The sequence below is a fragment of the Arvicola amphibius genome, chromosome 1 (assembly GCF_903992535.2).
Source record: "Arvicola amphibius chromosome 1, mArvAmp1.2, whole genome shotgun sequence".
Taxonomy (NCBI): Eukaryota; Metazoa; Chordata; class Mammalia; order Rodentia; family Cricetidae; genus Arvicola; species Arvicola amphibius.
This window is the reverse complement of record NC_052047.1, coordinates 100,409,686-100,480,435: the sequence shown is the minus strand read 5'-3', so window position 1 is coordinate 100,480,435 and position 70,750 is coordinate 100,409,686. Positions and strand designations below refer to the sequence as shown.

General features: G+C 50.8%; 3 protein-coding genes across 7 annotated transcripts; all 3 read right to left on the bottom strand.

The window, feature by feature from the left end:
• Positions 1–15,885: 15,885 nt before the first annotated feature.
• Positions 15,886–23,785, bottom strand: Plpp2 (phospholipid phosphatase 2). The gene is given in 7 exon segments (XM_038337231.1): positions 15,886–18,128; positions 18,130–18,236; positions 18,426–18,602; positions 18,786–18,843; positions 20,688–20,962; positions 21,092–21,243; positions 23,649–23,785. Coding segments are annotated over 7 exon segments (915 nt in total). The 5' UTR covers positions 23,701–23,785; the 3' UTR covers positions 15,886–18,034.
• A 5,244-nt stretch (positions 23,786–29,029) lies between these two features.
• On the bottom strand, positions 29,030–44,820 carry Mier2 (MIER family member 2). Of its 4 annotated transcripts, none has more exons than XM_038309506.1 (14): positions 44,783–44,820; positions 40,201–40,291; positions 39,463–39,605; positions 39,068–39,193; positions 38,580–38,697; positions 38,291–38,379; positions 37,967–38,036; positions 36,192–36,343; positions 35,757–35,838; positions 35,590–35,684; positions 31,924–32,048; positions 31,729–31,817; positions 30,853–31,291; positions 29,030–30,578 (listed from the first exon to the last, which is right to left on the bottom strand). In XM_038309506.1, exons 1-14 carry the CDS (start codon positions 44,789–44,791, stop codon positions 30,557–30,559), a joined length of 1,650 nt encoding a protein of 549 aa, XP_038165434.1. In that variant the 5' UTR covers positions 44,792–44,820; the 3' UTR covers positions 29,030–30,556. The 4 variants fall into 4 exon arrangements, with proteins under 4 accessions (XP_038165434.1, XP_038165442.1, XP_038165462.1 ...); XM_038309514.1 differs by having other exon boundaries at positions 38,580–38,691; XM_038309534.1 differs by lacking the exon at positions 44,783–44,820 and adding an exon at positions 44,626–44,749.
• Positions 44,821–56,582: 11,762 nt separating this feature from the next.
• On the bottom strand, positions 56,583–65,461 carry Theg (theg spermatid protein). Of its 2 annotated transcripts, XM_038316174.1 has the most exons (8): positions 65,121–65,461; positions 64,223–64,345; positions 63,891–63,962; positions 63,379–63,440; positions 62,703–62,772; positions 61,746–61,863; positions 59,328–59,487; positions 56,583–56,821 (listed from the first exon to the last, which is right to left on the bottom strand). In XM_038316174.1, the coding sequence occupies exons 1-8, from the start codon at positions 65,459–65,461 to the stop codon at positions 56,583–56,585; spliced, it is 1,185 nt and encodes a 394-aa protein (XP_038172102.1). The 2 variants fall into 2 exon arrangements, with proteins under 2 accessions (XP_038172102.1, XP_038172113.1); XM_038316185.1 differs by lacking the exon at positions 63,891–63,962.
• Positions 65,462–70,750: the final 5,289 nt, after the last annotated feature.

Genomic DNA, 70,750 nt, shown 5'->3' with positions numbered 1-70,750 from the left:
TGCCTGATTACTGGCCAATTAGCATTTATTTGAAGCATAATTGACAGAATTGTACTGCACCAAAATGGTGTTGGTATGATGTGGGATTCTCCTCTGTATGCTGTGACTACATTTTATTGTCATTGGGTAATAAAGAAGCTGCTTACAGCCAATGGATTAACAGAGAAAAGCCAGGAGGAAAATCTGAACAGAGATGTAGAGAGAGAGTCGGGGAGATACCATGTACTTGCTGAAAGAGACAGAGGCCCCAGAACCTTACCAGTAAACCACAAGCCTATATAAAAATAATAGAGATGGGTTAATTTAAGATATTAAATTGTTATATTAAATATTATTAATATTTATAAATAATATTGATTCTTTGGGGTGAGTGAGGAGTGAGTGCCTGAACCGCGGCAGCGGCCCGGAGAGGGACCACAGACACTCCACAACTCCCCCTGCCACCAGCACACTTCCTGCTCTTCCTGCAGGGGTTATTCTCCTGGGATACCGCCTCTCTCTCCCTGTCACTTCCCAGCTTGCACCCAGAATCCTCCCCCCCTCCCCCTGCCTCATCCTCCGGTCTTTGGGGCCACAAAATCCCACAGCTCAGCCTGTTTGGGCTCTGGGGACCTGGAATTGAGTGCACCCAGGCCGGTGGGAGGTCCCCTCCTTCATTTGACTGCCCGGGGCAAGGTAGGCCTTTGTCTGAGAGCTGCTTGGCCTGCAAGGGGACCTGACAGTCTCCCAGAGGATCCATCATTCTTTGGGGTGAGTGAGGAGTGAGTGCCCGAACCACGGCAGCTGCCCGGAGAGGGACCACAGACACTCCACAACTCCCCCTGCCACCAGCACACTTCCTGCTCTTCCTGCAGGGGTTATTCTCCCCGGATACTGCCTCTCTCTTCCTGTCCCTTCCCAGCTTGCACCCAGAATCCTCCCCCCTTCCCCCTGCCTCATCCTCCCGTCTTTGGGGCCACAAAATCCCACAGCTCAGCCTGTTTGGGCTCTGGGGACCTGGAATTAAGTGCACCCAGGCTGGTGGGAGGTCCCCTCCTTCATTTGACTGCCCGGGGCAAGGTAGGCCTTTGTCTGAGAGCTGCTTGGCCTGCAAGGGGACCTGACAGTCTGCCAGAAGATCCATCATTCTTTGGGACACTGCAGTCCTGATGACGACTTCTGGAGATGCACTTTCATACCTCGCTGACCTCTCAACACAGTAGCACCAGTGATATTTTCTTAGTTGTTCGCAGGTGTCCTGCTCTAGTTCTAAGGCCATCCACCCAAAGGGGTCAGACTCTGGCCTCCAGGCAGGTCTGAGGATTCCTGCGGAGGGGTGCGGGCTCCTTCAGATTGTGCTGCCAGGTTCGCTGTGTGGTATTCCATCCCGCCCTGCCCCCACCTTGGCCCTTTTTTCTGGGCTGCGACCCTGGGCTGCCTGGAATCCCTGATCCTGTGCACTGACATTCCATCTGAACTGGTGAGTGAATGCGGACCCTGGGGCAACCTACCCTGGAAGAGAGCACAGACCCCCTACCCCCACTTCCCTCTGCAGGCTTGTGTCTGTTTTTCCCGTCCCTGTGTCTCCCAAGCATTCCCTAGTGTTCACAGGTGTCCTGCTCCTGTTCTAAGGCCATCCACCCAAAGGGGTCAGACTCTGGCCTCCAGGCAGGTCTGAGGATTCCTGCGGAGGGGTGCGGGCTCCTTCAGATTGTGCTGCCAGGTTCACTGTGTGGTATTCCACCAGTTCAGTTCCACCTGAACTGGTGTCCTGCTCCTGTTCTAAGGCCATCCACCCAGAGGAATCAGACTCTGGCCTCCAGGCAGGTCTGGGGATTCCTGCAAGGGAGTGCGGGCTTCTTCAGATTGTGACGCAAGGAATAGGTCCTCCTCTGACACAGGGGAGATCCAACCAGTTTCAGTCACAGCAAAGATTGGTCTAGGACACCAAACGCCTCCGGGCTCCTTTTGAAGGAAGAGATGGGCAGGCGCCAATGCAGGAGCTCCTCCAACAACATGAAAGGCAACATGACATCACCACAATCCAGACATCCCGAAACAACAAGAATTGAACACCCTACCCCAGAAGATATAGAAGAATCCGACCTTAAACAGTACTTTATGAAAATAATAGAGGACCTTAAACAGGAGGTAAAAAACTGCCATAAAGAAATGGAGATGAATCAACAAGATTGACAAACCCTTAGCCAAACTAATCAAACAGCAGAGGGAGAACACGCAAATTAATAAGATCAGAAATGAAAAGGGGGACATAACCACAGACACAGAGGAAATTCAGAGAATCATTAGATCTTACTACAAAAGCCTGTATGCCACAAAATTGGAAAATGTAAAAGAAATGGACAGTTTTTTAGATAAATACCATATACCAAAGTTAAACCAGGACCAGGTAAATGCTCTAAATCGTCCTGTAAGTCGCGAAGAATTAGAAACTGTTATCAGAAACCTCCCTACCAAAAAGAGCCCAGGACCAGATGGTTTCAATGCGGAATTCTACCAGAACTTCCAAGAAGACCTAATACCTATACTCCTTAAGGTATTTCATAATATAGAAACGCAAGAGTCACTGCCAAATTCCTTCTATGAAGCTACAGTTACCCTGATACCTAAACCACACAAAGACTCAACCAAGAAAGAGAATTACAGGCCAATCTCACTCATGAACATTGATGCAAAAATTCTCAATAAAATACTGGCAAACCGAATCCAAGAACACATTGGAAAAATTATCCATTACGATCAAGTAGGCTTCATCCTAGAGATGCAGGGCTGGTTCAACATACGAAAATCTATCAATGTAATCCATCATATAAATAATCTGAAGGAAAAAAACCATATGGTCATCTCATTAGATGCTGAAAAAGCATTTGACAAAATTCAGCACCCTTTTATGATAAAGGTCTTGGAAAGATTAGGGATACAAGGGTCATTCCTAAATATAATAAAAGCTATTTACAGCAAGCCGACAGCTAACATCAAATTAAATGGAGAGAAACTCAAGGCTATCCCACTAAATTCAGGAACACGACAAGGCTGTCCACTCTCTCCTTATCTCTTCAATATAGTGCTTGAAGTTCTAGCAATAGCAATAAGACAACATAAGGGAATCAAGGGGATTCAATTTGGAAAGGAAGAAGTTAAACTTTCATTATTTGCAGATGATATGATAGTATACATAAGCGACCCCAAAAACTCCACCAAAGAACTCCTACAGCTGATAAACTCCTTCAGTAACGTGGCAGGTTACAAGATCAACTCCAAAAAATCAGTCGCCCTTTTATACACAAAGGATAAGGAAGCAGAGAGGGAAATCAGAGAAGTATCACCTTTCACAATAGCCACAAATAGCATAAGATATCTGGGAGTATCTCTAACCAAGGAAGTGAAGGATTTATTTGACAAGAGCTTTAAGTCTTTGAAGAAAGAAATTGAAGAGGATACCAGAAAATGGAAGGATCTCCCCTGCTCGTGGATTGGGAGGATCAACATAGTAAAAATGGCAATTCTTCCAAAAGCAATCTATAGATTCAATGCAATCCCAATCAAGGTCCCATTAAAATTCTTCACAGAGATTGAGAGGACAATAATCAACTTTATATGGAAAAACAAGAAACCCAGGATAGCCAAAAAAATCTTATACAATAAAGGTTCTTCTGGAGGCATTACCATCCCTGACTTCAAACTCTATTACAAAGCTACAGTATTGAAAACAGCTTGGTATTGGCATAAAAACAGAGAAGTTGACCAATGGAATCGTATAGAAGACCCGGATCTTAAACCACAAACCTATGAACACCTGATTTTTGATAAAGGAGCCAAAAGTACACAATGGAAGAAAGAGGGCTTCTTCAACAAATGGTGCTGGCATAACTGGATGTCAACCTGTAGAAGAATGAAAGTAGATCCATATCTATCACCATGCACAAAACTCAAGTCCAAATGGATTAAAGACCTCAATATTAATTTGAACACATTGAGCTTGATAGAGGAGAAAGTGGGAAGTACTCTACAACAAATGGGCACAGGGAACCGTTTCCTACGCATAACCCCAGCTGCACAGACTTTAAGGGCAACATTGAATAAAGGGGACCTCCTGAAGTTGAGCAGCTTCTGTAAAGCAAAGGACATTGTCACTAAGACACAAAGGCAGCCTACTGACTGGGAAAAGATCTTCACCAACCCTGCAACTGACAAAGGTCTGATCTCTAAAATATATAAGGAACTCAAGAGTCTAGACGGCAAAATGCCAATTAACCCAATTAAAAAATGGGGTGCTGAATTGAACAGAGAATTCTCAACAGAAGAAGTTCGAATGGCCAAAAGACACTTAAGGTCATGCTCAACCTCCCTAGCTATCAGGGAAATGCAAATCAAAACAACTTTGAGATATCATCTTACACCTGTCAGATTGGCTAAAATCCAAAACACCAATAATAACCTTTGCTGGAGAGGTTGTGGGGTAAGGGGTACACTCATCCATTGCTGGTGGGAATGCACACTTGTGCAACCACTTTGGAAAGCAGTGTGGCAGTTTCTCAGGAAATTCGGGATCAACCTACCCCAGGACCCAGCAATTCCATTATTGGGAATCTACCCAAGAGATGCCCAATCATACAACAAAAGCATATGCTCATCTATCTTCATAGCAGCATTATTTGTAATAGCCAGATCCTGGAAACAACCTAGATGCCCTTCAGTGGAAGAATGGATGAAGAAACTGTGGAATATATACATGCTAGAATACTACTCAGCGGTAAAAAACAACGACATCTTGAATTTTGCAGGCAAATGGATGGAAATAGAAAACACTATTCTGAGTGAGGTAACCCAGACCCAAAAAGATGAACATGGGATGTACTCACTCATAATCGGTTTCTAGCCATAATTAAAGGACATTGAGCCTATAAATTTGGGATCCTTGAGAAGATAATAAGAAGGTGAACTCCCAAAAAAAGATATAGTAATCCTCCTGGTATTGGAAGTAGACACGATCGCCAGGCAAAATTGGGAACTTGAGGGTTGGGCGAGACTGGGCCAAGGGAAGATGGGGAGAGAAAAATGTGAAGGGGAGAATGGGGGGAGGTCGGAGGAATGGGATGCTCGGGATATAGGAAGGGTGGATATGGGAGCAGGGAAGCATATATCTTAATTTAAGGAGCTACCTGAGGGTTGTCAAGAGACTTGACCCTAGAGGGGTTCCCAGGTTTCCAGGGAGACGCCCCCAGTTAGTTCCTTGGGCAGCTGAGGAGAGGGAGCCTGAAAAGACCAGTTCCTATAACCATACTGATGAATTTCTTGCATATCACCATAGAACCTCCACCTGACGATAGATGAAGAAAATGACAGAGCCCCACATTGGAGCACTGGACTGAGCTCCTAAGGTCCTGATGAGGAGCAGAAGGAGCGAGAACATGAGGGAGAAAGTCAGGAACGTGAGGGGTGCGTTCACTCATGGAGACGGTGGGACAGAACTAAAGGGAGATCACCAACTCCAGTTGGAATGGGACTGATGGATCATGTGACCAAACCCGTCTCTCTGAATGTGGCCAACAGCGGGGGCTGACTGAGAAGCAAAGGACATTGGCGCTGGGCTCTGATTCTTCTGCATGGACGGGCTCTGTGGGAGCCTTCTCAGCTTGGTGGATCACCTTCCTGGACCTGGGGGGAGTTGGGAGGACCTTGGACTTAGCATAGAGTGGGGAACCCTGATGGCTCCTTGGCCTTGAGAAGGAGGGAGGGGAGGTATGGGTGGAGGGAAGGGGAGGGAAGGGGGAGAAGGAGGGGCAGGAAAGGGGAGGAGGAGCGGAAGGAGGGGGAGGAGGAGGGAAGAGATGGAAATTTTTAAATATAAAAAAAAATAAACCATGAAAAAAAAATAATAATAATATTAAATATTAAGAGTTAGCCAGGAATATGCTTTTGGAGTGCCAATGTGGGCTTACTGCATCCACAGAAAACCTGAGATAACTTAAACAAGAAATTCTAGAAACCTGGGAATCAACCTACCTTAGGATCCAGCAATTCCACTCTTGGAAATATGTCCAAAAGATGCTCAATCATACTGCAAGAGCATTTGTTCAACTATGTTCATAGCAACATTATTTGTAATAGCCAGAACCTGGAAACAACCTATATGCCCCTCAATGAGAGAAGGGATAAAGAAAGTGTGGCACATATACACTTTAGAGTTCTACTCAGCAATAAAAAGTAGTGACATCTTGAATTTTGCATGCAAATGGACAGAATTAGAAAACATCATCCTGAGTGAGGTAACCCAGTCCCAAATAAAATGAATATGGTATGTACTCACTCATAAGTGGATACTAGTTATAAACAAAGGGCAATGAGCCTATAGTTCAGGATCCTAGAGAAACTAAGTAATGAGGTGAACCCAAAGAAAAACATATATAGACCCACCTGGAAATTGGAATCAGACAAAAATTTGGGATCAGGGGGGTAGGGAGTAGAGGAGGGAGAAGGCGGTTGAAGAGAACTTGAGGGAATGGGATGGTCAGGATGGATGAAGGACAGATATGAGAGCAAGGAAAGAGAGATCTTGACTGAGGGAGCCATTATGGAGTTAACGAGAAACCTGGCTCTAGAAAAATGCCCAAGAATCCACAGGGACGAACCCAGCTGAGACCCTAAGCAATAGAAGAGAGGGTGTCTGACCTGACCTTACCCTGTAGTCAGACTGATGATTATCTGAAATATCACCATAGAACCTTCATCCAACAACAGATGGGAACAGAGGCAATGACCCACATTGGAGTACTGGACTGAGTTCCCAAGATCCAGTTGAAGCATGGAGGGAATGAGAGTATGAGCAAGGTATTCAAGACCATGAGGGGATCATCATCCACTGACGCAGTTTGCTTGAGGTAATGGTAGCTCACCAACTCTATCTGGACTGGGAGTGAATGAGAATGGGAACAACCAAGCCCCTCTGAAGGGGGTTGACAGCTGAGGCAGACTGAGGGGCCACTGATAATGACACTGGGATTTGTCTCTATAGCATATACCAGCTTCATGGGATCCTATTCTCTTTGGATGTAAACCTTGCTCAACCTAGATATAGCAGGGAGGGCCTTGGACTTTCCACAGGGCGGGGTTCATGGCACTCCCTTAGGGTTCAGGAGTAAGGGGGAGGGTCTGTGGAGAGAGTCTTAGTGTGGTGGGAGGAGGGGAGGTGGTGGATATTTGGATTGGTATTTTTAAGTAATAAAAAAGGAAAAAATAAAAAAGAAATTCTAGACATAAAACGGAGTTTAGTGCAGCTTCTTGGTAGCTGCAATTTTTATGGGCTCTGTTTGCTGGCAGTGAGCAGAGGCACCATGGTTCCTTTAAGAGAGGTCTTCTTGCCGGGCAGCGGTGGCGCACGCCTTTAATCCCAGCACTCGGGAGGCAGAGGCAGGCAGATCTCTGTGAGTTCGAGACCAGCCTGGTCTACAAGAGCTAGTTCCAGGACAGGCTCCAAAGCTACAGAGAAACCCTGTCTCGAAAAACCAAAAAAAAAAAAAGAGAGAGAGGTCTTCTTGACTCATCTTTGGCAGCGAAGACTCTGTGGCTACTGGCTACTTTAGGGGAGGGCTTCCTGGTTCAGGCTATTTGTGGGAACAGCTCTAGCTCTTTCAGGAGGCTGAGCACTAAAATGGGGTCTATGAGCAGCATATTACAAATTGCCTAATGGTGACACTGTGACACTGGAGTTGGCAATGTGCATGGTTCTCAGAGGCAATGAACATGCCTCTGCCATGTTGGACTGAACAGAGTTGGTCCTAGACATGTCTGCTTAGCATGTAAAAGAGTGCTCCTGGTCAAAAAATAATTACAGATATGCACACAATAAAGACAAATCCAGAGAGAGGTGAGTGTCTGCCTGCCAGGCATGCCTGAAGGTCCCCGCAAGGGAGTGTGGGCTCCTTCAGCTTGTGCTGCAGGGTCTTCTGTGTTCTACTCGACCCCGCCCTGCCCCTATGTTCGCCCTTTTGTCAATGGTGTCCTTGGGCTACCAGGCATCCCTGTTTCAGTGCTGAGGAGTTCGATCCAGATGGGTCCTTGGCTCAGGAACAGCGTCCTGCTCCTGCACTCAGGCTATCCATGCAAAGGGGGCTACCAGGCATCCCTGTTTCAGTGCTGAGGAGTTCCATCCAGACAGGAACAGTTCCTGCTCCTGCACTGAGGAGATCCACCCAGAGAGTCAGTCACAGCAAAGACTGGACCAAGACACCAAGATTCTCCTGGATCCATTTGAAGGAAGAGATGGGCAGGCACCCATGCAAGAATTCCTCCAACAACCTGAAAGGCAACATGACATCACCAGAATCCAGGGATCCCAAAACAAGAAGAATTGAATACCCTACTCCAGAAGAAATAGAAGACATCAACTTTAAACAAAACTTTATGAAAATAATAGAGGACCTTAAACAGGAGGTAAAAAACTGCCATAAAGAAATGGAGATGACAAACAAAAAGGTAGAGGAAATGAATAAATCTCTCAAAGATACCCAAAAACGAGAAAAACAAGAAAAGCAATCAAACAGGTAAGAGAAACAATTCAAGATTTGAAAAATAAAATGTAGGTAATGAAGAAACCACAAACTGAAGGAAGGCTGGAGATGGAAATTCTGGGTAAACAAACAGGAACTACAAAGACAAGTATTACCAACAAAATACAAGATATAGAAGAAAGAATCTCAGACACCGAAGATACTATAGATGAAATAAACTCACTGATTAAAGAACAAATCAAATCGAACAAATTCTTAACACAAAACATCCAGGAAATCTGGGACACCATGAAAAGACCAAACCTAAGAATAATTGGGGTAGAAGAAGGAGAAGAATTGCAACTCAAAGGCCCAGAAAATAAATTCAACAAAATTATAGAAGAAAATTCCCCAACCTAAAGAAGGATATTCCTATGAAGGTACAAGAAGCCTACAGAACACCGAATAGACTGGATCAAAAGAGAGCATCCCCACGCCATATAATAATCAAAACACAAAACATACAGAATAAAGAACAGATATTAAGAGCTGCAAAGGAAAAAGGTCAAGTAACATATAAAGGGAAACCTATCAGAATTACACCTGACTTCTCAGTGTAAATCATGAAAGCCAGAAGGTCTTGGATAGATGTGCTACAGACACTAAGAGACCATGGATGCAAGCCCAGACTACTATACCCAGCAAAGCCTGCATTCACCATTGATAGAGAAAACAAGATATTCCAGAACAAAAACAGATTTAAACAATATGTAGCCACAAATCCAGCCTTGCAGAAAGTAATAGAAGGAAAATCACAAACCAAGGAGTCCAACAATGCCCACAATAACTCAGACATCTAGCAACCCTTCACCAGCGCAACTCAAAGAAGGGTAACACACAAACTCTACCACCAAAAAAATAACTGGAGTTAAGAACCACTGGTCATTAATATCACTTAATATCAATGGACTCAATTCACCTATAAAAAGACACAGGTTAAGAGAATGGATATGAAAATAGGATCCAACATTCTACTGTTTACAAGAAACACACCTCAAACTCCAAGACAGACACTACCTCAGAGTAAAGGGATAGGAAAAGGTTTGCCAATCAAATGGACCAAAAAAACAAGCAGGTGTGGCTATACTAATATCTAACAAAATTGATTTCAAACTAAAATCAATCAGAAGAGATGGAGATGGACACTTTATACTCATAACAGAAACAATTCATCAGGAGGAAGTCTCTATCCTGAATATCTATGTCCCTAATATAAAAGCACTTTTTACATATGTAAAAGAAACATTACTAGAACTCTAAGCATACATCAAACCTCACACACTAATAGTAGGAGATTTCAACACTCCTCTCTCACCAATGGACAGGTCAAACAGACAGAAACTTAACAGAGATCTGAGAGAAATAACAGATATAATGAACCAAATGGACTTAACAGACATCTATAGAACATTCCACCCAAACAGAAAAGAGTATACCTTCTTCTCAGCATCACATGGAACCTACTCAAAAATTGATCACATAATTGGTAACAAAACAAACATCCATAGATACAAAGAAATTGTAGTAACCACCTGTGTACTATTGAATCACCATGGAATAAAGTTAGAATTCAACAACAATTCTAACCCCAGAAAGCCTACAAACTCATGGAAACTGAACAGTCAGCTACTGAACCACACCTGGGTCAAGGAAGAAAGAAAGAAAGAAATTAAAATCTTCCTTGAATTCAATGAAAATAAAGACACAACATACTCAAACCTATGGGACACTATGAAGGCAGTGCTAAGAGGAAAATTCATAGCACTAAGTGCCCACTTAAAGAAAATGGAGAAAGCACACATTGGAGACTGAACAGCACACCTGAAAGCTCTAGAAAAAAAAGAAGCGGGTTCACCCAGGAGGAATAGAAGACTGGAAATAATCAAACTGAGGGCAGAAATCAACAAAATGGAAACACAGAAAACAATCCAAAGAATCAATGAAACAAAAAGCTGGTTCTTGGAGAAAATCAGCAAGATTGACAAACCCTTAGCCAAACTAATCAAACGGCAGAGAGAGAACACGCAAATTAATAAGATCAGAAATGAAAAGGGGAACATAACCACAGACCCAGAGGAAATTCAGAGAATCATTAGATCTTACTACAAAAACCTGTATGCCACAAAATTGGAAAATGTAAAAGAAATGGACAGTTTTTAGATAAATACCATATACCAAAGTTAAAACAGGACCAGGCAAACGCTCTAAATAGTCCTGTTAGTCGTGAAGAATTAGTAACTGTGATCAAAAACCTCCCTACCAAAAAGAGCCCAGGACCAGATGGTTTCAGTGCGGAATTCTACCAGAACTTCCAAGAAGACCTAATACCTATACTCCTTAAGGTATTTCATAATATAGAAACAGAAGAGTCATTGGCAAATTCCTTTTATGAAGCTACAGTTACCCTGATACCTAAACCACGCAAAGACTCAACCAAGAAAGAGAATTACAGGCCAATCTCACTCATGAACATTGACGCAAAAATTCTCAATAAAATACTGGCAAACCGAATCCAAGAACACATTAGAAAAATTATCCACTACGATCAAGTAGGCTTCATCCCAGAGATGCAGGGCTGGTTCAACATACGAAAATCTATCAATGTAATCCATCATATAAATAAACTGAAGGAAAAAAAATATGATCATTTCATTAGATGCTGAAAAAGCATTTGGCAAAATTCAACACCCCTTTATGATAAAGGTCTTGGAGAAATTAGGGATACAAGGTTCATTCCTAAATATAATAAAAGCAATAAACAGCAAACCGACAGCTAACATTAAATTAAATAAAGAGAAACTCAAAGCCATCCCACTAAAATCAGGAACAAGACAAGGCTGTCCACTCTCTCCATACCTCTTCAGTATAGTGCTTGAAGTTCTTGAGGTAACTCTAACCAAGGAAGTGAAAGATCTATTTGATAAGAACTTTAAGTCTTTGAAGAAAGAAATTGAAGAGGATACCAGAAAATGGAAGGATCTCCCTTACTCTTGGATTGGGAGGATCAACATAGTAAAAATGGCAATTCTAACAAAAGCAATCTATAGATTCAATGCAGTCCCCATTAAGGTCCCAACAAAATTCTTCACAGACCTTAATAGAACAATAATCAACTTTATATGGAAAAACAAAAAACCCAGGATAGCCAAAACAATCTTAAATAATAAAGGAACTTCTGGAGGCATTACCATCCCTGACTTCAAACTCTATTACAGAGCTACAGTAATGAAAACAGCTTGCTATTGGCACAAAAACAAAGATGTTGAGCAATGGAATCCAATAGAAAACCTGGATTTTAACCCACCCACTGAGACAGTGGGGCTGATCTAATGGGAGCTCACCAAGGCCAGCTGGACTGGGACTGATGAAGCATGTGATCAAACTGGACTCTCTGAACATGGCAGACAAGGAGGACTGACTGACAAGCCAAGGACAATGGCACTGGGTTTTGATCCTACAGCATGTACTGGCTTTGTGGCAGCCTAGTCTCTTTGGATACTCACCTTCCTAGACCAGGATGGAGGAGGGAGGATCTTGGACATCCCACAGGGCAGGGAATCCTGACTTCTTTTTGGACTGGAGAGGGAGGAGGAGGGGGAGGGAAATGGGAGGAGGGGAGGAGGTAGAAATTTTTTATTATAAATAAATAAATAAATAAATAAATAAATAAATAAGAAAAATCCAGATAGAAAAAAACCTCTAAATGGGTCACAGTGTTGGATAAATGTACGCTGGTTTGAAGAGAGAGGAAAGAGAATATAGACAGTTATAATATAAAAGAGTACAGACATAGCTCAAAGGAGTAAAGATAATAAAATAAATATTCAACTTGTAGAAAAAGTAATAGAAGCCGGGCGGTGGTGGCGCATACCTTTAATCCCAGCACTCGGGAGGCAGAGGCAGGCGGATCTCTGAGTTCGAGGCCAACCTGGGCTACAAGAGCTAGTTCCAGGACAGGCTCTAGAAACTACAGGGAAACCCTGTCTCGAAAAACCAAAAAAAAAAAAAAAAAGAAAAGAAAAAGTAATAGAGTAAGAAGAATAAGCCTCATATTCTGACAGTGGAGGCTGACTGAGAAGCCAAGGACAATGGCACTGGGCTTTGATTCTACTGCATGGACGGGCTCTGGGGGAGCCTTGTAAGTTTGGATGCTCACCTTCCCGGACCTGGGGGGAGTTGGGAGGACATTGGACTTCCCATAGTGGAGGGATCCCTGATTGCTCTTTGGCCTGGAGAGGGAGGGAGTGGGGGTGTGGGTGGAGAGGAGGGGAGGGAAGTGGGAGGAGGGGAGGAGATGGAAATTTTTAATAAAAAAATAAAAAATAAATATTGAAAAAGGAATAAGCCACATAAAGATGAAATATACACAGAGTCTGAATCATGTATTTTATTCTATTTTCTTCTAATTTTTTGACTGTGAATGAGCTAAGTACAGAGAGACATTTCATTGTATGGGTTGCTAAGCTAAACCAACGTATATATCTTAAAGGTATCTTAACTTCAAAATTTGGGTCTAAGGATATGTTGCTTTGAAAAGGAGGTTCTACTTTTGTTTCCACAGAGGATGAAAATCTGTGGATTACTTTCAGACTAATATGGTCTGATGGACCAAAACCTCCTAAAAGGTTTCTTTAACCATCTCTCAAAAAATTACTTCGCCCAATAAACAGCAGAAAGAAGTTTGGACAAAACTACACCCATATTCCAAGATATTTTTTATAATTGTTTGTTTATATTTAAAGGTGGATATGCTATAGAGATTTGCATGGGCATGGATCTTGGTTTATTGAGACAAACTTAAGGCCAATTTTGTTATTTGTATATTTCTCCTCTTGATTAAGGTATTGTGTTTGTACAGCTCATTTAAAAATGTAATGTATAATTAAGAAATACAGGTTAATACATAGTCATCTATAATAGTCAAGCTTATAGTCATGTTAGGTAGGTTTTCTTGATGTACAGAGATATATTTCTAATGATAGGTATTCTTCAAACCTTTCAAAGATTACCGAATATGGCATTTAAAATGTTTTAAGAATTTAGGACTTTTCATAACAATGAGATATATCTGCTCCTGGCAACACCAATCTACTTCAAGAGAAAGATGGGCATCAAAGAGGCTCCTTATGAAGTTGATTAGACATTTGGACAAGAAACTGCTCTTGCCTGGACTGCTTGATAAACTGGACATGCAGGACCCACAGAGAAATGACTGCTAAATTTGCCTAAAGGTGAGACAATCCTTCGGGGTTCCTGCTTCATGAAAGAGTCTGCTAGACATTCTGCAGGACACAGAAAAATGTGACGGACAAACTGCCAGTATAGGCAGAACTGTCTCTGAAATTTCCTGCTCCGTGGAAAGTCTGCTGGATACTATGGACCTCTAGGCTGAAGATGGATGCCCCAACATTACAGAAGAACTTTGGGTGACTGTCCAGGCAGTGAGACATCTCTGTCAATTCTAGAGTTTTGGAATTTGCTTACAATGCACTTCTTGTTTACCTAGGTAATAGTATATCCTTCTGGATACCTTCATGGAGTTGAAGAATTTATAGTTATAGTTTTCCTTAGTTATGATAAAAGATAAAATAGATATCACTGTAATTCTTGATAACTGTTTTATGTAATTCTACTATGTTAAGTTTAAAAACCTTCCTTTTTTATTTAAACAGAAAAGTAGAGGTAATGTGGGATTTCTCTCTGTACGCTGTAATTACCATTAATGAATAAAGAACTGCTTTAGCCTTTGACAGGGAAGAACGGAACTAGGCAGGGAAAGCTAGGCTGCATGATGGGAGAAAGAAGGGCCGAGTTAGAGAGATGCCAAGGAGCCGTCACCAGAGTCAGACATGCCGAAACTTTGCCGGTAAGCCACATCCACATGGCAATACACAGATTAATAGAAATTGGTTAAATTAGTATGTAAGAGTTAGCCAATAAGAAGCTAGAGCTAATGGGCCAAGCAGGGATTTAATTAATACAGTTCCTGTGTGATTATTTTAATCCAAGCTGGGCAGCCAGGAACCAACCAGCAGCCTCCCATTATACCAATGTTACAGAAGAATTTTGAGTAACTGTCCAGGCAGTGAGATGTCTCTGTCAATTCTAGAGTTTTAGAAGTTGCTTACAATGCACTTCCTCTTAACTTAGATAATAATATATCCTTCTGGACTCTTAGATGAGGTTGAAAAATGGATAGTTATAATTATAGTTTTCCTTTGTTATAACAAAAGATAAAGTAGATATAAATATTATAACTGTAATTCTTGCTTGATACCTATTTTTCTATATGTAATTTTACCATGCTAAGGTTAAACCTTCCTTTTTATTTAGACAGAAAGGGAAAGTGATGTGGGATTCCCCTCTGTGTGCTGTGAATATTTTTTACTGTCATTGGTTAATAAAGAAGCTGCTTTTGGTCAATGACATAACAGAGCAAAGCCAGGTGGAAAATCCAAACAGAGATGTAGAGAGAGAGTAGGCAGTGTCAGAGAGACAACATGTAGCTACCAAAGGAGACAAACACCAGAACTCTACCCAATAAATCACAACCTTGTGGCAAACAGAATAATAGGAATGGGTCAATTTAAGATGTAAGAGCTAGCTAGGAATATGCCTGAGTCACTGGCCAAGCAGTGTTGCAATTAATATAGTTTCTCTGTGATTATTTTGGGTCTGGGTGGCTGGGAACAAACAAGCAGCCTCCGACTGAACTGGTCTAACTGGATATCTGCCTGTAGAAGAATGCAAATAGACCCTTATCTATCACCCTGTGCAAAACTCAAGTCCAAGTTGATCAAAGAACTCAATAAAAAACCAGATCCACTGAACGTTATAGAAGAAAAAGTGGAGAGCAGCCTTGAACGCGTTGGCATGGGAGAAGACTTCTTGAACAAAGCATCCTGTGCTGACTAGTCGTGTGTCAACTTGACACAACTAGAGTTAGCTGAGAGGAGCCTGAATTGGGGAAATGCCTCCATAAGATCAGGCTGTGGGGTGTTCTCATAATTAGTGATCATGGGGGAGGGCCCAGTCCCTTGTGGTGGTGCCATCCCTGGGCTGGTGGCCCTGGGTGCTATAAGAAAGCAGGGTGTGTAAGTCATGGGGAGCAAGCCAGTAAGCAGCACCCTCCAAAGCCTCTGCATCCGCTCCTGCCCTGCTTGAGCTCCTGCCCTGACTTCCTTCAGTGAGGAACAGTGCTGTGGAAGTGTGAACAAATCAACCCTTTCCTCCCCAACCTGCTTTTTGGTCATGGTGTTCCATCAGAGCAATAGAAACCCTGACTGAGGCAACTTTAACACAGGCACTAAGATCAACAATTAATAAATGGGGCCTCATGGAACCGAAAAGCTTCTCAGCATGCACAGGGCCTGCGCAGTCTGCACCAGATCCTCTGCATGTGTATTGTAGGTTCCAGGCTAGTGTTTTCATGTGCTTCCTGAGTGCGGACGAGTGGTCTCTGCTTACTGCACTGTCTCTTGGGCTCTTTTCCTTCTGTTTGTCTTGTCCAGTTCTGACATGTCAGCTTTTGTTGTATCACATTTTGTTTTGTTGCTATCCCTTAGAAACATGTGCTTTTCTAGTGAAGAGAAAAGAAAATGGGTGGATCCAGACAGGAGGGGTTGTGGGGAGGAACTAGTAGAAGGGAGCGGGAACCATAATCACAATATATTGTGAGTAAAGATCTGTTTTTGATAAAAGGAATAAAGAAAGGATTTATCCTGTTTTTTTAGTGTGTGGGGTTCAGTGGGGTGGTTTGTGCACATAAATGCAGTGCCTATAGAGGCCAGCAGGGGGCATCAGGTACCCCCAGAAGATGGAGTTACAGGCACTTTACCCACTGTGCCATGTCTCCAGCCCCTGCTTGTTGTTTAAAGAATCCCTCTCTAGGGTCGTGAGAGAAGGGTGTCAGCAGCACACTTCTCCAAAACGTGAGAACCTAAGTTTGGATCCCCAGGAGCAATGCAGTAAGGCAGGCATGATGTAACGCCAGCAGTGGGAGGCAGAGACAAGAGCATGCCTGTAAGCTACAGCCATACACACTGGTCTACTTGAAAGTTCCGGGCCAATGAGAGACCTTGTCTCAAAGAGTGGAAAGCATCTAAGGATTGACACTTACAGTCATCCTCTGACCTCCACATATAGGCACACACGTGAACACCCATGGGCATACACAGAAGAGTCAGCCTAGCCCAGGCTGATCTCACACTCACCAGGCCACCTCAGCCTCCCCAGTGCTAGTGTCACAGGTGTGTGCCCCACTCCCGCTGTGCTTACTAAACTGAGTTCTTTGCCAGTCTGACAGGCAGGCATTGGTGCCTGGAAGAGGCCCAGCTCAGCTTCTGGCTGGCCAAGCAAAGGATCTGTATAAGCAGAGCCCTGCTGAGCTCAGGCAACACCAACCCACCTTCTCCCTGGGGTCTTCTGACTGTAATGGACCAGCTGATCCCTATAGGAACCTGGTGTACAGGACTTAGACTCAATCCTGACCCAGTCTGTAAGGAGAGGAGCGAGATGAGGGTGTTCCTAACTCCAAGGGCCTGAGGAGTATACAAGGAGTCTGCCCATTCCCAGACAGACACACACCTTGTCCTGGGATACGGCAAGACCTGTCACCACTCCTGCCGCCCCTGGATGACCGGCAATGCACCCTGGGAGCATCCTTGGGCATCTAGTAACATGGTCCACGAAGGGTCTCTGTGTTCTAAAGTGGACCTAGCATAAGCGTCCACCACACACCAAGGAAGTCCATCTTGGGCTATATACAGAACAACCAGGCCAGGTCTCTGTCCCCTAAGTCAATGCTGAGACTGGGCAGGTCCAACACAGTGCACTGGGCAAGAAGGAAGGTGTAGCAGGGCCATCTCACCAAGAGACCTTAAAATCAACACTCACGGCCAAGTCATTTGGTACAAAGTTTATAGCTCACCCTCTCATGAAGGTAACTTTAAGAGTTCTGAAATAGATGGGAACGGCAGACGTAGGCCCACTCCCAAAGCCTGGCTACACATCCGATCCATGCGGGGAAGTGGAGGCTGGACTGGACAGCAAGCTTTGAGGGAGGGCTTTGGAGGGCTCAGGCAGGAATCTTCTGCAGGCTTGAGAACAGGATTCAGACCAAAAGTCACGTGTGTCTGTTCCTAGGAGGCCCAAGGTTCAGCAACCCTTTTCACACTTGTGATCCCTGACCCAGGCCACGGGGAACTGCTCCACCCAGGCAGACAAGCGGTCTGTCCCCGCAGGACCCACAGGGAGGGTGCCGACTTCATATACCATCGCAGACCGGCCCATTCCTAGGGCCACGCAGGGATGGCTCTCCTCGAAAAGCCCTTTGTAGTGGGAGACAGCCCTCGGAGCAGGACCTCATCTTATCTTCCTGGGGTATTCAAGAAGCAATGAGGATGGATCCTGCCACACTCGGGGCCAGTCAGGTACCAAGACCTTGATCAATGGTCACCAGCAGGGACCCTGGGGCAGCTCCAAAATCAGTTGTGCCTGACCAGGGCCAAGGGGACAACACGTGACTGGCCCACATGTGGCTTCTGGGAAGAGACTGGGTACTCATAGTGGCTAAGGTCCATCACCGAGGGTCAGCGTCAGGGACAGACTGGGCTTGCGCTCCGGTTCCTGGTCCTCCTGGCAGGGCTGGGGCGGCCGGGATTTGAAGAAGTCTGAGACATAGCGGACCTGCGGGGGAGGGTAAAGCAATGCATAAAGCCAAGGAAGAAGCCCAGAGGGAGGAGCCAATGAGGGTTGTAAAGGAAACCGGGCCAGTGGTGAGGGGCAAGCTCTGGGACGCAGATCAGCAGGCAGAGGTCACAGGAACATTGGGCTCAGGCAGGACAGGTCCTATAGGATGAGGCAGACAGGGCTCACCGTGAGGCACGCTACCAGGGCTCCCTGCAGGAGGCCGACGAGGACATCACTCCAGTGGTGCTTGTGGTCGGACACACGGGTGTAGCCCACATAGATTGCAAAGGCCACCAAGAAGAACTGAACCGTGGGCCTCAGCAGCCGTGCCCACTTCCAGCAGAGCCGGGCCTGCACATAGAGCTGTCGGGGCATCAGCCTGTATTAGCTGGGCCCATGGGTATCCACACCCTGCCCAGCCCAACGCAAGAGTCATAAACCCCCTACCCTCGGGGCCTCCTCCACGTACTCCATTGGGCAGCGGGGAAGACCCGGGCCCAGGGAAGGGGAGGCTGGGCAAGGTTCCCTGGGAAGGGAGACACTCACCGCCAGGAACAACATGCAATACATGCCGAAGGAGGAGTGCCCGGAGTAAAAGGACAGCCTGGGAGGGAGGGCAGCGGTCAGTGGAACCCAGAAGGCAGAGCCAAGAGCTCCTTGGGGAGCTGGCAGCCACAGAGGGGTGCAACTCTAAACTACGGGAAGCAGGGCTGGAGAGATGGCTCAGCAGCTACAAGCCCTGACTGCTTTCACAGATGACCAAGTTCAGTTCCCATTACCTACATCATGCTGCTCACAATTACCAGCACGCACGTGCACGTGCACAGATGGGGAGGAAGAGAGAGAGAGAAAAGAGAGAGAGAGCAAAAATAAATCATCTTTAAGATTTATTTATTTTTATGTATATGGTGTTTTATTTACATCTATGACTGTGTGCCACATTATGAAAGTGGCCACAAGGGTGCATCAGATCCCCTGGAACTGAAGCTACAAACGGTTGTGAGCTGCCTTGTGGGTTCTGATAATCTAACCCAGGTCCGCTGGAAGAGCAGCCAGTGGTCCTAACCGCTGAGCCATCTGTCTGGTCTCTTAACATGAGGGAAGGCTTACACACACAGGACACTCACCATGGAGCGGCCCCTCTTCACTCTCACTTAACCATCTCCAACTCCCCGACCTGCTACTACCTGCCCACACTGAGGGTGGCAATCAATCACCCAATACTGCCACCGTAACCCAATACTGTCACCCAATACCATCACGGCCACTGTTGCGACCGCTGGTGGTCCGAGGTACTGATATCACCTCACCTTATAAAGTCACTGCTGCCTCAGAGCTCAAGCAGCAACCTGGGGGCTATGCTTTGGAGGCTCAGAAGGACCAGGCACCCCCAGTGCACCCACAGAGCCACTCCGCAATCTTGGCAGACAAAGTAAGGCTAAGGCAGAGCCCCTACCTGCACCCTAGCACCCAGAAAACAAAAGAGAAATGTATGTCCTATCCTGCCAACCACTATGCTGACAACAGACCCTCACGACATGGCCATCCACATTGTTCCCTCAGGGAAGTCACTAAGTAGATGGTGACCACACTGTCCATTCTCCCCTGTAACTTGGTGTTAGAGAGACTTGCCTGGCGTGTGTGAGTCAAAGACATTGATTTGATCATCAGTTTGGCCATAAAGAGACAGAGAAAAATCACTGTTTTGAAGCAAAATAGATATAGATGATAGATAGATAGATAGATAGATAGATAGATAGATACATAGATAGATACATAGATAGATACATAGAAAGATACATAGATACATAGATAGATACATCTGTGAGGACTGGAAGGAAGAAACAGAAGCCGAGGAGACAGTCTATGCCAGCCATAGTAACACAAGCCTGTCACCCCAGCACCCAGGAGACTAAGGCAGGAAGACAAGAAGTTTGAGGTCATTCTGGGCTTCACAGTGAGATCCTGTCTCAAAATCTAAAAATGCGTTATGAGTGTGAAAATGCCCGTAGTATTGAAGGAGAAAAAGCACTGGAAGGACTTATGGCTGATGGGAGCCAACAGACAGAGAGGGGTCCGCGGAGACGACAGAGTGTGGGTACGGACACACAGGCCACACCAGGCATGAACAGCAGAGCTCAGAAGAGCAAGATGGCAGGGAAACTGTGCCAAGAGCAAACAAGCTCGCCCCAGAGGACCCTAAAGAGGAAAGAACTCAGTCACAAGCCTCGAGGGGCAAGCGGCAGCCAGCCCACCTCTGCAGGGCAGGCCACTGACTCCCAGGTAACTGAATCCTGAGACTACCCGCCGACTGTGTGCCTGCACACAGCACAGAGGAAGACCCATGACCAGCTTCTCCACCTGCCTCTGCTGACAGGTTTTCTCCATTCACCAGGCCCCAGATTTTCTGTCCCTCAGAGCCTTGCCTGGGCTGCAGTCAGTACCCACCTGGCCTCAGTGACATTGGCAGGGCTGCCCCTGCACACCTCCAGCTGCACGTAGCCAGAGCAGTTGACCCGGCTCCAGTCAGGGTCACAGACAGCCAAGAAGCTGGGTCTCAGCCGGCCAATCATGTACTTGGCCAGGTCGGTCAGAGACTGGCTCACAGCGGCCCCGAACAGGAAGGTCCCCAGCACCTTGTAGATGGCGGCCAAGTAGTTGTTGAAGTCGGAACGTGAATAGAGACGGTCTGTGTACACCAAGTAGGCCTCCCCCGATGAGACCTGCCAACGGAACAGCTCAAGAGCGCGTGGCAGACACCGCTCCCACGGTGTATCCTGCTAGGGAGCTGGGTCCTACCTACCTCAGGGCAGGGCTCACCCGGCCCCCACCCAAGCACTTTGCCGCCTTACAAGGATGACAGTGGCTGTGATGATGACCCCGGCCATAAGTCCATGGGTGATCGTGTCTGGACGGTAGGGGTACCGGATGGAGTCATCTCCGCAGTAGAACCCTCGTTTGTATGGTGTGTTCACCAGAGTCAGGATGACGAAGGGTAGAGAGGCTGTGGGAAGCCAGGGAAGGCACACAGTGCAAATCCTGCCCACATGGTATCTGTCCTGGGATCATGATCCCTCTGCCATGACCCATGGGAAACTCCTCGGGTGACTTCTGTTAATGAGCCCAGCTACTGAGCCGCTCTACCATGCCCCACTTTAGGCCTCCCTGGGGCTGACTCAGCACCAGCAACCACAGCCTCTACACACCATACTGCCAGCACAATGGCTCCTTCCCATCTCATTCCAGCCCGCTGATGAGCCACCCATGGGGTTACCGGTGCTCTTCATGGCTCCTGTTGCCTTAGCAACAGTTGGCTGGACTGCTCTGTCTGCATAGGAACACCAAGGTGCCTGCTGTGTTTGGGACAGGGCACTTTTGGGGACTCACTGCCTAGGAAGGTAGGTGAGATCATCTAGCAACACAAGGTGAGACTGCAGGGCTGTAGGGCTGTGTCACCCACATCAAGGGCACAGTCGAAGGGCTCTCCCTAGAGTCTGCCCTTTTTAAGGTGCACTATGTGAGGGTGTTGGATCCTGGAGTTACAGACATTTGTGAGCTAACACGTGGGTGCTGGGAATTGAACCTGGGTCCTCTGGAAGAGCAGTCAGTGCTCTTACGTGCTGAGCCATCGCTCCAGCCTCTAGTTTCTGCCTCTTTATCTGTCTTCATTCCAAGTGCTGAGCCACTGCCAGCGACACACTGGACAGGATGGACCCAGCCCTGGATGTGGGAAGCTCAGACCAAAGCCCAGAGACACAGAACCTCTTGGGAAATGACCCGGCAGAGAAGCTGTGAACAGAGCTGACACCTGGAGCCTCCAACCAAGGACAGCTGGGAGGTGAGAGCCAGTCACAAGGACAGGACAGTGGGTAGCGCCTTGTTCCACAGGCATGGGAACACAGACACCCCAAAGAGGCAAACCTGGGCAAGTGCCCTTTGCCCGTGAGCAGGGAAGCTGGGTGTGGAGGGCGCAGCTTGCAGGCCGTGAGTGCCAGGAGATGAGCCTCCCTCTGCATGGAAACGGGAAGCAGACAGTCAGAAAACAGTCCCTGACATGGACTGAGCCATCACAAGGCACAGAGGGGACATGATCCAGGAAGGTGCCAACATCATGAAGCTAAGAGCTGGGACTAAAAAGTAAGGGTGACAGCAACAATGTCCCCTGGGAGGGGTCAGGCTTCATGACAGTGAGAGAAGGCTTGAGGGAGAAGAGGTCAGAGGACAAAGTAGGATGGCCATAGAGGAGAGGGAAAGGGTGAGAGCAGGGAGAGCCAGAGAGGGGAGAGAAGGAGAAAGAGGGTAGAGGGTAAGAGGAGAGAGGGTCCAAGGAAACAAGTCTGAGCAAATCCCTTATCTTGTTTATAGGAAGTGGAAAGTCAAAGGATCTGGTGATATCATCATAGGAGACACTGGAGTCAGTGAGTCTGTTTAGTGGACATCCCGGACAGACCACAGGCACAGGGACAGACCTCCGTGCAAGGTCTGGGCAGACCTAAAGCACAGAGCATGGCTGGGCTGCATGTGAGCCAGGGCACCGACTCCCTTCCACCTTCCCTGGCAAGGGCCTCCTTCATTCGTGCTCGCAGGGCTTCCCTGCCAGCACCTGAAGCCTGTGCTGACTAAGGGGAACAACAGGCTGGCATTGGCCTCCTCCTGCTGCTGTGACTCCCTGGGTAACTCCGCCTCTGGGGACCCAGGACTTCCCAAGGAAATATTTCCAAGTCCTCCAGCCCCGGCACACAGTTAAAGCAACAGAAATGTTTTAATAAACCCATACCGTCAAAAAGTGTGCTCAAGGCTCAGGGATGTCCCACGGGGCCTCTTGGTTGCCAAAGGGCGATGCTAAATAAAGTATCCTTCCGGGATATGGAAGGTGGACCAAGAGAGGGAGATGCAGAATAGGGGAGGACAGACAATACCCTGTCACCGCCTTCGGTGTAGGATCCAGTCACTCACTGTCTCCTGGGCCCCCCCCCCCCCAACAAACACTTGGCCTTTGTTCGCGCCTTGGGGGTTTGGAATGCTCCTCCCCACGGCCTGAACCGGACTGGCAGGTTTGTCTGTGCGAGCCTGGACGTCCCCGCCTTCCGAGGGCACCGTGCTGGACCTTGGCCACGAGTCACTGGCCTGCAGGGTCTTGGTGCCGCCCCGCCCAAGTGAGTCACGTCGCCCCGAGGTACTCGAGCGACTTCCTGTTGCCGGCTCGCTGGGACCCACACCCCGGGAATAGCCACAGGTAGAGAGGAAGCCCCGATCCTGCCAAGCGCCCAGGAGGGCTGGCAGGGCGCGCACGGGGAAGTGAGGAGCACCGGTCACCACCGTCGGCATCCCGAACGCGCACAGGCAGGAGGGACCCTGGGAGCGTGCACTTGGGAGAGAGTTCCCGTACCCGGGTCCCGAGATTCTTACCGACCAACACGCACAGCACGTCCAGCAGCACGAAGACCCACCTCCGCTCCATGTCGCCCCCGCCCAGGGACGCCCGCGACTCCCGCTGGTCCCAGTTGTTCCGGAGCGTCCCAGCAGCCCCAGGATCACATGGCAGTGGAGACTGCCCGGCCCAGGGAAAGGGCTGGGCTTGAAAAAAAAGGGCCCGAGCGAGGCGGAGGCGGGGCTGGGGGAGGGCGTGGCACGAAGAGAAAGTGCGGAGGCTGGAGGGGAAGGAGAGGGCGGAGGCCCTGAGGGGTGTGTTTACCACCTTGACCCCGGCGAGGAGGGGCGGGGGCTTCCGGGCTGGGAAGGGTCTCAGGACAAACAGAAGTCTCCTCGCTGGGAGAAGTCTCCAGGCTGGCATTCCGGAATCTCCAGGTTGAGAATGTGCCTCCAAAGCTTGACTGGGGTCTCCCACCTGGAAAGGAGTCTTCTGGCCACCAGATGTCTAGGATTCAGGCTGGAGGTCACCCAAGAGTCCCCAGCACTTCTGCGGATTCTGCAGTTGTAACGTATGCAGAGTTGCGGGTAGAGCAAGCCGACAGCCCCCTGGGCAGCACTGAGCTCACACTCAGGAGTGATCTCCTCAGCCTTTCCGAGGAAGGGCACCTGACACCTCTGAAGCCAGCACGGGGTGACGGGGCTCAGAGACCCGCCTTTCCTCTAAGCTAGCGTCTTGTAGTCCCTGACATTCAAAAAGGTTCCTTAACGTTCCCGTCAGGGTCAGGATCACGCCCCTTACCTAGGGATCCACCACCACAGAGGCTCTGAGGTTGACCCATGAATGCAGCCCCAGACCATAGGACACCCCTGGGCCAGGGACATTTGGGAGTCAGTGGGCATGTGGACGCTGGAGAGGAAGTTCAGGCTCCAAAAGTGTAAGAGGCCACCTCACGAAGCCTTTCCCTCCGGAGATTACAGCTCCTCGAGGCCTCCACCTAGGCCACTATCGGCTTTTCTCCCATCACAGGGTCGAGTTTCAAGATGGGTGAGACTTGAGGATAGGGGAGGACAGGAGAGGACCAGCTCCTGGATGAAAGTCCAGAAGATTCCCCAACCTGCTCCTGCAGGATGTCACCTGGTGTAGGACTGTCCAGAGAGGTCCCTAGAGAACCTACTGCCTGTCCTTCTGGGATATGGAAACGCAGTGACCTGCTTGTGGGTAAGAGAGGGTCCCTGCACCCTAGAAGTCGCCTATGAAGTTGGCAGGCAGCACCTTCAACACACAGTAACCTGCCAACCACTGAGTCTGGACAAGGACTGTGCAGAAACCTGGCTCAAGATCGTCTGTACCCATCTCGAGCATCCACCCCCACCTAGGCTGCAGGCTGGACTCTGAGGACGGGGCTCTGTTTGAGAGCATTGTCAGCAGAGCTCCCCGACGCCAGCATTCGTTCACACCATCCACCCACGTCTACAGCACACTGCCAGGGTTATGCCTGCGACATATGTAGCATCCTCTCTGTCCCTTTTAACCTCTGATTACCTGGGACCTAACTATTAGAAAGTCTTAGCAGGTTAGGACAGCACTGCAATTGTGTGGAAAATACGCTAGGGTCCCTTAAACTGAATGCCTACTGTGTGCTGAGAGGAGGGGGAGTGAGAGAATAGGCTGGAGCAGGGCTGGGGAGGGTGAGCCTAGAGGGGATGAATGGGAGGGATTGGGGGAGGAGGAGCCTGGACAAGCTCAGAAGGATTTGGGTCAGTCGTTAAAATCCTTGGGCAGTATCAGCATTAAAACCTTGTAGAGGTGGCAAAAATTAGGATTAAGGTTAGGATTGGGGTCATGGCTCCTAATCAATTACCAACGTGGCCACAAATAGTGAGAAACTTCCCTAGCAGAATTCTCCCACCATACTAGGCCAAGCTTCCTATCCTGCACAGGGGCCCCCGGAAGAAGTGGCCTTTTCCTGGAGCAGAGGGGATTTAATCAGTCCTGCTGTCTCGCTAGCTTCCTGTCCCTACAGGTCACTGCTGGCCCAGGGCAATGGAGTTCAGGGTTAGCTCCAGCCCTGGAGACTCTGAAGGAATGCTGCAGGACACCCAAAGTGGCCAACGGGATCTACAGTTACTAGACACCACCCACATACACACGTCCTCAGCTCTCCATTTCTCTGGGGATCTGGAGGGTGTTTCAGGGCTCCCCTCCCCAGAGTCAGGGTAAGAGTTCCACACAGTCTGACGCAGGCAAGATGAAGGCCAAGGCAGGGAATTTGGATGCGTCCTTACGGACAGACCCTGCAGCCTAGGACCCCTGGAAATACTGAGCAGGAAGCACCCCGCAAGCAGAGAGAGAGTATTACCAGAGAGTGGGCCACCATCAGCATCAGGACCCAGTGCACCGCAGAACCGACTTTCTGCCCTTCCGGAGTGGAGTCCTCACCCCATGCCAATCACCTGCAAGGTCCAAGCTGGGCAGCTCCTGCCCGTTACCTAGCCACTCCTCTGCGTGAGCACCAGGAGGCAGTGACTAGAGGATGCACACACCACCAGCATGCAGGACTGGGGACGGCTGAGCAGGGCACTGGCTGCAGTGAACAACGGAGCAGTGGTGCAGTGGTGCGCTGCTCTCACACACAGCGGGACAAGGCAGGTGTGAGCAGCACTGCAGTCCCCACACAGCCCTTCCTCACACACGGCTGCCTCCTTCCCTGCTGCTGCAGCTCAGGACCTAGTACATAAAAAAATAAAAACTGGAAGTACCATACTGAGGGGCAGGCACAGAGGGACTCCGTGGCAGCCAGCTGAGGGCTGAGTCCTCTGGAACCGGAGGTAGACACCTTGTGACTCCACTGTTATTGCTGGTCCCTCAGGACGTGACAAGTGTCTGCTGGGCGGGAGCTCCTCCCTCAGGACGTGACAAGTGTCTGCTGGGCAGAGCTCCAAAGGAGCTCCCGCCCCCGCGGACCACCTGCCCTCAGTTTGTCTCTGAAAGTCTACACGGAGGCTCTGTACATCCCCCTCAAATCACCATTCCTGTCACCTCATTCTAGCCACAAGGCCTGGATCCAGGCCTTACCACAGGCCTTGATCAGATGACTGCCCGGGGTGGGGCTGTCGACCAAGCAAACAAAAAGACAAAGCCAAGAGGGTCTGAGCACCAGGCTAACAAAGCCCTTATCAGCGGAAATATAACTCTTGGTAATATGGAGCCCAAGGCAGTGTATAGCTTGGCTGTCATGGAAATCTGAGTACCCATATTTTACCCGATGACCCCATCAGGAAACTACAGACTGGGAGACTGAGGACCACTGAGAAATGAGCAGAAGTCTAAACAACGGAGTCAGGCCTGGGTCCATCATACCCTAAAGTTAGAGAGCCTGAGCTCGGGGCAGTGGCAGTCCAGCTCTGGAAGGCTTTCTCCCTCCTCCAAGGCTGTCTTGAGAAGCCCATCCAGGTTCTCAAGCCAATATCCACTTGCTTAGTCCAGCATAGACTCCCACACTTGCACACAAAGGCCTGGTCCTGAGGGCTGTCCCCAGCCTGAGGTCTAGGCTAAAAAACAGGGGCAGCACTGGTAGGTACGACCTGCAGCCATTTGAATTCATGAGGGTGGCCTGGCATCTGCCCCAGCGGCAGATGATGAGGGCAGTCAGTCCAATTCTGATCCCCAAGTCATGTCGCGTACAAGGCACAGATGCTGCGAAGTCACCAGTCGGCATGATGCAAAATTCAGGGTGGCTCCTCTCAATTCCAGCCCACCTTGTGTCCCAACATAACTTCTGCAGCAGCCCAGGACTCTCCCAGGCTCCCTACAAGATCTCTGCATTTGCAAACCTCTTGGCCTAGAAGCATGTCCTGCAGCTGCCCTATGCTCCCAGAACCGAGCAGAACACGCCACAGACACAGCAACTGCCCCAGGGTCTCAGCTGTCCCTGCTCACTCACGAGACCCAGGAAATCTCACCCAAGGACCTGCTGGCAGAACTGGAAGGTGATGCAGCAACAGGGATGACCCGTTCCCAGCAGCCTCCACAAGAAAACCCAGAGCCGATTGAGTAGAGTTCATGGGGGACCACAGAAACTGAACTGACAGCCAGGGAAGCTGCACAGGTCTGACCTGGGTCCTCTAGGTCCATATATTACGACTATGTAGCTTGCTGTCCTTGTGGGAGTCCTAACAATGTGAGTGGGGGTGCCTCGGACTCTTTGGCCTGCTGTTCGGACCCTTTTCCTCATACTAGGTCGCCTTGTCCAACCCTAATATGAGGGGAAGTTCCTAATCATACTGCAACTTGATATGCCATGTTTGGTTGATACCCACGGGAGGCCTGCCCTTTTCTGAAGAAAAACAGAAGAGTGGATGGGAGGTGGGAGGAGAGACAGGGAGGTGAGGAGGGATGTATTATATGAGAGAAAAATAACTTTTAATAATTTGTTTAAATTTATTTTATATGCATTGGTGTGAAGGTGTCAGAGCCCTGGAACTGGAGTTACAGACAGGCGTGAGCTACCACATGGGTACTGGGAATTGAACCCAGGTCCTCTGGAAGAGAGGCCAGTGCTCTTAACCACTGAGCCATCTCTCAAGTCCCCAGTTTTTCTCGTTTTTCCAGACAGTTTTCTCGGTAGCTTTGGAGTCTTCTCTGGAACTCACTCTAAGCTGGCCTCAACCTCAGAGATCCACCTGTTTCTGCCTCCCAAATCCTGGGATGAAAGTGTGGGCCACCACTGCCTGGCCTGAGAAAAATTAATTTTAAGTTTAAAAAAAAATACTCAGATCCTCAGAAGCAGCCAGACATGAAGCAAGGCTGATGTGGCAGCAAGTGAGCTGAGAGAATGGGAAGTGGGCGGAGTCTTCCAGGACCCGAATCAGCAATCAAAACTTGTCAAAACTACACAGGTATTTTGGAAATGGCGGCTCAGGCCTATAATCCCAGTACTCAACAAACTGAGAAAAGGGGATTAGCAGAAACTCAAGGCCAGCCTGGGCTACACAGTGAGTTTGGGGCCAGTCTAGGCTGGCTCAGCAGCTTGCATGCTGTCAAGCCTGAGGACCGATGACCCGGGAACAGGATGGGAGAGAACCAACCCTCCAGCTGCTCTCTGACCTCCCATGACATGGATGCACCCGCACGTATACATACAATAAACAGGAAACACAGGACTGGAAATATGTCCGTGGTACAGAACTTGTCATGTAAAAAGCCTTGGAAAGGAAGGATATCCATCACAACACACCCTCCCCTCTCTCCTTTCCCCCTCCTAGGCAGGAGAATGGCAGGTTTCAGACCAGACTATTCTACAGTCTGAGGCATCTCAAACTACACAGCAAGACTCTGTCTGTAAACAAAACAGAAAAACCAACACATAAAATGTAACAGTAACAGAATACAAAGAGACAGCAGACACAACACGGAGTGTTTTAGCAGAAAAATTTAAAAAGATTCAGGACTGAGTGGGCCTGGAGTATCAGAAAAGATGCCAGTTCTGTGCCAGGTTAACAGGAGACATATGAGCAGAGGGGTGGATGGGAACAGACCCACTGTCCACACAAAATAAAAACCTCCCACAGCGTGGGAACTCTCCGATCCCACGCTCTCTCCTCTCCCAGACTGCCTTCCTTCCTCTCTGCCTTGGGCCCCACTGTCTGGGTCCAATCGCCCTGTCCCTGCCCAGCCTGTTTGAAGTACCCAAGGAAGTGAAGCCAGGTACAAGTTTCCAATGGTGTCCACACAGACTACCTCTGTCCCAGCAAACACTGACCTCTGCCCACCACCCTAGGGCTCTGCCCTAAGTGCTCCTCTGCCACTGGTTCCACCCAAAGTCAACTGATACTCCATGTTTGAGCTTTACTGGCAACTTTACTGGCTGCCTGGGCCTATGCCATGGGGTCCTGTGTGGCCTGTTGATCCCACGCCTCTCAGATGTGCTCTGCTGTGCAGCCAGACTCTTGCCCAGAGTCCCTAATGGTCAACAAGGGCAATGTAGGTCCCCAGCTCCTGCCAAGCCACCATAAACACCCCGGGCTTCAAATCAAGTTTAATAACTAAAAGAGCTGGGCAAAGGCAGTCTCACATCACAGTGTCCTCGGTGGCGCAGGGACGGTCTAGTCCAGCCGCACAGGCTCAAACAGCACCGCTCTGCCAACACCGAGCGGAGCTGCCTGCCCAGGGACCCCACTCCGAATTGTAAACACCAACATAAATAAAATGAGGGAGGCCGAGGACAAGACGGACCCAGCCACCCTGCTAGGAGCCTCCAAAGAAATGAGACCCTCAGGACAGGGGGATGGCAGGGTGGTGCTTCCAGAGCTGCACCCCAAGGTGCCCCACGGAGAGGGGCAGGAAGGGAATGGACCACCTGCTCCTCACCCACCAGGGCTGCTGAGGCCCCACCTCAGCACGGGGTGGGGGGTGTGGGCAGGAGGCAGTGGGGTATAAAGTGCGGCTTTTCCTGAAGTGGAGACGGCTAAGGGTGGAGAAAGGGCGGCCACAGGGCGAGGTATATGGCTCTGTGCCCCAGGGTCCCACGCTGAGCAGAGGCTGGCGGCCACAACCCCGCTGTGGTGGGGAAAGAGTTGGCCTATGGAGGGTGCCTGGGTAGAGGCTGCTGGTTCATAGTGAGTCCTGCCCAAAGCCCCCGGCAGCACCACCTGCCCAGCCCCTGCAGGCTGAGAGGCCAATGGCTGGCCCCACGTCGGGATGGGCCCTCTGAGCCCAGTTCCAGGGTCACTCCATGGCATGATAGCAGCCAGGGGCTGTGGTGGTACTGGATGCTGAGGTCTGGGGTCTGTGTGGCCCTGGCCACTTCACTGAGTCCCATCATGTTCTGAAGCAAAGGAGGCACCACGCAGGCCTGCGTGGGAGGGGTCAGGAAGACTGACGGGCAGGCCTGGCAGTGCTGCCATGTCCATTCTGAGCACGCGTGCCCACAGATGACCAGGGGTCAACAGGTCATCACATTGCACCTATGAGAAATCGTAAGAAAGGGTCAGTAGCTGAGCGACCCAGGCCTTGCCCATCCCCACCCACTGCTCCCACCCAGAGCACAGCTCTGGTTTCTGCCCAGACAGAGCCTGGAGCCTGCGCCCGCTTGGAGCTTTGTGAACAATGTGAACATATCACCACACCAAGCACTACGGAAGCCACAGAGGAGGTACAGACAGGGCAGCCACAGTCCACTGTTGGCAGCTGTGCCCTGGCACTGGCCAGCCCGCAGAAGGTGCTAAGGATGGCACTCACTGTGACAAAGGCTCCGAGCGCAGTGTGGAGGCTGGGCACGTGGGGTGGCCAGTTAGGAAGGGATTCACATCTCCGATGCCAATGAGTCCAAATTCAGTGACTGACAAGGCCATCTGTGCTGGAGCCATGGGCTCTGCAGTGTCCTCGCTGAGATCCACGGGGCTGGACACAAGGGGCAGTTCCTCAGGTAGGGCAAGGTCCACAGCCAGTCTGGGGCTGGTGCCCGGCTCTGGAGCAGGAGCGGCAGCGGCAGCAGCCACCACCAGTGGGAGTTCAGCCGGGGTGGCCAGGCTGCTGGGGAGCTGCTGCAGCGAGGCCGCAGCAGGGGGCTCCTCCAGAGGCTGGAACGAACATGGTTTTGGCTCAGAGGATGAGAGCTCAGCTGAGCCCACTCCAGGCTGATCGAGACCACCAGCTGCAATGTCCACACTCGGTAGTTCTGAAGGGAGAACAGGGGAACGGCATCAGCCCCACAACCCCACATGCTCCTCTTGGGCCTTCTTAGCCAGCCCAGCCAGAGACTGAGGTCAGGAGCAGGCCTTGTCTATGACAAGCTATGGCTTTGGAAACTAGCTCAGTGGACAGAAATGAATCAGGACACTGCTGGGTGAGCACTGGACAGTCCTGCGAACCCACAAGTACCACACAGGGAACCATGCCAGAGCACTGAGATGAGGCCTCTGCCAACAGACAGACGTAGAAGCAGAGTCCTTAATCGTGTACCCTGCATGAATACACTTCTGTTCCCTTCCAGTCACAGGGTAAGCATGGGTGGCATCCAGGAGCGAGACCCAGCAGGCCCACTGCTTACTACAGAGACAGCACTGCAAGGCTTGGGCTCCGCCCTTACCCACAGCCCTGCCCATGAGAACTCACCTATGGGCACCCCTGCCTCAGACTCCTGCTCAGGGCGCAAGCGGGCAGGGCCGTCGGGGTCAAGGCCATCCAGGTCCTGCTCAGCATCCCTGTGGAGAGAGGGCTATGAGAAGGACGCCAGGGAAGCAGGGCTGCAGCAGGAGGGGTTCCCCATACCCCCACACACCCTGGCTGATGGCTAGCATGAGCACGCACGTGATTCCAGAGGAGACGAACTTCCTCCGGCCCAGCCGTGTCTGCTGGGCAAAGTAGTCGTAGCGCTCAGATTTCTTCCACAGGTAGTAATACTCCACACACTCGCCCACTGACCGCGTGCGCACCTGCATGGACCACAAGCATGCTTCGGGCCTACCGCACAGCTGCGGCCACAGGGCAGCAGGAAAGGCTCCCACACGAACCTCTGAGACCCCACCAGTGTTCCATCAACTAGCTCACAGCCTTCTTTTCCTGACACCATGAGAACCGGCCTCACCCTGTAGGCAACTGCCTCCTGCATCTCAGCTCCGTGTGCCTAGGACATCTGCGCTGTTCCCCATGAGGTGCACAGACAAACAGAGCCTCCAGCCAGAGGGCAGTGCAAGTGTACGATGCTGGCCCTGGGAGTCAGCGGCCAGTGTGAACATGGACTGGAGCCGTCCTGAGGACACAGCTGAGGCGCGCACTGCTGGGGCCAGTGCTGCCCATCCACCGTCAACCTCCAGGAGACTCAGCTCACACATAATTTACAAGGGTGTTTCTGGGTTTACAAGAGGAAATCCCAAGTTGCATATAGGTGGGGTCCAGGATGAATCAAAAAGGAAAAAGATGCCAGCCGAACACCAGTATCCACCTGGCGACTGACTGGGAGAGAACTCAATGTGACCAGTCACCTCTTGTTCCCATCACCGTGGGGACTGTACCATCAAATCATGACCAATAACAGACGTCCTTAAGATGCTTGTGGCTAGAGGTTTGATCACAGCAACAAGCAAGTGACTATAATACAGAAAACCAGTGCTGAGAAATGTCACAGGTGGACAGACCTGACCGTGTGGTCCACAAGTATCTGGGAGGAACGTGAAAAAGTTTGAAACCATGAGTTAGAAGCTCTAGGCTCCTAGCAGTTTCGTGGCCACTCTGGTAGGAACCCCCAAAGGGCAGAGTGTGGAGAGAAACATGCAGTGGAAGCCGTGAGGTTCCCATAGGGATCAAGGCTGGCTACATTTTGGCAAAACCTCTAGCTTCCTATCTGGTTGCTGAACACTGGAGCGGGGCTGAACTCAAAAGTAACAGACACGGCTGGGCAGTGGCACATACTTTTCATCCCAGGAGTAGGGAGGCCGAGGCAGGAGGATCTCTGAGTTCAAGGCCAGCCTGGTCTACAGAGTGAGTTCCAGGACAGCCAGGGATATGTAGAGAGATCCTGTCTCAAAAAATAGATACAGCTGCTCCGTGGAGATTTCAAGGTAGACCAACACGCTCACTGTGAACTGCACCCTGTCCAGATGCAGCCGCAGCAGCTGTAGCACGTGCATTGTGCACTGTACCTGCTCAGATCAACAGTGACAGAGAACAGAGCAGAGAACGTGAGGTTCAGCGGGAACACGGACCTCAAGCGAGATCCCGGCTGCAAATGCAGCCTCGAGCACCGCGTCCCTGAGCCCTGCGATGAGAGTGGAACAGACACAGAAACCAGCACAGAAGGTCCGCTGAAGCCTAAGTCCATTAGGAGGGAACACAGACTGAGGTCGCTGACAGAACCCCTTCCTCAAAGCAAGTGCCCAAGCGAACTAACTCCCCAGGTGCTGCCAAGGAGCAGAGGCCACCGAAGCACAGGCACAAAGGGTCACCACAAGCTGGGCTGGCAGGAAAACTCAGCAGCAACAAGCACAAGCGCTAGCTTTGCAGACACAAAATGCCAAGTGCAAGAGGGCCACGGAGGCTGGCACCAAAGTTCTGGAAAGTCACTGCATGAAGCTCCGAAGGTAAAGCTCAAGTCCAGTGGAGATGCCGGGGTGCCGGAGGTACCAGAACCAGGAAAAACGGCAGGCATGGGGTGGAGCTGTGGCAACATGTCTACAATGGCGGGACTATGAGACATCAGGAGCAGGACACAAGCTGTGGCGTGTGGGATCAGGCAAGCAGGGTCCCAACAGTGCTTTCGGCTCATGCGGAAATAACAGTATTGTATGTCGAGCCCCACTGGACAGAGTATGAGCCTAGAGTTTTGCTTTCCTCTGTTTGCTTGCTTGCTTGAGACAAGGGTTTCTCTGTGGAGCCCTGGCTGTCCTGAAACTTGCTTTGTAGACCAGGCTGGCCTTGAACTTAAAAAGAGATTCACTGAGTGCTGAGATTAAAGACATGAGCCGTCATGCCGAGCAATTTCTGTGTGAGTATTTATCTGCATGTATACACCGTGTGTGTGTGTGGTGCACCTGGAAATCAGAGAGGGAAGAGATCTCTCAGAAATGAAGTGACAGGCATTGTGAGGCACTGCCCTGCAAGGGCAGCCAGTGCTCTTGACTGCGGAGTCATCTCCCCAGCCTATAAATGCTATGCAGAGAGAGGTACAGGGAGTTAGGTACAGGGAACTGGATGCATTCCCATTAGGAGGAATCCAGGAGAAAGGGAACTCCAGTGTCCAGTCACCTAAGTGACACACACAATCGGCGTGTCGGAGAGTCTCCGGAGAACACACCTGGAGGTGAAGGCATCATTCAGTAAGCAGTGGTTCTGGGCGAATAAAGGGGAAGCAACAACAGCTGACTCCTGCTCTCAGCCCTGCCCCGCCATGAGTGACAGCCTTTCACTCTGGGAGGCAAACACAGGCCCTTCCTGAACCTCCTCGTACCACAGTATCTTACCACAGCACCAGGGCAGTGACAGACAGGACACAGGTGCAGTGACTGACAGGACACAGGTGCAGTGACAGGAAGTGACAGACAGGACACAGGTACAGTGACAGGAAGTGACAGGACACAGGTGCAGTGACAGGAAGTGTCTGACAGGACACAGGTGCAGTGACAGGAAGTGACAGACAGCACACTGGTGCAGTGACAGAAGTGACAGACAGCACACAGGTGCAGATGCCAGGCTTCATCTGTGGTACACCAGGTAAGCTGGAATACAGGTGGCAGATCATCCAATGACAACCATGTATCCCAAATCCCAGAGCTGTGCCAAGTTATAACCTGTGGCACTGCTACTCCAATGTCCCCAGTAGTGTCCCACCTGATATCCTCTGACTCACGGCCCCACCCGTCCAGGACACAGCACTTCGCAGAGGCCCGGAATCAACACCTCCTGCCCAGAGAGCAGGCCTTGCACAAGCGTAGGCAGGGCTGGTTTCCACAGGCACAGGTCACCATCTGAGGGACCCAACCTTGCAGTGCGCTCCTCGTGGGACAGTTCAGGACTGAGCACTGACTCTGGCCAGCTCTCGGCACAGTGACAGTAACCCCTGCACCACCACTCACTAAAGATGACTCAACACTCCTCAAGTGAGCCGGTCCCCAGGCAGCCAGGCTAGCGCAGGGCTAGGCTGCCAGCAGTCACAAAACCTAACAACCAGAGGCTGAGGCCTGTGCACACGTCAATCCATAGCAGGGCCAGTGGCACTGCAGCAAAGCAGGTGCCATGGGGGATCCAGGTCTGTGAAAGAAGAAAGACCGGGCGTCCCGTTCCAGTGTGCAGCACTGAGCCAGCAAGGTCCACGGACGACAAAAAGGTGACAGGGTCAAGCAAGGTATGGGTAAGAAGGAGCCAGCTCGGGACAGGAGCCTCTAACTCTGGGGTGCGAAAGGGGCCTGGTGAGTGTGGCCAAGACCCAAGGGAGCCATCGATAGGAAGGGCAGGTCGGCCAGGACAGTGAACCTCACCCACCTTGTTGGCCTGGATCAGGTGGAAGTTCTTCCCGTGAACACGGAAGCCATGTTCAAAGTTCCTGCACTCTTCCTCACTCCAGGCGCAGAGCCCGTCTGCAAAGAGAGGGGGGCGCTCAGGCAGCTGGGGGCAGCAGGGACAAGGGGGAGTCCAGGGCTGCAGCTCACCTCTGATCACTTTCACATTGAACCTCAGTCTGCGCAGGGCCTCCTCCACGTTGAAATTACACTTCACCAGCTCGTACAGCGCCTGGGGCAGAGCGTGGTTTAGCTTTTCCACCAGCCTACCAGGGCCAGCATGGAGGGTACCTACACCACGTGTCACACCCACACCACGGCCCCAGAGCCACGTGCCACACCCACACCGCAGCCCCAGAGCCACATGCCATACCACACCACAGCCCCAGAGCCACGTTTGCACCCACACCACCGTCACAGCACCCACACCACGGCTCCAGAGCCACGGCCACTGCACCCATGCCACGGTCCCCAGGTGTGATCAGGACTGACACCATTACCCCCCACAAGCTGTTTCAATGTGAAGTCCACCCACGAGCACACTGCCTGACCATTCCTGGGGTGTGCCCAGTGTGTGACCCCTACCTGTTCACTGTCCTTAACCACCTCGCCCTCTGGGATCTGGGGGCCAGCCGTCTCCTGCCACCTCCGCTTCACTGCCCTGTACAGGAACTCTTCCACCTCCCGCTCTGGGAGCACGTTGGGGCTCCACAGCAGCTGGTCTTCATTTTCATAGACTGTGGAAGAAGCCAAGAGTCAGGTGTGACAATGGCCACCCACACCAGGGGAGCCAGGGCAGGCGCCTCAGCACCTCCCAATGGGTGAAACCAACTCCTGCACATGCAGTTCAACATCATATGGGCACTGAGGGAAGTTAGAAGACAGCGAGGGAACAAAAAAGGCGGGGTGTGAAGTCAGCGAACAGGTCCCCAGAGGCAGCGCCACTCGGCGTGCCCGGCTGCATGCAGAGCTTCGGTACACAGTAAACACAGCAGAAACAAAGGGGACAGCAGCAGAGCTCGACCAGAACGGTGGCGCTCACCAACAAGCCCAGCAATTGAGTGTTAGACCATCTAGACACAGAAGGTTCTGGGCCACCTCAATTACAACAGACCCTGTCTCAAAAATGGAAATAAACAAGAGAACACACACACAGTCTATGAACTCAGCTGAATCTATCATTTAAAAGTTCACAGATCTCTGTGAGTTCCAGGTCAGCCAAGGCTACAAAGAGAAACTTTTTGTTTCAAAAAACTGAAATGAGTGAAACCAAAAATGAAGCACAACCCAGACGGCTTCGCAGCAGAACTAACACACGCTTCTTGGGACAAGCTCAGAGTCTTCCTGCCTCTGAAGAATGGCAACCAACACTTCCACAGGGCAGTGTAACCTGGTGTATACACACACACACACACACACACACACACACAATGTAGACATAACATGTAAAGATGCAAAGGAAGGGGCTACTGTGTCCCCAGTGAATGACATAAAATATACACGACGACCCACAAAGCGTCAGCCAGATACTGAACAAATGGACAGAGATTGACTCCACCCTGACAGCAGGAGGGAAGCCACGAGCTGGCAGGAACAGAATCAACCTGGGTTGTGTCCCAAACATGCAAATAAATAACAACTCCTGCAAACCGTACGGGCACTGGATAAAGCGCTGGGTCCACACTGCAGGGTGCTGACAAGGTGGGGAGCACCTACAATACCTGAATACTGGGGAACTCTCCACCCACCTGGGGACAAAGTGACTCAAGCCAAGAGATGAATGTGCTGACACCCACTACGCCAGCAGCAGACACTGCAGGGACAGTCCACAGAGGCAGTAATAGAGCAAGGCCACAGGGAGGGACGGCTACTGGAGGCCGTGGAAGCCGCCTGAACGACACTGAGGGCTGAGTGCACACCAGTCCGGGCTCAAGGACACAGCGGGGCAAGTGCAGGTGTCTCTGCGCCCCACCCTAAGTGGGCACGCCCTGCACAGTCCGTGGCCCAGCAGTCATCCCCTGCAAGGTCTCTGACCCCTGCTGCCGGGCAGAGCAGTGCCTAATTGGCAGTGGCCCTGCAGACAGGAAGTGACCTCCCAGATCAAGGAACAATTAGGGGACGCAGGAGCAGCAAGCATATCGTAGGCCCAGAGGAAACACTAGACCCATTCAGGGAAGGGTGCTGTTGGTAGTGCCAGTACACACGGGGCGGTGGGAACCCACAGCCTGGGCAAGGGACATTACACTAGGGTACTGCTAAGGCTGGTGGACTCCACCTGCAGACAGCCAACAGAAGCTTGCTGAGGTGCTGCCTATTCCCAGAGTCCCTGGACAGAACCCCAGGCCTCCGGGACCACTTACTCTTGTCGCAGTGTCGGCTCAAGTGCAGGATGTTGAGGTCAGCCTGGAACTGAGGCCCAACCATGATCTCCTGCAGAGGCAAGGACCAGGGAGAGGGTCAGGAAGTGAATGGCAGACATGAAGCTGGGACCCTACAGGCACCATGGACTCCAAGCAGAGGCTACCACCCAGAACTATGGGTCTGCCAGACAGTGCCCCCTTCTGCTGCCCTGCCCTGCAGGATGCTGGGTCAGTCATCTCCAGAGCAGCAGAAGCACAACTGAGGTCCAGGCACACGGTGGCCCCGCCCAACCTGGAGGCCTGCGGTACCGCACAGTTCCACACCTTCTTGCACTTGTTGGCAGGAAGCGTGTCCTCCTCGGTGTCGGAAGAGACCGAAGAGCCTGGGCCATTATCACCAGCCAAGAACCGAGCTGAAGAGAGAGAGGCAGTAAGGGGACCCACCAGAGTACGGCCGGCCCTTCCTGGGGCTTTGATGGCAGTCCACACAGCGGTCCCCAGCCCCACCCTGGGCCACCATAGCGTCTCCCTGGCAAAGCCCCCAGCCGAGGCTGTGCGTGCAGGCCTAGGTGACACACAGCAGCAATGTGAGTGACAGCGACAATATACCCACTCTGGTTACGGAAGAGGTCCGAGGCCTCGTGGGAGGTGACAGATGGGGTGAGGTCATCAGCGGAGGACTGTGTCTCTTCCTCCTCTTCCCCAGAAAGCAAGTCCTTGGCTATCTGCTCCTTTGAACGAGACAGCAAATAAAGTGTGGCAATTACTTTATCTACACCAACAAAACAGGCCAAGCCTGCCGGGCGAAGGGGACTCAAGACACTGTCTGTGTTGGCCCAAGATGCAGACTCCACATGCCCTCTGGGGCTCCACAGTTCCCCTGGATGGCACCCATCACCTGAACCAAAATGGGTGTCAGCCCTATCCCAGGGCAGGGTCAGTGTGGTTGTACCAGAGAGGGCAGAGCAGCAGAGCAACCCTGGGCAACTGTCGCACTTGCTGACTGAGTAGCTCCCCATCCTGGGCCTGATATCCCTGCTCTTCACCTCCAACTCAGGGCAACCAGCTCCCTGGAGCCCTTTCAGGGGCACTTGCACTCACCTTGTCCAAGGTCATGTCCGGGAGGGTTGGGGCTACGTCTCCGCCCTCACTCTCCTGCTCAGAGATAGGGTCTGACGCCTTGTACCCGTACAGTGCAAGCAGCTCATCCAGGGGCATGTCACTGCTCTGAGAAAGGAGTACCAGACCCACGTGGGGGTTAAGCCTAGGGCTGTGCCTGAGTCCCGCTGACACCCCTCAGTAAGTCCCCATGGGGCACTACAGCTGCATCAGGACCACCGAGGAGATAAGCAGGCTTGAGCACCAGCCAAGGTTCTGGGGAGCAGAGCAGGCTCTGAGGCGGGGCCAGCACAGTGCCATGCAAACCACATGTGCACGGGGATGGACCGCATGGAGACCAAGGGGAGCAACTGGATCAGACTGGTGCGTGACCACACCTGCGCGATGAAGGCCTTGTCCAGCTGGTCCTCCGGCTTGTCAGGGCACTGCGGGGCCTCGGCACAGCCCTCCCGGAGGCTGTAGTTCTGTGACAAGAGCTCGGCGAGGTTAAACCGGTGGTCTGCAGAGCCCATGGGTGCCACTGTGGGAGAGTGCAGCAGGGAGGCAGAGTGTGGGGACTGAGTAGGGGTAGGTCTAGAGGGCCCACAGACTGGGCAGATGCAGATGGGTCTAGAAGGGCACTGGGGTTAGAAGAGGGGAGGCATCAGTCAGGTGACCGTGGAAGGCAATGGCCCCACAGCCATAGCCCTGGTTCTGGACTATGGACAATATGGACACGGTGCCCAATTACACACGGGGCCACATAGGCAACACCACACAAGTCACTGTAGCTGCACCAAGCTCTGCTATCTGCAGGGCCACAGCCATGTGGCATTTATGGTGGCAGAAACCTCCATCACTTCACCCACATGGGCCCACAGCAGACGACCATCAGACCAGCCAGAGAGCTTAAAGTCATCAGGCATGTGGCCACCCCGGGGAAGGCCCTCCCAGTCACTGTGTTAGCTAGTCACCATCCCATGACTCCAAGGAGAGGGAGTGTCCTGACCACTGAGCATGACTCCACCTGATGGGAGACACTGAGCCGCCCAGTGTTCTCGCCCTCGCCCACTCAGTCAGGCTGAGCACGGGCTCTGTCTCTGGAGGTCTAGGGCAGAAGGGGTGAGCATGGTTACCTGCTGTGGCCTGCGAGCTGCACTCCTGAGGGCACAGGCTGTGTGTAAGGCAGGGGGCCACACAAGGACTCTGCCTCTCCAGCGAGGAGGCCTGCAGAGAAAGAAAGGTGGTGCTGGCTCAGGAGCCAGAACCTGCAAGCAGACCTCTCACCCAGCTACCGAGGCTCTGATGAGAGCCCAGCCACTGGGTAACTTAGAGGACAGCAGGAAAGCAGTCTGGGGACTGCCCAATCACAGCTCCTGTGTGGAGGGACCTTGAAGACATGGGGCTTGGCGACAGATAAAGACACAGAAGAATAGACTTGTAACACTCTTGACAAAGCAGAGAGTGGAACTGGACTCAAGGGTTCTGCTGGCTGGGAAGAGCAGCTCTAGGAATGAAAGCAGTAGCTACACCGGTCCCACTGAACTGAGAGGAAGTGACAAGTGGCAGCAAACTGAGGCCACGTCTGTGAAACCAGGACCAAGGGACGTCAGGGCTGAGCCTGGACACATCCCCCATTCCATCAACACCAGCTAAGGCTCCAGTGTCACTGCAAGAGAATGAAATGAAGGGACAGAGGATGGGCACCCCTTCCAGGTGGTGACACAGACGTGGCTCGGCAGGGCTAAACGCCATCTTGGTCCCACACTCCAGCTATGGAGATTCCGTAAATTAAGGAAACTCACAAGAGTGGGGGTGCACACAGCCATGTTCTGCTGACAGAGAAAGGACTGGCGTGAGAGAAAGGACAGCCATGTTCCCGGCCAAGGTCCCCACACTGGAAGACGGAGACCCTCGAAGTGACCTAGACAGCCAATACCACCTAAATTGTAGAAATCGACGAGCCAATTCCAAACAGCACACACAGAAACTCAAGGGACCCAGAAGAGCTAAAACCATCCTGCAACGGGGTGCTCCCAATTTCACAGATGACTATCATAGACATCTCGGCGGGGTGGAGTGTGTCCAGAGACAGGCTCAGGTCAGAGGCACACTACTGAGGCCTCAGAGACAAACTCCCCAATGGCCTGGACACACGAGTCCAACACACGTAACCAAACAAGCAGACCGACACTCGTGACAGGACTCACAGAATGGGGAGGAAACAATGGCAAAGACATATCTGGAAAGAGGCGCGCGCATGTACCGCTTACTGAGCGAAGAGAAAGACAATGGCCCAGCCTGCAATGTCTCAAGCCCGGAGCACATATCTTGCTCCTATCAGAACAGAGCACACTCCAAGAGTAAGCCCAGAACAGGGAAGGCGCATCAGAGCCTGCATTCCTGGAGACAAGCACGCAGCACCAGGAACGGCTTGGCAGTATCCCCAAAGTCACACCACCGTGAGACCAGCACAGGAGAGTCATTCACCTCAATCAGAAGTGGGAGGAACAGATGAACAGAACTCCACAGAACATCACAGTCATGAACAAGCAAGGCTCTCTCACACACGCCACTAGGATCAAGGGGACCTTGTGAGCACTGCAAAGACAAGGTCACACACTGTGGGGGCACCATGATGGGAAATGCACACCAGGGGTGAATCCTGAGACAGGAAGTAGGTTTGTACTGGCTGAGTGCTGTAAAGGGGCCAGGGTGACTGCTCATGGGGACAGGGCTTCCTTTAGAGGTGACCGAACACGCTCAACTGATTGTGTTGGCAGTTATACCAACTTCAAAAACACCAGAAGCTACCGAACTATACACACTAAGAGGGAGACAGGCAGAGTGTACCACAGCAAAGCTGCTGCTGCTAAGAATAATATTACTATTGTTGTTGTTATTATTATATTATTATATTATTATTATTATTATTATTATTATTATTACTACTACTACTACTACTATTTGGGCAGGAGAGATGGCTAAGTGGTTAAGAGCATTGGGGTACAATTCCCAGCACTCATGGCAGCTCACAGCCATGTAACTCCAATTCCAGGAGATCTTGCACCCTCTTCTGGCAAAACACTAATACACAAGAAATATACATTTCCCCCCCCCCCAAAAAAAAGTTAGAATGTTAAAGAAAGTTTAAAACTTAGAACACTGTAGCACTAGGTTCTCTAGAACCTCCGAGGTGAAGCATTCATCCCTCCCAGAGAAGAAACAAGTAAACTAAGCCCAGAGAGGTCAAGTTGCTCACTCAGCAAGGGGCCCACCTAGGACAGCCACAAGGGCTGAAGGCAGGGAAAGAACAGGGCATTCAGACAGGCTGTACCTGGTGTGGTGAGGCAAGGTGTCCTAACCTTCTTGGAACACAGGCTACAAGCAGATCAACAGGCAGATGTGAAGGCACGGGGAGGGTGTCCCAGTGTCCTTGGAACTATGCCCAAGAACTGGCCTCTCTCCCTACAGTCAGGAGCCCTAACTAAGAGGGGAGACCCCAAAGGGCACCACAGTTGCATGGCAGCCTAGCAACAGTCTCAGTCTCATTATCTAGACAAAATGAGAAAAATGTCCTGTTTCAGATCAGAGGTCAGGGCTCCTCAGTGGGGTCAGACCTAAACAGGGGCTCAAGCAGAGAGGCGCTAAGAACAGTGAGAGACACAGCCAACTGGGGAGCCACAGTTTCTTCCTTGCCAACGGGGCCAAGTTCAACATCCCCAAGACAGACATGGTCACTGAAAAACCAGGCACATCACTTTTAAGACACTTTAAAGGGTGGGTTCCAAGGTCCTTTTTCCCCACATCAGGAAAGACAAAGGACAGCAATGCCCTCAGAGCTAAGATAACACAGGTGACAAACACATAGAGGCTGAAACCCAAGGAAGAGGCCAGAGGCAAGCGGGTCACACCCCCCAGGTCCCTGAGAACAGAAGATGAGGATGCAAGTGGATTAGCATGACCACCATCACCCTGACAGTCAGAAGCCCAGACACAGTGCAAGCGGTGCCTCACAGGCAGGTCTCCACACAGTACCCAGCCAGACTGAGACTGTTAGGACAGGTACTAACTTCGGAGGCTGTCCCCAGCGTTCTTTTAATGCATGGACGCCATGATGTGAGGAAGCCCAAGCCATGCAGAGACCTCATGCATGTGTGACAGCCCACAGCCCCATGGGGAAGGAGCCTCAGCATTAGTTCTAAGTCCAGTTACCTACAAATGGCAGCCCACAAGAAGTCAAGCAAACCCCAAGAATTATGAGGTCAAATGAATGCCAAGGAGCTACGGACTCATCCACACCCAGGCAAGTGTCCCGTACCCCCGGTGTCCCAGCCTCACCCCTCCACTGTGGCACCTAGGACATCCCCAGAGACGGGTTCAGCCTGTCTCCACCCACGTGGAGCTGGGACACAGGACGACAAATACACGGGGGCTAAACGAAGGCATAGGCATGAAGAAAACAAGGTGGAGGCTGAGCAGCTGGGGTCAGAGAAGGCATCCCAGGGCCAGATGAGGTGCGACAACTGGGGAGCAGCTCCATGGGAATTCAGAGCACTAGAGAGGACTCTACGGGGTGGGTGGTCTCAGGAGGGCAGCAAAAGGTAGGCACAGTGAAAAGATAACGCTTAGACTAAGCGCGGGACAAGCCACCAGGGCTCTCACAGCTGAGACTGGTGGCCATCTCCGGGTTCCACCCTTCACTGAGCCACACACTAACAAAGAGGACTTCTAGATGACCGTGTCCACTTCTATGACTTAAAGATATATGGACGCCACCACATGAGAGGACCACGCATCAGGACTCCACCGGACCTCTCAGCTATGGGAAGATACCAACACGGTCCCACTTGAGATGAGGAAACTGAGGCCGACCCCTTCTAAATCCTAGACTCCAGAATAGGACGTAGGCAGTCTGCTAAGTCTCCACCACCCAAGTCACCCAGGGCAGGGCAGCCTGGGGCCCAACAGCACCCACTTGGCCACCATGTCCCGAAGGTTGACCTGCCTTGTCTTCATAAGGACTCAGTTTCCCCAAAAGCCCCCTAAAGAAGGAACTACGCCCGTAAGCACCCTCTGGATCAACCAGCCAGAGAGGTCCAAGTGGACTTCCAGAACCCGACCCTGTGGCCCGCGCGCGGGCCTGTTGCTACCCAAGCGGCCCCACTCGCCCACCGTGCTGAGTTGCAGTCCTGGAGTGGCGGGTTCGCGGCGCCTCGATGAGGGCCGGTTCCGGGGTTCAGCGGCCGCACCCAGTGGTGCAGGTGGGCTCTGGGCAGAGCCCTGCAACCCCGCGCCCGCGGGGAGGCCCGCGCCCTACCTCCTACAGCCAGACGAACTCCACGCGCGAAACTTTCCACTCGCAAAGCGCCGCGGACTCCGCACCGTGCTCACCCCAGCGCGCTCGGCTGCGGGCCCCACGTCGCCGTCCCAGACGCCAGCGCCGCCCACCCACCCCGTCCGCAGCGCCCTCCCACCGCGCGGCCCCGGGTCTCGGCCCGGCACCCGGTCGCCCGCGCCTCGCGCCCCTCCCCCTCGCCCGCCCGCCCGCGCATGCGCACCGTGGCCGAGCTGGGGTGCGGCGGGAGCCCGCGGGGCTCACGCTCCGGCCCGGGGGTGGTAGGGAGGCTCGGGGCGCTCGGGCTGGGAGAGCACGAGCCACACCACGGCGACTGAGGGCAGCGTGTGGGAGGGGCCGCTGCCCAGCCGCTCACTCACCTCCGCCATGGCCGAGCGTGCGCGCGGGAGGCGGCGGCCAAGCGGGTCCCCGGATGCGGTGCTGCGCGCTTATTGGCGGAGACGCTGGGAGGCGGGGTGGGGCGGGCCGCAGCAGGCGCGTAGTAGGTGTGCTGGGGCGGAGGGGAGGGCTGTAGCTCAGCCCGTGTACCCCCCTCCGGCATCAGCCTACCTGCTGGTTCCCGTGTGGATGCCCAACCACAGGTTTATCCGCAGGTGAGGGGGGCAGACAGAACTGTAGGGGAATGTAAAGGGCATTGATCTAGAAGTGAGAGGGAAGTGGTTCACAGGTGAGGAGGAACAGTCTACAAGCGAAGATGTCCCACAGTCTATCGGTGAGCGGGAGTTCATCCTGAAGTGAAATGGGTGGCGTGGAGGTGAGAGCGATGGTCCAGAGGTGATGGGGAATGGCCTAGAGGTGAGAGGGCTAGTCCGGAGATGAAGGATTCAATTCACAGGGGCGGGGAATGAGGAGGGTGGTCCTGTGGTGAGGGACGGTACCAGGAGGTACAGAGGGCAGGCGCACACGGGAGCTTCAGGGACCGGTGCACAGACCTTGTCAGGAGGGGGCACACAGAACGGGAGACACTTGGAGACCCTCAGGTAGGCAAGCCTGGGTTTGCGAAGGTAAAGTACTCTGGTCTACACAGGTCACCCGATGAGCTTTCCCACTGGGGCCAGGAGCAACTGAGCTGAGAACTGAAGGCACCACTGGGTGCTGGAAGAAAAGGGTTCTGCCCTGGCCCTGAGGACTTGACAACCCAAGACAAAACGTTTGCTTCCTGCCCCTGAGCCAGCGCCCCACTCCTCCACTCCTCAGTACACAACCATCACATCTGCTGGGCCCTGTGGTTGAGATTCCTCAGGAAAAGGGAAAAAAAAACTTGTGGATTCATTCATTCCATGAACTAAATGCATGTACTGTACAACTGCCCCCTGGATTCTGAATCTAGAAGTCCCGTAAGTCTTCGAGACACTTCAACAAGCACAAGAGGGAGCTGAGGAGAAAGGCTGAGCCTGCCTACAGAGCTGTGACAAGATCACTAGAGAAAGCCAGGCATGGTGGCTCACACTTATAACTCCAATGCCTGGGAAACTGATACATGAACGTCATTATCAGTTTGAGGCTTGCACAGGCTAAGGCGCGAGACCCTGCCTCAAGAAACCAAACTAAATCTGGGTATGGTGGTGCACACCCTTAATCCCAGCACGCAGGAGTAAGAGGCAGGTGGATCTCTGTGAGTTCAAGACCAACCTGATCTACACAGCAAGTTCCAGACCAGCCAGGGCTGCAGAGACACCCTATATCAAAATAAACAAACCAGAAACAAACAAACAAAAAAAAATTAATCACGAGAGGTTAAGCAATTGGACAAGTGGATGAAGAGAAAAACTCTTCAAGATGGGGTCTTTGTTCCCCATGGACTCAATGGTTGCCATGAGAACTGAGGTGACCTTCATCTCAAAATACTAGGGAGGATACTGCACCTCCCCAGGTGGTGCTAGGACTCATCTCTCATCCAGGCCAGACTGCCGAGCTTGACAGAGGCATGGGCTCCAGACCAAGCGTGAAAAGGAACATTCTGTAGCCGATGCTGGAAGAGGGGAGCTGTAGACATCTTCCAGCTCCATCAACAACATGCAATACTTGATATTTAGTGACCCAGGAGGGAAGAGAAATGCCACACAGGACTCTCAGACTTCATGGATAGAACTGAAGTCCAGATGTAAAGGATCGGATCAGTGTTGAGTTTCCCATAATTGATGACTGTCTTATGGATCTGAAAGAGAATATTCTTGTTTGAAAATTTACGGGCCGGAGAGATGGCTCAGTGGTTAAGAGCACTGGCTGCTCTTCCAGAGGTTCTGTGTTCAATTCCTGGCAACCACATGGTGACTCACAACCATCTGTGATGAGAGCTGGTGTGCGGGCATACATGGAGGCAGAATGTTATCTACATAATAAATAAATAAATAAATAAATAAATCTTTTTAAAAAAAGTCACAGTAAAGCCAGGTATGGTAACTCACACCTGTAATCCCACCATTGACAAAGCTGAGGCAGGAGGATTGCTGAAAAATCAAGGCCAGTCTGGGCAACAGAGTGACTTCACCATGGGATATAGGCTGAAACATTGCCCAAAGGGGCCAGGGACAAGCTCAGTTGCCCCTTGCCACTCTTATTACAGAGGACCAAAGTTCCGTCCCTAGTGTAGGAGCCCACTCCTACAAAGTCAGCTAGGGTTCTTGGATTGGGGTCGTCAAGGCTGAGAAAATTTCGGATGAAAGAAGCTGAGACAGAAGACACAGGATAGAATCAGGCGATCTGTTTGGTCATGCCGAAACAGCCAAATAGCCCCGAGTTTTTTTCAGAACTTGCTTATATACAAAAGCAGAACAAAGCACAGCACAGAGTCAGTATCCAACCACAAGACCATCCCTGTCCTTGACTGAGCAGCCTCCTCGCCAACATGTGCTTGCTGCCCAGAAGCAGCCTCACTTTCTATCCTGTTCCAGAGGTTTGTCACCAGCAGTATACTGTCTACCAGATAGAGTGTTCTTTTCTCACGGGCTAAATCAGAAGTCTCTCATAGCCCTCAAGGTTATTTTAAAAAGCAGAGTAGGCAAGCTTGATCTCAAATGACTTATAAGTCAGAATGAGCTCCAGATGGAAACTGAGTCACATATGGGCTCCCACACCTTAGTAGTTACATAGCAACTCACAACTACCTGCAACTCCAGACCCAGGGAATCCAATGTCACCTGGCTTCCTAGGGTACCTGCACGAATGTGGTACACATCCATGCACTCAATTGCATGCACAGAAAATAAAACAGGTTGGAGAGAGGCAGAGGAAATAGGGTCGGTTCCCAGCACACACATGGAGAGATGCAAAGGACACAGTCAGTTCCTAGCACACACGTGGAGAGATGCAGGGACACAGTCAGTTCCTAGCACACACGTGGAGAGATGCAGGGACACAGTCAGTTCCTAGCACACACGTGGAGAGATGCAGGGACACAGTCAGTTCCTAGCACACACGTGGAGAGATGCAGGGACACAGTCAGTTCCTAGCACACACGTGGAGAGATGCAGGGACACAGTCAGTTCCTAGCACACACGTGGAGAGATGCAGGGACACAGTCAGTTCCTAGCACACACGTGGAGAGATGCAGGGACACAGTCAGTTCCTAGCACACACGTGGAGAGATGCAGGGACACAGTCAGTTCCTAGCACACACGTGGAGAGATGCAGGGACACAGTCAGTTCCTAGCACACACGTGGAGAGATGCAGGGACACGGTCGGTTCCCAGCATACACATGGCGGCTCCCAACCATCCGTAACTCTAGAGGCTTTGCCACCGTGGTTCCTCCACATAGCCTTGCCCCCTTCACCCTCTGGCCCAGTATCACATAAACTTCTCTCTACAAGCAGGGGTTCACCCTTAGGGCTCCTACAACAGACTGAGGTGTGATTCCCTAAAGCCAAACTTGGCAAGCCAATGAGTTTATTGGATTCACAGAGAGTTGTGCATGACCCCAAGGCAGCTTGACCATCAAAAGGCTTACCCAGGAATGATGATAATGTCCCCATAGCTGTGTAAATGGGATTCTCCTTTCAGACAATCCCCCTGCACCCTGTGAACTCTATCAGCTCCTGAGGCCGTGAGCAGACTGGGACCACACTCAGATGGAAGGGTGGCATAGGAAAAAATGGCATCTCAGATGAGGACTAACGACAGTCCTCAACCCTTTCTGTGAGGGAGAATCAACAGAACCAATCTTGAGGATGTCTTGCGGTCATCATGACTGCCCTCATGAAGGTGATGATGGCTGTTAGGCTCAGAAGAAGGCCAGCATACCACAGCACCCACACAGACCCCAATGGTGATCTTAGTGTCTTCCTGCCCATAATGTCTCAACATCTACTATGTCGTAATATGGCTTGAGTCATATTCTTAAAGATTTGAAGTAACCAACTGGAGGACTATCTTGATGTGTCAGTGCTGCTCCAATAGAATACCACAATGGAGATGGAAGATGTGCACATCATGTGTTGCTTTTATTGGTTAATGAATAAAGAAGCTGCTCTCAGCCAATGGCTTAACAGAATATAGCCAGGCTGGAAAAGATCTATAGAGAGAGTAGGCAGCATCAAGGAGATGCCATGGAAACACCAGAAGAGAAAGACACAAGCTGTTAGCTGAAACCTTGCCGGTAGGCCACGAGCCTCATGGTAAAATATAAAATAATAGAAATGGATTGATTTAAGAGATAAAAGTGAGCTAGAAATATGCATAAGATAATAAACCAAGTAGTGATTTAATGAATACAGTTTCTGTGTGATTATTTCTGGTCTAAGTGCTTGGGAATGTATAAGCGGCCTCCTACAACAAATTGGAGCACCAATGTGGTCTGAAACGTTTGGGGCTGACCACTTGGGGTCCTGATGCTTATGTGCTCACTAAGGGTCAGTAGGAAACTAGCTGACACCATGCCCATCGCTCAGCACTCCCCACCTGGGCAGGCGGCAGAATCAGGTCTGCTAGGCATGCAGGAGAAAATGGCGGACTCCCACCACCATACATAGAGATATTTCCAGGCCATGCAGTGTACTGCATAGCAGATTTAGCTTTTACTCAGATAAAAAGGGTTTATATGCTGCACGATGCTTACTAGAGTTGAGGTGGTGAGGATGGCTCCCACCAGGTAGTCTCAGAGGCATTAACCATACTTCCTCCATGTTAGAATGGGCAGAGCCAACAGGCAGGGCCTTGCTTGTTGGCCCTACCCATACTCACTTAGCAAAAAGAAAAAGAAAAAAAAAAGATGCTTTTGGTCAGAAAATACAGATGCACAACAAAGACAGATTCCGATTAAAAAAAAAAAAAAGACCTCTAAATGGGTCACAGTGTTGGATAGATGTACATAGGCTTGGGAGAAAGAAGAAAAAGAGTATAGAAGTTCCAAAAAGAAGTTTAAATGGCTTTTAAAAAGTAAAACAAAGTCTTTAAAGAGACAAAGTACAGACAGTCAGAATGGCTAAAATCAATAACAGCAATGATAGCCTATGCTGGAGAGGATGTGGAGTAAGGGGAACACTCATCCATTGCTGGTGGGAATGCAAACTTGTGCAACCACTTTGGAAATCAGTGTGGAGGTTTCTTAGGAAACTGGGAGTCAACCTACCTCAGGATCCAGCAATTCTACTCTTGGAAATATACCCAAGAGATGCCCAATCATACTACAAAAGCATTTGTTCAACTATGTTCATAGCAGCACTATTTGTAATAGCCAGAACCTGGAAACAACCAAGGTGCCCCTCAATGGAAGAATGGATAAAGAAGGTGTGGCACATATACACATTAGAGTACTACTCAGAGGTAAAAAACAATGACATCTTGAATTTTGCATGCAAATGGTTGGAAATAGAAAACACTTTACTGAGTGAGATAACCCAGACCCACAAAGAGGAATATGGTATGTACTCATTCATTAGTGGATTCTAGCCATAAACAAAGGACATTGAGCCTATAGTTCGTGATCCTAGAGAAGCTAAGTAATAAGGTGAACCCAAAGAAACATATATTTATCCTCCTGGATATTGGAAGTAGACAAGATCGCCGTGCAAAAGTTGGGAGCATGGGGGTGGGGTGGGTTGGGGGAAGGGGAGATGGGGAGAGAGAAGGGAGAAGGGGAGGATTGGGGAATGGGATGGTTGAGATGGAAAAAGGGTGGATATGGGAGCAGGGAAGAAGATAACTAAGGGAGCCATTTTAGGGTTGGCAGAGACTTGGCTCTAAAGGGGTTCCCAGGTGTCCAAGGAGATGTCCCCTACTAGGTCCTTGGGCAGCAGAGGAGAGGGTGCCTGAACTGGCCTTCTCACATAGCCACACTGATGAATATCTTGCATATCACCATAGAATCTTCATCCAGCGATGGATGGAGATAGAGACAGAGACCCACATTGGAGCACTGGACTGAGCTTTCAAGGTCCAGATGAAGAACAGAAGGAGCAAAAACATGAGCAAGGAAGTCAGGACCACGAGGGGTGCGTCCACCCACTGAGACGGTGTGACTGATCTAATGGGAGCTCACCAAGGGTCAGCTGGACTGGGACTGAATGAGCATGTGATCAAACCGGACTCTGAATGTGGCTGACAATGAGGGCTGACTGAGAAGCCAAAGATAATGGCACTGGGTTTTGATTCTACTGCATGTACTGACTTTTTGGGAGCCTAGTCTGTTTGTATGCACACCTTCCTAAGCCTGGATGTAGGGCTTCAGGGTTCCTGTTTCATGCAAGAGTCTGTCACACATTCTGCAGGACACAGAAGGTGACTGACAAACTGCCAATATAGGTGGAACTGTCTTTGAAATTTCCCGCTTCATGGAAAAGTCTGCCGGTTACTATGGGCCTGTAGGCTGAATATGGATGCCCCAATGTTACAGAAGAACTTTGGGTGACTGTCCAGGCAGTGAGACATCTCTGTCAATTCTAGAGTTTCGGAAGTTACTTACAATGCACTTCCTATTAACTTAGGTAATATTATATCGTTCTGGAGTCTTTGATGGAGTTGAAGAATAGATGGTTTTGAGCCGGGCGGTGGTGGCGCACGCCTTTAATCCCAGCACTCGGGAGGCAGAGGCAGGCGGATCTCTGTGAGTTCGAGGCCAGCCTGGTCTACAAGAGCTAGTTTCAGGACAGGCTCTAGAAACTACAGGGAAACCCTGTCTCGAAAAAAAAAAAAAAAAAAAAAAAAAAAAAAAAAAAAAAAAAAAGGAAAGGAAAAGAATAGATGGTTTTAGTTTTCCTTAGTTACAATAAGAGATAAAGTGGATTCAGTATTGTAACTATAATTCTTGCTTCATTCTGTTTTTGTTATATGTATTACTATGTTAAAGTTAAAACCTTCCTTTTTATTTAAGCAGAAAAGAGGAAATGGTGTGGAAAGTCCTTCGTATATGTGTTGCTTTTATTGGTTAATGAATAAAGAAGCTGCTTTTGGCCAATGTCTTAGCAGAATATAGCCAGGCTTGAAGAGATATATATAGAGAGAGAGTAGGCAGAGTCAAGGAGATGCTATGGAGCCGCCAGAGGAGATAGACACAAGCTGCCAGCCAGAACCTTGCCAGTAGGTCACAGGCCTCATGATAAAATATAAAATAATAGAAATGGGTTAATTTAAGAGATAAGAGTGAGATAGAAATATGCATAAGCTAATATGCCAAACAGTGAGTTAATGAATACAGTTTCTGTGTGGTTATTTCTGGTCTAACTGGCGGGGAACAAACAAGCAACCTCCTACAACAGAGGCAGGAGGATCACTTGAACCCAAGAGTTCTAGAACAATGTGGTGGTTTAGCAAGGCATCTTAATTACTTTTAAATTGCCATGACAAAAACACCATGACCATGGCAACTTGCAAAAATAAGTGTTTAAATTGGGGCTTACAGTTCAGAGGGTGAGTCCATGACCCTCATGACAGGGAGGCAACAGGCAAGCAGGCAAGGTGCTGGAGACATACCTAAGAAGGCACACCTTAACCACAGCCCAGGACGGGGGGGGGGGGAGGAGGGAGAGGAGCAGAGCACTAGGAGGAATACTGTATTTAAAACCTCCAAACTAGTGATACACCTCTTCCAACAAGGTCACAGATTCTAATCCTTTCCAGACAGTTCTACCAACTGGGGACCAACTGTTCAGACAGATGAGCCTGTGGGGGTCATATTCTCATTCACCACCACAAGACACTTCTCGATAATAATAATGCCACAAATGGGTTATAAAGGACATAAATTAAAACTGGCTTCTTGAGCTGGGCAGTGGTGGCACACTCCTTTAATCCCAGCACTCGGGAGGCAGAGGCAGGTGGATCTCTGTGAGTTCAAAGTCACCTTGGTCTACAGAGAAAGTTCCAGGACAGCCAGGCCTACACAAAGAAACCTTGTATAGAGAAGAAAAAACCCTCGGGGCTGTGACTCAGTTGTGAGAGTACCACTGCCCTTCCAGAGGACCCAGGTTTTATTCCCGGCATCTACCTGGCAACTTACAACTGCCTGTAACTCCAGTTACAGTTACAGGAAAAAAAACTGGCATATTGCCCATATGTTAATGCTAGCCCCTGCAAGACTGAAGTCAGGAGATCCAGTCTCAAAGACTGCTGCCACGGAAATGCATTTCCCAGAGCAGGGGAGAAGGTTCAGTAAGGTGCCTGCAACACAGCATGAGGGTCTGAGTTCGGATCCCTGGTACCATCTAGAAGCCAGATCCATATGTCTGTAGCTAGCTCTGGGGATGTGGAGACAGGTAGGTCCCAAAACTCACTGGCTGGCCAGTCTAGCCCGTGGCTGACCCCGAGTGCTGGGTCCTCCAGAAGGGGCATACATTGATTGTGTCTTGTCATGGTGGAAGGGTAGAAGGACAAACAAACAGCCCCCCACCTCCTCAACCTCAAACCCTTTTATAAGGTGCTAAACCTATGAAGACTCAATCACCCTCTTAATAATGTCACATTAGGAATGAATCTCAGAAGGGGCACCACCATTTGAGTCACAAGAAGCATTACAGTAGGAAAGATGCCCCAAAACAAGATGGTACCTAGTCCTGTGAGCAGCTGTGGCAGAGCTGCCCTCAGAATGCATGGCAGGACAACCCTACTGTGTGTGGCGATCCAGGAGCAACCTGTGTGTCTGCATGATTCTTCCAGTCACCAGCACAAGGTCCCACAACTGTGCCTTGTTGCTGCCAGACACAGCCTGGCCACCAAAAGCCCCTGTGTGGGAAGTCAGCCTTTCCCCATCCTTTTGCAGGTCACACTCTCTAGGAAGCAGCCTTGGCTAGTTCTTAGGCCAACTAGACAGAAGGTAGATATATCTGAGAAGAGGGAACAACAGTTGAGAAAATGCCTCCAAAAGATCGGGCTGTAGACACCCTGTAGGGCATTTTCTTAATTAGTGGCCGATGGGAGAGGGCTCAGCCCATTGTGGGTGGTGCCATCCCTGGGCTGGTGGTCCTGGGTTCTATCAGAAAGCAGGCTGAGCAAGCCATGGGGAGCAAGCCAGCAAGCAGCACCCCTCTGTGGTCTCTGCATCAGCTCCTGCCTCCAGGTTCATTCTCTACTTGAGTTCTTGTCCTGATTTTCTTCAGTGATGAACTGTGGTGTGCAAGTGTGAACCAAATAAACCCCTTCCTCCACAAGTTGCTTTTGGTTATGGCGTTTCATCACAGCAGCAGAAGCCTCGATGAAGACAGAAGCAAACAGAGACTCATACTGGGGAGAGCACACCCCTGGACGTAGAGGTAGTAAGGGGAGGGAACCACCAGGCAGTGGGCAGAGCCCGTGATGACCTCAGAGAGTGTGACACAGAGAGCTGCCCTCTGGGGCAAGTCTGTTTGCAAAGCTAGAGTGAGGCCAGACATGGTGACATGCAGATCTCTGTGAGTATGAGGCCAGCCTGGTCTACAGAATTCCAGTACAGACAGAATGATACCTTGAGTTCAAGGTCAGCCTGGACTAAATAGTAAGACCCAGGCCAGAAGATCAGAATGTTCCTGAGCAGGTGACCGGGTCACTCTCCTCCCTTCCTTGGTCCCATCCTCTGTGTTCGCACTGATGGCTTCTGCTTTGGTGACACGGTGCCCCAGTAAGGAATGACATCTACCTCTAGGTAGAGACAGTAGAGCTTGCCAGGGACCTCAGAAGGGAACCACCCCTAAGGGGGCAGATTCACCTTGAGATAATAGACCTTTTCCTCTCAAAAATTCCATGCCCCTACTGCAGCCCCTGGGAGCCACTGTGAAGCTGTTCTGAGGCCTGACACAGAAGGAACTATTTCCTTTTCCCTTTAGTATCTTTATCTTCCAGATGCAGGTCCAGAGCCTCAACATGCTTTTAGACCTCCTAACTAATGCTCTGAACGTCTTCCCCCTTGTCCAGCTTAGCTGCCCACCTGCCACTACTCTCTGCCTTATCTCAGATGGCATAGCCTTTGTTACTCCTCTCCCCGCCTCCTCCACACCCGCAGCCCCTTCCAGGCAGCTTGCCTGCCCTGGAGTTTCCGTCTGAAACTCTAATCAATGGTCCTCCAACTGCCATTTGTAGCGATTCTTAAATTCTTTTATCAATAAGACTGGGAACTCCAAAGAGGGGACCTCAATTTCCCAGGTATCATATGATGACTCTTCTGGGACTTCCCGAGATTTCCTGGAACATTTTTTTCCTGTCTTTTAGTTAGTTCATTGACAGAAAACAAACGAACCTATTTCTGACACCCCGAGATGGCCATCATTCCGTTTGTCACAGCCTCTGCCTCCATCCTGCAATCTGTTGAACCCGCCTGTGATCAGATATTACCCCCAGCTCAGGACCCCAGGTGTCTGTGAAGGGGGAGCACGACCACAGGCAGCAGCCACACACAGTCTGTGCCTGTCACTAACCAGGGCTGAGCACGGTCCATCTCTGAAGAGGTAGAGCGACATCCAACTACCTCCCCCAGTTCCTGAGTGCACTACCCAAGCACTGCAGAAATGGGGACCCCAACCCCACTATCCTGGATGACCACCTCTGCCTGGCAGCTGCCAGTGCTGTGAGAATGGCCTCCTCCATCAACATGAGGGCTCCGTTGAGAGACATCCCGTCATCTCATTCGGGACGCCTGGTCTAGGTCTGGGCAACAAGTGCTCAATCACATCCTCTGAATTACCAGAAAAATTCATGTTTCCTGAGAACTCACAAGCAAGACTGTCGGATTCCCAGGCCGAGCTCAGAGTCTCTGCTTACGGCGATAACGCAGACCTCTCTCACTGTCCTGACCAGGGCAGCTGGCTCACTGTGACACAGCCAGCCACCCAGGAGGTTCTGTGGAAGGTTCTACAACGAGGGAGAGTCGTCCTGCTCAATTCCCCACTCTAGAATATTCTTCTCGAGATTAGGTAAAGACCCCTAAACTGGGGACCATAATGGACCGAGTGTCACCATGGGATCCTCAGAGAAGAGGAGAGCTGGAGCAGAGACTGGGAGACAGGAGCTGCTCGTTCCAGAGGAGGAAGGAAGGGCCTCGTGCTAATATGGCCCCTGAGACTCTGGGACAACGGGACCAGTGTGTGCTCTCAGGATCTACCAGAAAGAAGTACTCTATTTCATCCAACTCTCATGGGCCTGAGCGGTGAGAGACCCTGTGGGGGTTCGTTGGGAACCTAGAGCCTGCTCCACATGTCTGCATAACCAGCTGCCCATGTCTGAAGAACTGACAGACAGAAGTCTGTTTCTGACAACCCTGGAAGCCATGTCCTGCTGTGTGCCTTCAGCTTGTGCAGTGACATGCCCTCAGATGGCAGAAGTGGCCAAGAGTGCTCCCCTCCCAGCCTCACCGCCTCCCAATCCTCCCCCCAAACACCATGACCCTGTGACAGTTTCAACAGTGAAACTCAGGACATTGGCAGAAACCCCAAAAGAGGAGGATAATCTCGTCTGGTCACCACAGGGACCAGCATGGCATGGGGCTAAACTTGAGGTCCGTGTGGGCATGAGGGAGACAACAGGATGGGAAAGTCGGGGAGATGGGGCAAGGGCCTGAGGCCCAGCCTCAGAGTCCTCTGAGATGGGAAATAAAAGGGCGGCACATTGCAGGTAGAATGTGAAAATAACGTTATTATTGTTGTGGCCTGAGGCGTCCCTGCCCGCCCATGCCCAGGCCACGAAGCTCAGCAAATCAGGCACACAGGTGAGGATGCACTTGGGTGTTTACTGGGGGTGGGCCGGAGGTCAGGCCTGGCTGTCACACTTTCTTGGTGATGAATTTGGGGGTGGCAAGCTCATAAATGCGAGGAGATGCCTGGGCCACCAGAGAGGCTGGAGAGATGTAGTACGGGTTGTAGCCCTCGTTGAGGTCCTTGCGGATCTTGGGCTGGGCCAGGGAGAGGATCCGTGAACTGGCCACTGCTCTCTTGGTGGCATCCAGGATCTCCCACTGAGGACTGCGGTCAGGAACACACTTTTCTGACAGAGCCTTGGGAGCTGGAGGGCAGAAGAGAGGAACAAGGCCAGGCTCAGACTTCTCAGACAAAGCTCCAAGCTGGGTCCGCCCACCAGCAAATGAGTGACAGGATCTGTGTGGGCCAGGCTCACAGTGCCACTCAGAGCACACGGCATCCACGTGCACATACACAGCCACGACCAGAACCGGGGCTGGGCAACAACCACAGGAGTGGCTGGGGGCTAAAGGACAGTGAGGGGACCAGACACAAACCACACACACGATGGCACAGGAGTCCGTGGCAGGGAAACCCACAAGAGGAAGAGGAATTTTTTGTGGTGAAAGAATGTTCTAGAACCGGATAGGTGACAATTGGACAACATGGTGAATATATCGAAAACCATCTTTTAAGAGGGCGAATTGCGAAGATGTTTTAGTTGGGCATGGCGCTCAGAAAGGAGACCACAGGCACCAGGAAGAACATGGGGTCCTTCTCCACCTGAACCTGGTGGCAGTGGTGGAAAGAAGAAGACCCTGGTCTGTGTGTTCTACGCCTTTGGCATCACTATGAGATGGAGTACAAGGCTACAGGGCTCTCCCTGGCCGGTGGCCATGGGCCTCTTCCTGGCCAGCCCTTCTCACAGTCCCATCCTCCCACAACAGCAGCTGCAGCCTCTATCAAGTCCCTGTCTGCCTGGGCCCCGGTGAAGATGGACGAGCCCTCCACACCCCCCCCCACACACACACCAGGGTCCACAGCCCTACTGCACAGAGGCCCTGGGGAAAGAACTGGAACCCTACGATGGAGAATCACCATGGAAACATACCTCTGGACATGTCTACAAGAGCCTTTCTCACAGAGCCAGGAAAGAACACCCTGAATGTAGGGGCACCAACCCGGGGGCTGTGCCCTCAAATTGCAGGGGTAAACAGCTAATACAAGCCCTGTCCTCAAAACCCAGAAGACCTCAGGTTGGATTAAAGCTCTAAGAGCAAAGGTCCCGGGGTAAAACTGAGCCAACATCTGGGACCCGGCAGCCCCAAGGCAGGAGACTCAACCCTCCCTGGACTCAGGGCACCGAAGCTTTCAGCAATGGTAACACCTGAGCTTATCTCTGCTTCAGAACAATTTCATTGTTTAATATGTATGAATGCTTTTGCCCATAGGCACATCTGTGGGTGCCTGGTGCCCTCAGAGGTCAGAAGAGGGTGTCGGGTCCCCTGGAGCTGGAGTTACTGCTGGTTTTGAGCTGCCACATGGGGACTGGGAGGAATCGAATCCTGGTCTGCTGGAAGAGCAGCCAATGCTCTTAGCCACTGAGCCATCTCTCTAACCCCGACATCTGGGTTTTAAGACTTGGTGAAGCACAGCATGACAGTGGAGAAGAGCCCCGCCCCCTCCTGCTCTGACAGGACTGATAGAAGCAGAACTGGGTACGTGCTCCCACACATCGCTAAGCACACCCCACTTGTCAGCAGCAGAGGGAGCGCCTGGCAAGCTCAGCGCCAGGAAGTACTGGTCACAGTCCTTTTGACTGGGCACTCGTGTTGGACAGCAAAGCCTGAAGCTACCCTAGCCCACAGTGTACACAGTAAGGCCTGGGTGAGAGGGCACACACACACAAAGACATGCATGCTCACACATGCTCACGCCACCTCGGCCTCACCCCTCACCATCTGCTGTTGAAAGAACAAACAGAAAACCCCACAGGCAAATTTTAAAAGGACAAGTGAATTGGAAGGCTTCACTTCAGTCGGTCACCATCCTCCATAAGAGACCTCCAATCTGTAACCAGAACCCAGGACGGAGGTAGCTGGGGAGAAGGTGGGGAAGCCCCCAGCTGTGCAGGCACAGCCAGGGCAGCACAGACCAGCAGCTCTACAAGCTGATGGGCTCTCGACAAAGGCACCCCAGAGCACACATCACTCACAGGCCATGCCATGTGCAGAAAGCACGTGGACTGTGCCAGGGTTCCGTGTCCGAGATAGACAGTGTGCAGGAACGACACAGGAAGGTATCCAGTGACGGTCACCAGAGCCCGCTGACTGCTGTGCACTGGAAGGCATGGGGCGGGGGGGGCAGCATGCTAACGGCTCAGCCCACTGGTCAGAATGAGAGTGGGGAACAGCTTGGAAGAGGTGCATGAACCAGCCCACACGGGGTCTGCACTGTGGGTGGCCTCTAAGCCGTGACGCTAAATGTTATTTTCACTTTCTTCTTTCGGCCCTTTCGTTTTTCCTGTGAACAGTACACATTACTTTTGCCGCTGGTGAATGGCTATTTGACTCTCACACAGAAGGGAATCAAACAAATAATTGTTTCAAACCAGCCCTCCCAGCTCAGCCTGGCTGCCAGGTGCCTGCCTTCAACCTCATACATACCCTGTGCCCATCTTGTCTGCTGTACCCTCTGACAGTTGCAAGGTTTCAGACAACCAGTCTACAGCTAAGGGGGCGGGATGCAGCACAAGGAAGGCACAGCCCTGGCAAATGCAGGCCTCCACCCTGTCTCCTCAGCCACCCCACAGCAGGAGGGCAGCCACTCACTTGCCAGCTGGAGGAGGCGGTTATAGTCAGACACATAAGGCTTGGGTTTCGGCATGGGGTCCCACTCTTCCATGAGGATGGCGGGAGGCCTGGGCTTTGCCAGGCTAAGGGTCCGTGGGGTAGGGACTGCCATCTGGGCTGCTCTGGACACCTGAGAAACCTGGAAACAGGAACAGAGGGGAAAGAGTGAAGCAGTCACGATTCCTCAAGTCTGTGGAGCAGGACCGCCCTTCTCCTGGGGAGAAGTGAGGTTTGCAATGTGTTCAACAAGGATTAATGGCCTTAGTACACAAAGAACCCCTCCGGGGACAAAATGGCAGTGCTCTCAGCTGACTTGGAGAAGGAAATCATCAAGGGAAATACCAGAAATACTATAATAATAGCCCAGCATGGCGGCACGTGCCTTCAGTCTGGCATTGGGGAGGCAGAGACAGACAGATCTCTGTGAGTCTGAGGCCAGGCTGGCCTACAGAATGAAACCCTGTCTCAAAATGAATAAAATAAGCAAATAAATAATAAACAGAGAGAAAAAGGCTATCGCTGGTGACAATGTGGTCGCAGAGACTACAGACACCAGAGCAGGAGAGCAACTCTACACAGCTTGTGACTCAGAGTGAACCTCACAGCTCTGGCATCAATGCATAACACACATGCAAAGCCAGCAGGTAGCAATGCTGAGTTCACCTGGAACGGGGAGGCTACGGAGGGGCTGCTGAGGTAGAGGTAGAGGCGGGAGGACGTGGAAGGGCTGCTGAGGCAGAGGCAGGAGGACATGGAGGGGCTGCTGAGGTAGGAAAGGGAAGCAAGCCAAAAGACATATTCCCCTAAGGTACATTCTTTTTATAAAAAAAATATTTTTATAATTTGTATGTGTATTTGAGTCTGTGCATCACATGTGTGCACTGCCTTCAGTAGCCACAAGAGGGCGCCAAATCCTCCGGAACGGGAGTCAGCACGGGGGGGGGGGGTGCTGAGGGTGGAGCCCAGGTCCTCCAGAAGAGCAGCTAGTGCTAATAACAACTGAGCTGCCTCTCCAGCCACAACCCACTGTCCAAGGCCTCAGCATTAGACCCGTGGCTATGGCTCATCACACACCTGTGAAAAGCTGCAGCATTTCCCAGCCCGAGTCTTCCCCACTGACACTCTCACGGGTGTCTTAACCTTGCTCCCTCCTGGGCCCAGAGAGAAGACTGCATGTATGTTGCTGACACACGGACTGGAGATACTAGCACAGACATGATACTAGCGGGACTTGCTGAGCTCGGCAAGAGCCAACGCACCAGGAAGGCGCAGTGCTAGCCCTGGTGAGCTGGTTTCTGGACGACGGATGGATTGTGACAGGAGTCCCCAGAGAGACCAGGCCAGTGAGCACAGGAACGAGACACACAAGGTGGGCCTTGTGTAGGACCAGTGTGACTGAGAAGTTGTTCTGGGCAAAGCCTGGGCTTGGCTGAGGCTAGACCCTCACCTGTTTCAGAAGGAGCCGCTTGAGAACAGAAGGGCTTGGCTGAGGCTAGACCCTCACCTGTTTCAGAGGGAACCACTTGAGAAGGACAGAAAGTCCCCCGTGAGGCCTCAACTCCAGGCCCAGGAACCTGGACTCTTCAGAGGGTCCTGGCGACCACAGAGGCCTGAGGGGATTGCAACCCTGAGACACTGGAAGTGACCTGAATGCCGGACCCAGCAGGAAGGAGGTGGGTGTGTCACACCGAGTGTGAGGGCAGGGACAGGAGGGACAGAAGAACCGTCTTCTCATTTGGATCCAAAGGAAAACTAAGTTCAAAAGTCACCTCTGAGATAAGCAGGGAATTTAGTTTGCTTTCGTTTGGGGGAGTTGTTCGTTTTTGTTTTTGAGACGGGGTTTCTACATAGCCCTGACAGTCCTAGCATTCACTATGTAGTCCAGGCTAGATTTGAACTCACAGAAATCCACCTGCTTCCTCTTGCCTCCTCCTACCTCTGCAGGGCTGGGATTAAAGGCTCACACCACCACCATGCCTGACATGTTTTTGGTTTTGGAGACAGGGTCTCTCAAACCTGGGGCTCAGTGACTCAGCTAGACTGTCTGGCCAGGGAACCCCACCTGGGCTTTAAAATTATTCTAAAAAGCAGGGACAAATGACCACACAGAGTGACTGGTCACATCCCTTTAGGGTTACTTCTCAGTGGAACCCCATCCTAGCCAGAGGCCAGATGCTGGCTTGACTGGGGGTGGTCAAGAAGCCTTGGACTGGGGTGGGGTGGCTTGGAGGGCAGAAGACAAGGTTCAAGGGCTAGAATATGGGAAAGCAGAGTCTTCCAGATGAGTGGTGAACCCACCCACTCTGTAAGGCTGCATCCCTGCCCCCCTCACTTACACCCAAATGCAGCTGTCCCCACTGTTCCACCCACTCGGGGGGTGTGGCCAATGCTACCTACCTCAGACATGTCGATGCTCCAGATGTTGTTGCGGACCTTAGGAATAGCCAGTTGCTTCAGCCGGTTAGAAGCCTGGTACTCCAAAGTGGATCGAGCGATGGGCCAGATGGGTGTGGTCCTAAAAGGCACCCCGAGTTCCGCCATCACCCCATGCCTCCGGGTCCCCGTGAGGGACTAACAGTATGTATGGTCTTTCTCAGAATTCTCAGAATGCTCCTGGATGTGTGAGCCAGGGGACACTGGGGCAGGAAATGGCTCCCAGAGGACATCCAGCGAGGGTCAAAACAGGCCTCTCCCAGATGTCCAGCCTGGAGGGTAGAGTGGCCAGCTCCATCCCTATCAGGTTCCTGACAGGGATGAGGATACAAGGATAACGTCCTGTGGCTGCCCCGAAAGCCTGAGCTCAAAGGGTAAAACCAGGTCCCTGTCTTCCCAGTCCAGGAGTAAACACTGTCACAAGAATGCCGCTGTGACCTGGGCTTCTGCGACTGCGAAGCCACCTCTCCCATTCGCTGCCAGAGGCTCACGCTGAAATCCACTCTAGTGCCAGGGCATTGCCACCCACAGGTGAGAGGACTTCAGCTTCCTCCCGCTCAGGTGACAACACGGCACTACCGCAGAACAGGGCAGTGCATAAACACAGGTATGAAAACCCAGGACTCCACTGTGGTGGCCATCAGTGGGGATTTATCTTCTCTGTGCACAGAGACAGCAAGCTTTGCCTGAGTGGCTCTGAGGACAGGCTTCAGAAAGCATGGCTGTCCTCCAGCCCCCGCCTCTATAGCCTACAGTCAAGAGCAGCAATGATACGAGGCCAGGTTGATCACCTATGGGTGCTGTCCCCGTGACCCCTGAGGTCAGTTCACCGTGGGACATTGGCTGGGAGCTCTTGAGCCCCAAGGCCCAGAAGTGGGACATGGAGGGCCTCGGAGCTGAGGCGTCTGCCTGCCCTCTCACCTGTTGTTGTTGTAATATTCCAGGTAGAACCTCTTGGGCCGCGACAGCTCCTCCACTCGGCGGGACACCTCTGCACAGAAACGGTCCAGTCACCGTGGTTACACAGGGCCTTGGTGGGAAGCACCCTCCACCCCAGGGCTCTACTCAGCCCTTCACCGGTCCAGGCAGCGGCATAGGCCACAGACATGAGTGTCCACAGACACGCTCTCATAGGGAGGACAGGCATACATAATGCAGTGGACAACAGGACGCCGGGACTATAGCTCCTTCCTGTCCAGGGCTGAGCACAAGAGGCCCAGAAACTGGGTTTTTGTTGGAAGTTAGTGCAGGCCTGGGATTTCTAGGGCTTGTGGCTTGTGAGTGGATCTGGAGCCCCAAGAGAGACCCTGCTTGCTACGCTCGTCCACATAGGAGCTCTTGTTAGTGGGGGGCTTTATTTGAAGGAGTCCATGCTTTTGAAGAAGATGGATCCCATTTGGGGAGGAAGGTGGGACTCTGTGAAACAAATACTAGCCCTGCCCAGATTTGCCCTGGAAACTGCCCGGAGCCCTGCGCCCTGTGATGTGTCTACAGGATTCGAGCCACTCAGGGAGGTGAGGGAAGACTGGGGAAATGACACAGGTGGTCCCAGGCCAGGCAGAGGACACCCAGGCTGCCTTGAAGAGATGGGACCTACCAGGGACGGTGATGCTTAAGGTGGTGTCCTCGATAAACCGCTCGGTCCAGTATACAGAAGGCCTGGAATACAGCCGAGCAGCTCAGGGCAGAGCGCCTTGTGCCCTGAGCCCTGCTGGGGAAAGGAAGCCTGGGGTCCTGGAACAATGAACAGGAAGCTGGGGAACCAGGGAGGGCAGCCCGAGGAAAGTGGAAGGAGGACCCGGAGGAGACGGAGGTCGGGCCGACCGAGGGCAGCGAGTACCGAGGGGAAACAGATTGTGCAGAGCGAGGCCCACGTTCCAAGACGGGGCAGGTGGGAAGGCCGAGTGCCGTTTGGAGAACTGGGACCCTCAGCGGCACAGACACTGCCAGCAGGCTCAGTCCACAGCAAGCAGGACAATCTTCCCCCAGCCAAGAGCCCTTCACCCCCAGAACCTGGTCCCTGGAGAAAAGGCAGCTCGGGTGTAACCCTGGGGCCTGGCATGTCCCTGACATGGACAGGTGACACAGGGAGGGGACACCCCAACTCACCAATACAGGCAGAAGTGCAAGTTGTTCTTACGTGGGGAAATCCAGGCATAGCCCTTACAACAGCACCCCCTCCTGCGATGAGACAGGGTCCCAGGCCCTGCCTTTGCCTCTGGGTCCCCACTGGCTCCCAGATTGCTCACTCTCCTCTACTACCACCCAAGGACCCCACCTTTGGTGTCCTGCCTGATGCCTCCCCGGTGGCCCATTTATTCTCTAGGTGCCTGCCCAAGGTGATGCAGGGAGGGGGAAATGGGCTGGAGACAAGAGTTCAGAAGAGCACAGGAGGCCTGGGGCTCCCACTGCCTCAGCACCTCATGGGCCCCAACCCTCACCTGTCTCTCAGGCATTGCCAGTTGGTCTTGGGTTTTGCCAGCTCCAGCAGCCTCCGGCCCTTCTTTTTCCTCCTGCTCTTGGCTGTGGAGATGCTGGGAGTCCGTTCAGTGATGGACAGCTGGCTGCAACAGAGTTTGGTGTCAGGGGTCTACTGGTCCACCTTGATTTGTCTGAGAAACTACAGAACAGTCCCCCACAATCAGGAATCTTTGGTTGGCTCTGGTCTCTCTGTCACCCGGGGCCCCACAATGTCTGGAAACTGAGCCCTGAGCCCATGGAATTGGAAGAAACCAGCTCCCACCTCCTGGGGCCGTTGAGAGAATGAAGAACACAATGCTCACTTATTGTGGAATATTACTTTAAGTATGTAAAGATGTGTTACATTTGTTTGTATTGTGTTTGTTTAAACATGGAAAGATGTGCTGCTTTGCCTGCCCAAGGCCCCTGGTTGGTCTAATACAAAGTTGAACAGTCAACAACTAGGCAGGAAAGGGATAGGAGGGGCTGGCAGGCAGAGGGAATAAATAGGAGGAGAGGAGAGAAGGGAGAGAGACAGGGAGACACCTGGGGCCAGCCAGGCAGGCAGCTGCCATCCCAGGACAGCAGGACACACAGACTGAAAGGAAATAAAAGCCCTGAGGTGACAATGAAGAGAAACAGGTTAATTCTAAGTTATAAGAGCTAGTGGGATACGCCTAAACTAAGACTGAGCATTCATAATGAATATGAAGTCTCTGTGTCATGATGTGGAGGCTGTCACGCTCACTTCTCTCAGCAGCCATTACTGGACCCAGAGCAGGACAGGGGGAGCTGGGGACTCTGAGGGGAAGGACAGTGAAGATGGCCAGGGTGGGCTGGCGTGTCAGCGCATGCCTCCTCCTGCTCCCCAGCACCCACCTCATTTCAACCACTTCCACCTCCAGCTCTCGACTACCATCCGGATTGGGAGCCTCAGCTAGCTCTTCCCCGGCTACCTCTTCCTGGGGAATCTCTTCCTCCGGGTCTTCTGGGGCTAGCCCTGCGGTGGCCTGGGAGCCCTGGAGCCAGTGGCTGTCAAATGACGTGCTCTGGGGGCCCAGACCGCCATTGCCCAGACCGCCATTGCCCAGACCGCCATTGCCCAGACCGCCATTGCCCAGACCGCCATTGTTCTGCCCACGCTCTGACCCCCCCGAAGTCTTGGCCTCCGGGACAGGGTTGTTGAGCAAACTGGCTCTGCGTTCACCGAGTTCCCCCATGTGCTTGGTCCTCCTAACCCTTTAACCCCACTCCTTCAACACCCAAATGGATATGTGGTTGCCACAGTAACAGAATGCCCACCTATGGATTCCGAGGCCCCCATTCCATCCAGTCTGGGAGTTAAGCCTGAGGGGCATAGTTCAGGGTCCCACTACACATGTCTTTCTTTTGGAGTGGGGGACAGGGGGTGACATATAGCTCAGGCTGGCCTCGAACCCAAGCTCCTCCTGCCTCAGCCTCCTGAGTGCTAAGATGATCCATCTGCACTGGACTCCAGAGTCAAGCCAAGATTCGGATCTCACCAGAGGCTGCCCCTCTCCCGTCAATGGGCTTGTGGATTCCATGGAGATTTCTAGGAACACGCTCTTTCTTTCTTTCTTTCTTTCTTTCTTTCTTTCTTTCTTTCTTTCTTTCTTTCTTTCTTTTTTCCTTAAAAGAGAGCACATCTCTTCTTCCTGGTTAGAATTGGGTCTGTTTTTAATGTCTGATGCTCAGCAGAGACTCTGTGACCATGGAGCCTGCTAATCTGATAGCAAGTGACCAAAATGAGGCTTCCTTTTCTGGGGCTTCCAAACTGCACGCCCTCAGAGATGGTGCTGGAGCTGTACGTCCTCCTCTGGTAGCCAACTCTCAGGTCCTCACAGCTCAAAGCACTATGACACGAGAAAACTCTGCCACCCAGCTATATAAGAAATACCTTCCAAATACGCCAGCTTGCATCCTCACAATAAAAATATGGCTGTGACAGAGGGTATGGCCAGCACATCCCCCATCTCCAGCCTGGAAATGGAAGGAACTAATGGCACTGAGGACCTTGGCCCTCATCCCATGGCTCGAGAGCCTTCTCCACCTTCACGGCCTCCACAGGGGTGAGACCGAGAGGAGGTCAAGGTGCGTGTGGGAGAGGCAGGACTCAAGGGAGCTGTGGTAGTTTGTATGTAATTGACCCCAATAAGCTCATAGGGAGTGGCCTTGTTGAAGGAAGTGTGCCGCTATGGGGATAGACTTTGCTCGCTCCGTACCACAGCAGCCCATTTCCTGTTGCTTTCTGATCCAGATGTAGTCAGCGTGTGTCTGCCTGCACACTGCCATGCTCCCTGCCATGACAATAACGGACTGAACCCCAGAAAGTGCAAAGGAGTCATTCTGATTAAACGTTTTCTTTTATAAGAGTTGTTGCAGTCATGAATGAGGGTTTGGGACCTCTGAGGGAGTAGGCCTGAGCCAAGTTCTCTGCCCGTCTGGGTACAGCCGAGTCTGGGATTTCTGAGGGAGTAGGCCTGAGCCAAGTTCTCTGCCCGTCTGAGTACATCTGAGTCTGGGAACTCTGAGGGAGTAAGCCTGAGGCAGGACCTCAGTGGGTCTGGGCGTCGGTCTGGGACGTCAAAGGGAGTAGGCAGGAATGAGAGACCTCTGCAGGTCCAGGCATGAGTCTGGGACCTCTGAGGGAGTAGGCCTGAGCCAAGTCCTCTGCCCGTCTGGGTACATCCGAGTCTGGGAACTCTGAGGAAATAGATCAGAGCTAGAGACCATTACAGGACCAACCCCAAGCCAGGGACCTCTGCAGGAATGGATCCAGACCATGGACATTTATAGATACAGTTCTGGGAGACAGGGAGAGAGAAGTGAGAAGGGGAGGATGGGGAGAGCTTGGGGGAATGGGACAGTTGGGATAGAGGAAGAGTGGATATGGAATCAGGGAAGCATATATCTTAATTAAGGGAGCCATCTGAAGGTAGGCAAGAGATTGGATTCTAGAGGGGTTCCCAGGTGTCCAAGGAGATGTCCCCAGCTTGCTCCTTGAGCAGCTGAGGAGAGAGGGCCTGAACTGTCCCTATACTATAGCCACACTGATGATTATCTTGCATATCACCATAGAACCTTCATCTGGCGATGGATGGAGATAGAGACAGAGACCCACATTGGAGCACTAAACTGAGCTCCCAAGGTCCAAATGAGGAGCAGAAGGAGGGAGAACGTGAGCAAGGAAGTCAGGACCGTGAGAGGTGCGTCCATTCACCGAGACAATGGGACTGATCTAATGGGAGCTCACCAAGGCCAACTGGACTGGGACTGATGGAGCATGTGATCAAACTGGACTCTGAACGTGGCTGACGAGGAGGACTGACTGAGAAGCCAAGGACAATGGCACTGGGTTTTGATTCTACTGTATGTACTGGCTTTGTGGGAACCTAGTCTGTTTGGATCCTCACCTTCCTAGACCTGGATGGAGGGGGGAGGAACTTGGACTTCCCACAGGGCAGGGAACCCTGACTGCTCCTTGGACTGGAGAGGGAGGGGGAGGGAAATGGGAGGAGGGGAGGAAGTGAAAAATTGTAAAATTATATAATTTAATAAAAGAAAATAATAATAATAAAAAGAAACAGTTCTGAGCCAAAACCTAGGCTAGAGCAGGCCTGAGACAGTAAACACAGGAGCAGAGCAAAGCCCGGGAGTGCTGAGCGACCTCCAGAAACATGGAGTGACCAACGGGGAAACTAGAACCGTGGCACTGACTGTACCACAAGGAAGAACCATCTGAGCCTTGGATTCACAGGCACCTAGAAGATTAATCACCAGAATCACAGACAGCGCCAACCACACCTTAGAGGAAAAGATGAGCAGACAAGAACACAGGCTACACCACAGAGAGCAACATGGCGCCAGTAAAACCTAGAGACCCTACAACAGCAAGACTTTTTGTTGTTGTTGTTTTTTCGAGACAGGGTTTCTCTGTAGCTTTGGAGCCTGTCCTGGAACTAGCTCTTGTAGACCAGGCTGGACTCGAACTCACAGAGATCCGCCTGCCTCTGCCTCCCGAGTGCTGAAATTAAAGGCGTGCGCTATTACTGCCTGCAACAGCAAGACTTGAACAACCAAATATAGAAGAAGCAGAAGAAAATGACCTAAAAAATAACTTCAGGAAAATGTTTAAAACTCTTAAAGAGGAAATGAGAAATTACCTCAAAGAAATGGAGGAAAAGACAAATAAAAAATTGGAAGACATCAGCAAATCCCTTAAAGAAAACCAAGTAAAAGCAATCAAACATATGAAAGAAACTATTCAAGACTTGAAAACTGAAATAGAGAAAATAAAGAAAACACAAGCCAAGGGAATTATAGAAAGAGAAATCATGAGAAAACAATCGGGAACAACAAATACAAATATAAACAAGCAGAATACAAGAGATGGAAGAGAGAATCTCAAGCACTGAAGATACAATAGAAGAAATGGACTCATCAGTCAAAGAAAACATTAAATCTAACAAGAGTTTAACCCAAAATATCCAGGAAATATGAGACAACATGAAAAGACCTAACCTAAGAACAATAGGTATAACTCAAAGCACAGAAAACATATTTAACAAAATCATAGATGAAAACTTTCCCAGCCTAAAGGAAGATATGCCTGTGGAGATACAAGAAGCTTACAGAACACCAAACAGACTGGATCAAAAAGAAATTCCCTTGCCACATAATAATCAAAACACTAAACATACAGAATAAAAAAAGAATATTAAGAGCTGCAAAGGAAAAAGGCCAAATAACATATAAAGGCAGACCTATCAGAATTACACCTGACTTCTCAGTGGAGACAATGAAAGCCAGAAGGTCCTGGCCAAGCTTTATGCAGACATTAAGAGACCACGGATGCCAGCCCAGAATATTAAAACAAGCAAAACTTTCAATCACTGTAGAAGTACAAAAAAAGACATTCCATGACAAAAACTAGATTTAACCAATACCTAACCACAAACACAGCCCTATACCAAATACTAGAAAGAAAACTCCAACCCAAGGAAGTTGGCTACACCAACAAAAACACAGACAATTGATAATCTCATTACAGCCAATCCCAAAGAAGGGGAAAATGCACAAATTAACATCACCAACAATGAAAACTAAATTAACAGGAGATAGCAACCACTGGTCATCCCTTAATGTAAATGGACTCAACTCACCTATAAAAAGACACATACTAACAGATTGGATACGAAAACAGAATCCATCCTTCTTCTGCATACAAGAAACACACCTGGGCTGGAGAGATGGTTCAGCAGTTAAGAGCATTGCCTGCTCTTCCAAAGGTCCTGAGTTCAATTCCCAGCAACCACATGGTGGCTCACAACCATCTGTAATGAGGTCTGGTGCCCTCTACTGGCCTTCATGCATACATGCAGAAAGAATATTGTATACATGATAAAAAAATAAAAATATTAAAAAAAAGAAACACACCTCAACCTCAAAGACAAACATCGTCTCAGAGTAAAGGGTTGGGGGAAAAAAAATTTAATCAAATGGACCTAAGAAACAAGCAGATGAGCTATCCTAATATCTAACAAAATAGACTTCAAAGTAAAATCAGTCAAAAGAGACAAAGAAGGTCATTTCATATTAGTCACAGGAAAAATCCATCAGGAGGAAATCTCAATACTGAACATCTATGCCCCAAAATCAAGGGCACCCTCATATGTAAAAGAAACACTTCTAAAGCTTAAATCACACATGAAACCCCATACACAAATAGTAGGAGACTTCAACACTCCCCTCTCACGACTGGACAGGTCAGTCAGACAAAAAAATTGACAGAGAAATAAAGGAACTAACAGATTTTATGACTCAAATGGACTTAACAGACATCTATAGAATATCCCATCCAAACATAAACAAAAAATACCTTCTTCTCAGCACCTCATGAGCCTTCTCAAAAATTGACCACATACTTGGAAAAAAAAAACAAAAAACAACAACAAAAGACTCAACAAATACAAAAAAATGGAATAACCCCACATATCTTATCAGATCACCATGACTTAAAACTAGAAGTCAACAGCAATACTAATTCCAAAATTCCAAAAAGACCACAAACACATAGAAATTAAACAATGCTCACCTGAATCATCAATGGCTCAAAAAAGAAATAAAAGAAAAAATTAAAGACTTCCTAAAATTCAATGAAAATGACCACACAACATACCCAAATTTATGGGACACAATGAAGCAGTGTTAAGAGGAAAGTTCATAGCACTAAATGCTTACATGAAGCTGGAAAAATCCCACACTAGTGAATTAACAGAACATTTGAAAACTTTGGAACAAAAAGAAGCAAACTCACCTAAGAGAACTAGACAGCAAGAAATAATCAAATTGAGAACTGAAATCAACAAAATAGAAACAAAGAAAACAATACAAAGAATCAACGAGACAAAGAGTTTGTTCTTGAACAAAAAAGACAAACCTTTATCCAAACTATCCAAAAGGCAGAGAGAGAATATCCAAATTAACAA

Coding starts and splice junctions, on each gene's coding strand:
- Theg (XM_038316174.1), bottom strand. CDS start 65,461: ATGGGGGAACTCGGTGAACGCAGAGCCAGTTTGCTCAACAACCCTGTC. Junction 64,346..65,120: donor GTGGAAGTGGTTGAAATGAG/GTGGGTGCTGGG, acceptor ACTCTGTTGCAG/CCAGCTGTCCATCACTGAAC. Junction 56,822..59,327: donor CCGCCTCCTCCAGCTGGCAA/GTGAGTGGCTGC, acceptor TCTGCCCTCCAG/CTCCCAAGGCTCTGTCAGAA.
- Mier2 (XM_038309506.1), bottom strand. Junction 35,685..35,756: donor CAATGTGAAAGTGATCAGAG/GTGAGCTGCAGC, acceptor CTCTCTTTGCAG/ACGGGCTCTGCGCCTGGAGT. Junction 32,049..35,589: donor ACCTGATCCAGGCCAACAAG/GTGGGTGAGGTT, acceptor TGGTCCATGCAG/GTGCGCACGCGGTCAGTGGG.